General features: G+C 39.4%; 7 protein-coding genes across 7 annotated transcripts; 4 read left to right on the top strand and 3 right to left on the bottom strand.

Moving 5' to 3' along the window:
• The first annotated feature begins 22,012 nt into the window (after positions 1–22,012).
• On the top strand, positions 22,013–28,738 carry LOC131021760 (4-alpha-glucanotransferase, chloroplastic/amyloplastic-like). The gene is made up of 17 exons (XM_057951044.1): positions 22,013–22,575; positions 23,123–23,185; positions 23,402–23,490; positions 23,565–23,625; positions 24,276–24,354; positions 24,992–25,128; positions 25,203–25,361; positions 25,445–25,521; positions 26,128–26,267; positions 26,349–26,380; positions 26,468–26,542; positions 26,981–27,053; positions 27,158–27,246; positions 27,531–27,575; positions 27,663–27,815; positions 28,285–28,400; positions 28,477–28,738. Exons 1-16 carry the CDS (start codon positions 22,273–22,275, stop codon positions 28,387–28,389), a joined length of 1,680 nt encoding a protein of 559 aa, XP_057807027.1. The 5' UTR covers positions 22,013–22,272; the 3' UTR covers positions 28,390–28,400; positions 28,477–28,738.
• A 1,642-nt stretch (positions 28,739–30,380) lies between these two features.
• On the bottom strand, positions 30,381–30,904 carry LOC131021759 (monothiol glutaredoxin-S6-like). Its single transcript, XM_057951042.1, has one exon. The coding sequence runs from the start codon at positions 30,888–30,890 to the stop codon at positions 30,576–30,578; it is 315 nt and encodes a 104-aa protein (XP_057807025.1). The 5' UTR covers positions 30,891–30,904; the 3' UTR covers positions 30,381–30,575.
• A 6,979-nt stretch (positions 30,905–37,883) lies between these two features.
• Positions 37,884–40,542, bottom strand: LOC131021758 (OVARIAN TUMOR DOMAIN-containing deubiquitinating enzyme 5-like). Its single transcript, XM_057951041.1, has 3 exons — positions 40,355–40,542; positions 39,096–39,208; positions 37,884–38,934 (listed from the first exon to the last, which is right to left on the bottom strand). Exons 2-3 carry the CDS (start codon positions 39,197–39,199, stop codon positions 38,055–38,057), a joined length of 984 nt encoding a protein of 327 aa, XP_057807024.1. The 5' UTR covers positions 39,200–39,208; positions 40,355–40,542; the 3' UTR covers positions 37,884–38,054.
• An 11,115-nt stretch (positions 40,543–51,657) lies between these two features.
• LOC131023456 (uncharacterized) lies at positions 51,658–55,354 on the bottom strand. Its single transcript, XM_057952996.1, has 5 exons — positions 54,926–55,354; positions 54,056–54,854; positions 53,866–53,927; positions 52,186–53,763; positions 51,658–52,026 (listed from the first exon to the last, which is right to left on the bottom strand). Exons 1-5 carry the CDS (start codon positions 55,352–55,354, stop codon positions 51,658–51,660), a joined length of 3,237 nt encoding a protein of 1,078 aa, XP_057808979.1.
• Positions 55,355–60,354: 5,000 nt separating this feature from the next.
• Positions 60,355–62,560, top strand: LOC131023455 (mitochondrial pyruvate carrier 3-like). Its single transcript, XM_057952994.1, has 2 exons — positions 60,355–60,686; positions 62,519–62,560. The coding sequence occupies exons 1-2, from the start codon at positions 60,396–60,398 to the stop codon at positions 62,558–62,560; spliced, it is 333 nt and encodes a 110-aa protein (XP_057808977.1). The 5' UTR covers positions 60,355–60,395.
• Positions 62,561–65,380: 2,820 nt separating this feature from the next.
• On the top strand, positions 65,381–66,775 carry LOC131023454 (uncharacterized). The gene has a single exon (XM_057952993.1). It carries the CDS (start codon positions 65,381–65,383, stop codon positions 66,773–66,775), a length of 1,395 nt encoding a protein of 464 aa, XP_057808976.1.
• A 3,153-nt stretch (positions 66,776–69,928) lies between these two features.
• Positions 69,929–70,843, top strand: LOC131023452 (uncharacterized). Its single transcript, XM_057952992.1, has one exon. It carries the CDS (start codon positions 69,929–69,931, stop codon positions 70,841–70,843), a length of 915 nt encoding a protein of 304 aa, XP_057808975.1.
• The last annotated feature ends 495 nt before the right edge of the window (positions 70,844–71,338 follow it).

Raw genomic sequence — 71,338 nt, 5'->3', positions numbered from 1 at the left:
AGTTATTGAGGTTGTCTCCTGTACACTCGGGCGGTAGGTACACCCGGATGTAAATAACACTAACACTAACACTATTTTGTTTTACAAATGACACTATCATGTTATATAAATAACATTATCTCGAAATGACACTAACAATAAATGACACTATCATATTATCGAAATGACACTAATACTCTGGGTGTACCGTACACCTGGGTGTACAGGAGATTTTGTGTAAGTTATTTTATTACGATGTGTATATATTATATCATCTTTAATTTTGTCATATATTTTTTAAATTTGAAAGAAATTAAAATTTAGTGCAAATTTTGAAAAGGGCTAAAGTTTATGTATTTATATTAGGGTTAATTGCCGAAAAAACCATATACTTTTTCGATTTTTGGTTATTTCCCATGACAAAAAAAGTCTGAACAGAAATCCATGAATTGAAAACTTAATTGTAATTTCCCCCCGCGTCCACTATTTCCCCAAATTGAATCCGAGGTGGCAATCGGATTTCCAGCGTGTCATCGCCGGGAATTGGAGTTTTGCGGCGATAGTGAAGCTTTTTTGAGTCCCATCACCTCGACCTCCGGCGCCAGCAAACCAGTCAACGGTCGCCTTGCCCGAGCCTCGTGACTCCACCCCGAGTCCCCGACGCCGGCGGCGATTGGCAGTTGGCACGACAATTAGTTTTGAGAGAACTGATTTAGATCCCAGCTCCCACCTCCGCCGCCCTCATCTCGCCTCCAACCTCTGCCCTCTCGCCTCGCCGCTTCCACACACCGTCTCCGCCCTCCCCTTTCCTCTTCCAGTTTGCTCGCCTCTATTCTCATTAATTAGGGCTCATTGCTTGACAAAGCAGGGGAGGGAGACAGAACCAGATCTGCGGCGCCTTTTTCAGAAATTTGGGTAACTGATTCAGATCCCGGCTCCCACTTCCGCCGCCCTCGTCTCGCCTCCAACCTCTGCCCTCTCGCCTCGCTGCCTTCGCCCTCCCCTTTCCTCTTCCAGTTTGCTCGCCTCCATTCTCATTAATTAGGGCTCATTTGCTTGACAAAGCAGGAGGAGGGAGACAGAACCAGATCTGCGGCGCCTCTTTCAGAAATTTGGGTTTCAGGCGGCGGCGATGTGGCTGCCTAGTCATCAATTTATTTTGACAGATGGAATGAATTATGCCACGTTGGATCGGAGCTCCATCGGAGATCGCCGAAAAATGGACGCGGGGGAAAATTACAATTAAGTTTTCAATTCATGGATTTCTGTTCAGACTTTTTTTGTCATGGGAAATAATCAAAAATCGAAAAAGTATATGGTTTTTCCGGCAATTAACCCTTTATATTACAACTTTATATAATTGAAAAAAATACCAAAATTCACTAATAGAATGTGGATTTACAGTCAATTAACGCCTAAAAAAAATATGTTGTTAAATAAAAATCAGTAAAAAGTAATTAAAAGTTCCAAAAACTCTTTCAAGACTAATAGAAAATTTGAAAGAAAAATATCTAGATATTTTGGTGAGAATTTTAAATAAATAATAATAATCAATAGATAAAAAGTTTTTGTCAAAATCCTCATCGTTCATTTGATTAGCCTCCAACTATAAGATGGTTTCATCTTCATTTAATGTTATTATCGTTATTAGAGCTATTTTATAAAATAATATAAGTAATTTATAGAATTTTATAAACATAATATTTTAAAAAATATTTTTTTTACTATTTTAATTAAGTAGGTATCACCGTGCATCGCACGTGAGTAATACTAGTTGACAATGAAACTTAGGAGGTGATTGATACGAAGGAATGAAGGTGGGAATGGAATGATGATTCCTACCTTCATTCAATTTCTTTGTTTGGTATATTTTTTTTTTGGTAGAAATCATTATTCCATTTAGAATCACCATTCCTACATCTATGAAAATCATCATTCATTCCACCCACCATTGTCAATGACGTAGTCAGAGGGGAGGCAGTGGGGGTATCAGACCCCACTAAAACTTTCAAAAAATAGTAGGAGTGTTTTAGTAATTTCACATTTAATATCTTTATATATATAAAAAGCAAAGTAAATGTAAATAAATTTAATTAGAAGGGTGTAATTGGAATTGGAAAAAATAGTAGTTAAAAGTCAAATTTAATATATTCATTATATTTAAAAAAAAATAACTGCCGACAACTACTTGGAAGTTGGAATGCAAAACCGCCAATTAATTTGGTGTGTAATTTACTTTTATTTATTTCTTTTCTTATTATATAGACATAGTTCATTCATTTTAATTTTCAAGTAATTATGTGTTAGATAATGATGAGGAGTAATATGTGCAGAGTTGGGAAAGAATACAAATCAGAGGAATCGACCCCACCAGCGGGACGAATATGGCAGAAGAAGTACACTCGTCAGAGGAGTCATCTTCACCAGAGGAGTCATGCTGGTCAGAAGAATCATTCTCACCAGAGGGATTTCATTAACCAGAGACATCTCACTCACCAGAGGAATGGCTCTTGCCAGAGAAATCATCTTCACCAGAGAAGTCAGCTCCATCAGAGAAGTCAGCTCCATCAGAGAAGTCACCCTTGTCAGAGAAGTCATCTTCGCCAGAGAAGTCACCATCGTCAGAGAAGTCATCTTCGTCAGAGAAGTCACCATCGCCAGAGAAGTTATCTTCGCCAGAGAAGTCACCATCACAGAGAAGTCATCCCCGACAGAGAAGTCACCCTCGCCAGAGAAGATCATCTTCGCCAGAAGAGTCGCCAGGAATGCGGGAGAATTCCCGCATAAAGATGAAATTCCCGATATGCCCTTCGATCACGTCAAACGCATGCACTAGCATCGATTTTACTATTCTACCCTTCCATGTACTCTATAAATAGGTCTCGTGCTCGTGTATTACAATTACGCTATCATACATTTTTGAATACAACAGACATTTTTCTCTCTCGTGTTAAGTTCTCCGATCAGCTACTTTACTTTTTCCGATCATCTCTACTAGGTATAGTTTACATTTTTCGTCTCATAGTTTAGGTGTTGGTTTCGTTAAATACCAACTGGCGCCGTCTGTGGGAAGGCTACTGAGCTAGGATGTGAGATCACGATCGCCGGCGTACGCAGATCTGAAATTCCAATCGGATTTGCGGGCGTTGGCACCAATCGAGCCGATAATTCGGACACCCAGCTGTTTTTGATCGGTTAATTGCGTCTTCCGGGTTAATATGCTATTAATCTGCTATGATTTGCGTTGATTTATGTTTTTGGTGCATGGGGAAAGGTGGCGACGGGCATAAGTCATAAATCGGGGAATTCTACGTTTATTTACCGTTTGTTTGGGTTAGTTGTTTACGGATGAAGGGTTTCCTTGTAGAATTGATGTTTTCTTCACTGATCTAATGTTTTATATGGGAAAATTGTGGTGTGAGGCTCTGTTTTGATTATGTTGGGTGCTTTTTTCTTACGGATCTAGTGTTTTGCATCGGTGAACGACGGATTGACCTTTTATCTCCGGTATCCTGGGTTTATGCTGTTAGTGTATGGGTGTTTTACGTGTAAACGTGATGGTTGTGAATGATCTTCATGATTTCTTCGATAATCCTAGAATTATGCTAATGGACTGTTGGGTATTACTCTGTTTTTGGGAGGATGTGGGGTTTTGCTGTTAATTAGGGGCTTCGCACTGATGAAAGATTGTTTAGCACTTTGTCTCTTTTTTCATGGACCTCTTTACTGTTAATTTACGGGTTTCGCATCGATTAATACGTCGATTAATGCTTTGTTGTTGTTGTGGTGGGGTTTGTGTTGCTGATGGGTGGATAGTTTGCGTTTAAGAGGAATAATTATTAATGTCCTTCATGCTTGCTTAGACTAACTCTCGTCTTATGCATTGAATACTGCTTTATGCTGCTAATTTGGTTGATTGCCGCGGTAATCCTGTTGTTTATAGGCTTTGTGGTTATTATAGGACATGATCATGTTAATTTTGGGTTATGATGTTCGTTTCCTTACATAGCTCTTGTTTATCTATCATTTCTAACGAATTGCGCTGACAAGCCTTTTGATGGTTGTTTTGGTTTTCTTGGTGCTCTGTTTTTTCCGTCGGTTCTTAATGCGGTTTCACCGGGGAAAACTCCGTTACGCGGGTTCTGTTCTTTAGATTTATGCCCTGGGTTTATTTCCCAGTGCATAAGCGTTACTTTGAGGGGAATTTCTTAACGGTCTCTGTACCGGTATCGGGGATTTCTTATTGGATTTCTTATATCGGGACTTCAATCCGTGAATGGGGGATTTATGCTTTCGTCGCTGGGATTTTTCTCTCACTCTGTTTATATGCAGGTACCATGGGATCCTCTGATGCTCACCGGAACTTGGAGAAAGAGTTTGACTCCGCTGCTGTCACTACTGAGGTGCCTACCTCGTTGTTCACTGGCCTTCAGGGCAATCCTACTTTCACAGTGCCACCGGGATTCCAGGCTATCTCAGCCACACCGACAGCAGGGCTGAATGTCAGCGCACAGAGGTTTGCTTTGGTCACACCGGGTTCTGATCTGCCGAATCTGGCTCCCGCGTCTGGAGGAGGATCGATCAACTTTGGGCTGGCAGAGCAAATGATGGCCTTGCTCAGCTATGCTAACATGCGACAGGCATTGGGAACTCCCATGATGTCCGTCATCCCTACTGCGGCTACCCCAGTGGGAGCAGCCAACCTGCAGGGCACTGAGGCCCCACCTCCCGCTGCTCAGGAGGCAAATATACTGGCAATCAACAAACAGGCCGTGATGCCTGGAGAAGGACAAGGGGACGCTGTCGACAGAGAGTTAGCTATACCAGAGGGGAGCCGTGTTAGGCTTAATAGTGTTGTCAGGAGAGAGCGGGTTGACGAGTCTGACAGTCAATCCGTCTCCCTGGTGTTTGAGGAGGAGAGATCGAAGGAGAAAGCACGGCTGAAAAAGCAAGTATCACAATTGAAACATCAGCTTGAAAATCTGGAGGAATCGCTGAGGGAGAAATCCCGGAGGGAAGACAAGGAACAGAGATCTGAACGGTCCTACAGAGTAGAGAAGTCTCATCGCCTGGAAAAATCACGGTACACCGAAAGAGGAGAAGAAAGGGAGCTGGAGTTTTCCTCTGGCAGGCCAGAGCATCGGGCTCACAAACGTCATGATCGAGACATGCCAAGGGACAGAAGGGAGCAGGGAAGATATAAGGAAGACAAGAGGGCTAAGACTTCAAGGTTTCATCCTATCAACAACCGCAGTCCTTTCTCTGACGATATCTTGGCAGACACCTTACCTAGAAGCTACAAGCCCATCTCACTGGATTATGATGGCACTACCGATCCGGAGGTGCACCTCAATCGGTTTGAAGGGTTGGTGACCCTGCACATGTACACTGAGGGCATCAAATGCCGAATTTTCTCAACTACTTTGACCGGACCAGCTCAGTTATGGTTTGGAACGCTTCCGCCGAATTCTATTTACTCTTTTGAAGATTTACAGACTCGCTTCCTACGACAGTTTGCGAGTTCGCGGAGGGTAGGAAAGTCAGCCCTTTCGCTAATGGATATCAAGCAGGATCAAGGTGAGACGTTGCGGGAGTATACAACAAGATTTAACCTCGCTGCTCTGGAAGTGCCGGAGGCAGAATCACAAATAAAAAATTGCGCCTATGTCAGAGGACTCAGGCCGGGGATCTTCTTTGACGAATTGCAAATCCGACCAGCTAGGGATTTTGATGACATTATGGCAAGGTTGCCAGGTTACCTGCAGTTGGAGGATGCCAAGATGGCGAGAAAGGTGGAAAATGATAAGCATAGAGTCAAGAAAGCTGAGGAAGCACCTGAGAGACAGAGACACCAAGATAGGGCCCCATTCAGAGGGTTGCCTCCAAGGGTATTGCCACCCCAGGGAGGAATGCCATCTCAACAACGCATTGTAAATGAGGTTACGCGATTTACTGAGTACACGCCCTTGAATAAGCCGCAAGATGAAATTTTCCATTTGATAAAAGACCAACCGTTCTTTCGGGCACCGGGAACCTACCGGAATGGGCCGCCACAGAAAGGGTCCAATAACAAGTTATGTGAGTACCACAATGCCTTCGGTCACCTTACAAAATATTGCGGACATCTCAAGCACCAACTGGAGTTGTTGGTGCGCCAGGGATATCTCGACCAGTTCATTGACAGAGGAAATGAGGGCCAGAGGCGGACTGATCAGAGGGATCAGCGAGATCAGAGGGATCAAAGAAATAACCGGGATCAGCGACAAGAGCAGGGGAACAATAGAGATCGCATGCCTGATGACAATCGGGATAATCGCAGAGAAGGGGCAGAGAGGCAAGCCCCTCCGCCACCATATAGAAGAGAAGTGCACATGATTTGCGGAGAGAGCGGGACGCCCACATCAAATCGGGCTAAAAAGCAAGTCATCAGAGCAGTAAAAACAGGGTATTATCATAAAAGGGTCATGGAAATCACGGGTGCGGCAGAGGAGCCGGCGATTACTTTTGGAGCAGAGGATATACGTACATTAATGTACCCGCATGATGATGCGCTGGTCATTACGGCGGACATAGCAGGCTGCATGGTTCACCGTGTCTTCGTCGATTCAGGGAGCGCCGTGAATATTTTATATAAGGAATGCCTCCAAAATATGGGAATAGAAGTGCACATTGAGCCCACAAATGCTCCTTTGTTTGGGTTCGGGGGAGAGATGGTTATGCCATTAGGGTATGTGGAGCTGCCGTTGATCCTCGGTAGTGCAGCCAATATCAGCAGAGCAAGGATGGTACGATTTTTAGTTGTGGACATGCCCAAACCTGCATACAATATCATACTCGGACGACCTGCCTTGACGGCGTTCAGGGTCGTGATCTCTATGTTCCATTTGAAAATGAAATTCCCAGTCGAGGGGGGAAGAGTAGGAGAAGTTTGTGGGGATCAAACAGCGTCGAAAGCATGTCACGTACAAATGCTTGCACACTCATCGGGCCAGAAGAGGGAAAGAATGACAGAAGGATCAGATACACGGAAGAGGGGAAAAGTGGGTGAGGTGCACGCCTTAGCAGAGGAACGCCAAGAGTTGGCGGATTTATTAAAAGACAGAGATAGCACAGAAAAAACCGCGCTGGTGTCCACCAGTGATGTCTGCAACATGATAGAATTGTTTCCAGGGAGAGAGGGTTTCCAGACAAAAATTGGGTCTGCCATGAGTGATCAGGTCAGAGAGGAACTCATTGGTTGTCTTCGGAGAAATGCAGATGTGTTTGCATTCAGTACCACCGACTTAAAGGGAATTGACAGAAGGTTGGCAGAGCATTGCCTCAACGTGGACCCTAAGGTGAAGCCGGTAAAGCAGAGAACAAGGAACTTTGGGGCAGAGAAGGACGCGGCAATAAGGGAACAGGTCTACGGATTGTTGGAAGCAGGGCACATTGTGGAAGTGCAATACCCGGAGTGGATTTCAAACGCGGTGATGGTACCCAAGAAAACAAACACCTGGAGGATGTGTGTGGATTTCAGAGATCTAAATGCTGCTTGCCCAAAGGACCATTATCCTCTGCCGAGGATCGATCAGCTGGTACATACCACTTCAGGGTGTGCTTTACTGTCCATGATGGATGCATACCAGGGATATCATCAAGTCAGGATGAACAAGGGAGACATCGCCAAAACAACATTTGTCGTTTGTTGCGGGGTGTATGGATGGAGAAGTATGCCCTTTGGCTTAAAAAATGCGGGAGCCACATATCAGCGGATGATGGAGAAAATTTTCAAAGAGCAATTGGCAAAGAACATTTCGGTATACGTGGATGATATGCTTGTGCGGAGTGTCAGGGCAGAGGATCATGTTTCTGATCTGGAAGAAATCTTCACGGTGGTCAGAGATCATCGGCTTATGCTGAACCCAGCGAAATGCACCTTTGGGGTCACAACAGGGAAGTTTTTGGGATATAAGGTCACGCCTGCAGGAATTGAGGTTAATGCAGAAAAGGTCAAAGCCATTATGGACATGACGCCGCCCAGAGGAATCAAAGAAGTGCAGACTCTGAATGGGCGAATCACTGCTCTGAGCAGATTCATATCACGCTCGGCAGAGCGCAACATGCCATTTTTCAAAGTATTAAGGAAGGGAACTAAGTTTCTGTGGACAGAGGAATGCAGAGCGGCGTTTGAGGATCTTAAAGTCTATCTAGCCAAGTTGCCGACTCTGACCAAGCCGGTGCCGGGGGAAACATTGTATCTGTATATAGCGGTGGGAGAAGATGCGATCAGCTCTGTGCTTATCAGAGAAGAGGGAAGTCATCAGAAGCCTATCTATTTCGTTAGCAGAATCATACAAGGGCATGAGCAAAATTACACAGAGATTGAGAAGGTTGCTCTGGCAGTCATGGTCACGGCCAGAAAGTTGAGGCCCTATTTCCTCTCACACCGAGTGATAGTACGCACATCTCTTCCCTTCAAACAAGTTTTGGGGCGCCCGGATTTGTCGGGAAGAATGGTTAAATGGGCTGTGGAATTAGGGGAGTATGATGTAGAGTATGAACCGAGAACAGCGATCAAAGCGCAAGCATTGGCAGACTTCATACAAGAAACAACTCGTCGTCCTATACCAGAGTTTTGGGTGGCCTTTGTGGACGGATCCGTGACGAAAGAGGGATGTGGGATCGGGGTTTATATCACTTCACCAGGTTATGGGACATACCAGTTCGCCATCAAATTCACTTGTCGGTTGTCCAACAATGAAGCGGAATATGAGGCCGTGATTCGAGGGGCTCATATCTTGTCAGAGCTCAAAGCCGAGTGTGTCATCATAAAGACAGATTCCCAGTTGGTTGCCCAACAGTTTTCAGGGACTTATAGTATCAAGGATCAGCGGATGAGGGCGTACCATTCCAAAATCAGTGAAATGAAAGAAAAGTTTATGGAATTCAGGATCGAGCAGATTGCCAGAGAGGAAAATACGAAAGCGGACTTATTGGCGCGCATGGCCAGTGCGGTGGAGCAAACTTGGAATGATGAAATTACTTTACTCTGTGATACCAGAGAGATAGAGACTTCCCAGGTTTTCTCGGTAGAAATCAGGGATGATTGGCGGGCTCCGATTATACACTTTCTGAAGACAGGGGAGCGGCTGAGCAGAGAATCCAATCAGAGGGCTCGCTATGAGAATTATTGCTTAATCAACGATCAACTCTTCAAGCGATCTTTTACTCAGCCCTTACTTAAATGCTTATCTCCAGAGGAGGCTAATTTTGCTTTGAAAGAAATTCATGCAGGTTGTTGTGGTGGGCATACGGGATTTCGGGATCTCGTACGAAAAATTATTCGGGCCGGGTTCTATTGGCCTCACATCAACAAGGAAGCCAGAGAGTTCGTCCGCAAGTGCGAAGCTTGCCAGAGACATGCAGGGCGAATCAATGTACCAGGGGAGCCTATGGGTGTCATGTACGCGGCATGTCCGTTTGACAAATGGGGCATTGATATAGTCGGGAAGTTGCCTACAGCACCGGGAGGGAAATGCTTTCTCATCGTGGCAGTAGATTATTTTTCTAAATGGGTCGAGGCCGAGGCTGTGGGCAAGATTGATGAAGTTACAGTGGAACGCTTCATTTGGAGGAACATCTGTTGCAGATTTGGAGTACCGAGAATCATTGTATCTGATAACGGGACTCAATTCACAGGGCAGAGAATCGCGGATTTTTGTGACCGAATGGACATCACCCAGCGTTTCGTCTCAGTGGCTCACCCACAAGCAAATGGCCAGGTGGAATTAGCTAACAGAACAATCTGTGAAGGGATCAAGAAGAGGCTGAACCAGAGCAGAGGGAAATGGGTGGAGGAGTTAGACACTGTTCTCTGGGCCTACCGAACTAGCCCGAAGACAGCAACGGGCGAGGCACCGTTTACGCTGGTATACGGATCCAATGCAGTAATACCAGCGGAGGCCAGACTGGAATCGTACCGCATCATCACCTATGATACAGAGCATAACGCCGACCTTCGAAGAACTGAGCTCGACCTTGCGGAAGCACAGCGGGAATAAGCGCAAATCAGAGCAGCAAAATATAAAAGTGTCATCAAAGCAGGGTACGACGAAAGGGTCAGAGCAAGAAAGCTGGTCAAGGGCGATCTAGTATTGAAAAGAGCAGACGCATTAAAGGCAGTGGGCAAGTTTGAAGGGAAGGACCATTTATCGTTACAGAGGTCTTGGGTGGCGGAGCGTACACATTGTCGGATTCAGACGGCAGAACTCTCCCCAGGCCATGGAATATAAACACACTCAAAAAGTTCTATATATAACTGCTACTTAGCAGGAGTAATCACTTGTAGACCGGATACTCTTTTTCCCCACAGGGGTTTTAACGAGGTCCGGGGCCATGATATCAATAAAACAGATATGTGGTTCTAGGGAATTCCCTGGTGTTGTGTTCGTTTATTTCAATTATTGCTTTCTTACATTACATATGCTATTTAACATGTTCATGCAGAGCATTGCACATGTCACCAAAGGGGGGAGTAGGGTGTATACCCGTAATCCCCAATTTTCAAATTCAAAATACAAACTGCTTCTTAGCAAGATAAGGGAGAAACAAATACAAAAACTGCTTCTTAGCAGGTCAAAGGGAAAGCAAAACATCAGGAGCTGGCGACTTCGCCCCCATGTGTCAACACTTCAAGCTTTTCTCCTCCGTTGGGAGATATTCACGCCAGATCTACCTCGGATCCACTCCGGATCTACCCCACACCTGCAGAATATCAAGAAAAGCAACAAGTCAAAATGCCAAAAAGAAATAATACGGAGGAACAGAACAACCAACATCCAGATCTCGGGAACACGGCAATAACGCTCTCAAATACGGGAAGTCCCCTCCTTACAACCACAAAGCTAGAAACCTGCACTGGAAGCACAGGGAGGAAAGCGGAACCTCTAGGGATATGAGTGTTCTGAGGGGAACTTCCCTTACTTAAGTGCTTTACAACCAAGATGGGAAAAAATACGGGAAATGAGAGACAAAGAACGGCAGATCTAGGGTCTGTGAGGAAGTCGGAAAAGGGCAACGAGGGAGCTTTCGGTAAGAATCTTGGAGATAAAACCCTCAGGCGGGGGGGAGTCCTATTTTTTCAGTCACCAACGGGCGCCGGCGTACTTTCGCAAAAGGACTCACTCCCCCGACTGAGGGCGTTACAACCATGATAAGAAGGCATTTTGAGCCAAAAAGACGGGAGATCTAGGGTTTGAGAGGAGAGCAGTTTGGGGCGGCGGAAAGAAAATAAGGGATGCTGAGCTAGGTCATGAAGGATGGAGGGGTATATATAGAGACGGTATTGGGCCTAAGAAAGGGGCCAAGGGGTAATGGGCTCACGCGAGTTTATGGGTCGGTGAGGGAACAAGAAGTAATTGGGCCAACATGTTCATAACAGAGTATTGCACATGTCACCAGAGGGGGGAGTAGGGTGTATACCCGTAGGTCCCAATTTTTAAATTCTAAAATTTCTTCTCAAGGAAAGCAGAGGAATCACGCTCCCGCAGCGCAGAGGAATCACGCTCTCGCAGCGCAGAGGAATCACGCTCTCGCAGCGCAGAGGAATCACGCTCCCGCAGTGCAGAGGAATCACGCTCTCGCAGCGCAGAGGAATCACGCTCTCGCAGCGCAGAGGAATCACGCTCCCGCAGCGCAGAGGAATCACGCTCCAGCAGCGCAGAGGGAGGGTTACTACTTAATCGTAAGCCGCGAAAGTTGGTCGTGCCATCCGGGCCTTCCATGCTCCGCGCAGAGGTTGCACATAATCGTAAGCCACGAAAGTTGGTTGCACCCCCCCTGGGTCCTCCATGCTCCGTGCAGAGGTTGCACTTAACCGTAAGCCACGAAAGTTGGTCACACCCCCCGGGTTTTCCATGCTCCGTGCAGGGGGTTACTACTTAATCGTAAGCCGCGAAAGTTGGTCGTGCCATCCGGGCCTTCCATGCTCCGCGCAGAGGTTGCACATAATCGTAAGCCACGAAAGTTGGTTGCACCCCCCCTGGGTCCTCCATGCTCCGTGCAGAGGTTGCACTTAACCGTAAGCCACGAAAGTTGGTCACACCCCCCAGGTTTTCCATGCTCTGTGCAGGGGGTTACTACTTAATCGTAAGCCGCGAAAGTTGGTCGTGCCATTCGGGCCTTCCATGCTCCGCGCAGAGGTTGCACATAATCGTAAGCCACGAAAGTTGGTTGCACCCCCCCTGGGTCCTCCATGCTCCGTGCAGAGGTTGCACTTAACCGTAAGCCACGAAAGTTGGTCACACCCCCCGGGTTTTCCATGCTCCGTGCAGGGGGTTACTACTTAATCGTAAGCCGCGAAAGTTGGTCGTGCCATCCGGGCCTTCCATGCTCCGCGCAGAGGTTGCACATAATCGTAAGCCACGAAAGTTGGTTGCACCCCCCATGGGTCCTCCATGCTTCGTGCAGAGGTTGCACTTAACCGTAAGCCACGGAAGTTGGTCGCACCCCCCGGGTTTTCCAGGTTCCGTGCAGGGGGTTACTACTTAATCGTAAGCCGCGAAAGTTGGTTGTGCCATCCGGGCCTTCCATGCTCCGCGCAGAGGGTTACTATTTAATCGTAAGCCGCGAAAGTTGGTTGTGCCATCCGGGCCTTCCATGCTCCGCGCAGAGGGTTACTATTTAATCGTAAGCCGCGAAAGTTGGTTGTGCCATTCGGGCCTTCCATGCTCCGCGCAGAGGGTTACTATTTAATCGTAAGCCGCGAAAGTTGGTTATGCCATCTGGGCTGTCCATGCTCCGCGCAGAGGGTTACTATTTAATCGTAAGCCGCAAAAGTTGGTTGCACCCCCCGGGTCCTCCATGCTCCGCGCAGAGGGTTACTATTTAATCGTAAGCCGCGAAAGTTGGTTGCACCCCCCGGGTCCTCCATGCTCCGCGCAGAGGGTTACTATTTAATCGTAAGCCGCGAAAGTTGGTTGCACCCCCCGGGTCCTACATGCTCCGCGCAGAGTGCTCAAGCTGGGATGGGAAGCAGCGTGGATGGGAAGCAGCTCGGATAGGAAGCAGCTTAGGTGGGAAGCAGCAAAGGAACGCTTGGAGGAAAAGTAATCACAAAATCATTAACAGAGAGATCAACCAAATCCTCATAGGAGGAGGCGGTGAAATCCCTATCAGAAAAATTAACCAAATCCTCGTAAGAGGAGGCGGTGGGATCCCTATCATAGAGGTCAACCAAATCCTCGTAAGAGGAGGCGGTGAAGCCTTTTCCAGAAAAATCATCAAAATCCTCGCCAGAGGAATCCTCCAAACTATTGCCAGAAGAGTCAACCGAAGCCCTCGCCAGAGGAACCAGCAGAGCCCCCAAAGCAGAAAGTAAAGAAACCTCAGAGGAAAGGATCAGAGAAACATCAATAACAAACACAACAGGTCAAATCAAACCAACAGAGGAGAGGCGGGAATATAAATTCAAACATCAACAAGCAGCAAAGGTAACATAAGGAACAAAGATAAAAGAAGTACAAGCGGGAAAGAAATTTTATTAAAAACATGCCCAAGAGGTAGAGCTGTACACCAAAAATCAGGGGTAAGTATTCAGTCTGTACAAAATAAAGAGTTACAGAAATTGTTATCAAATTAGGCAGGAGGGATGGAGGCATCTTCAGGGGAAGTAGAGGAAGTAGGAGCAGAAGCAGAGGAATCCAATAGAGGGACATCAATCGTGGGAATCCGACTAGCAGACGCCCCCTCTGTAAACACAGGCAACATGCCGATCTCTTTCACCTTGGGAAGACGAGCTCCCAAATCCAACAGCTTCATAGCTTCCTGCACATATAAATTCTCATCTCTATACAGATCGAACAGCTGGTCCACCGCGGCAGAGGAGGAGGCAGAGTCGGAGAAAGCTGAAGGCGCTAAGTCAGAGGGCAGGGGAGGCTCCATGCTGAACTGAGAAAATGTCCGGGTGCCCTTGCCAGTGGGATCCCGCAGCCGGTTCACAAAGCGTACCAGGGAAGCAGAGAAAGCAGGCATATACATGGGAGCAGAGGGCAATGAGTCAAAGCCAATCCCAAGAGTAAAATAGGGAATGGCCTTCTCCAGCACTGGATACCACCACTCTGGTTTCCCTGGAGAATTTGCAGGGATCCCCATCAGTTCATTTATTTCCTCATCCTTGAGATTATCCATCAGGGCTCGAAAATTCAAGGAAGCGAGTTGCTCCGGGGTGGCTCCCGCCATCTCCAATGCCTTTGTAGCAGTATGCTCTATCACGTAAGCAAAAAGGGGCCCAAAATCCTTCAGGTATTCGGGAGTCTTTTTGAAAGCCTCCAGAGTGCCCTCTAGCATCACTCCCAGGAAGTGTTGACCCTGCGGAGATAGGAAATACTCCAGGCGTTGATCTCGTACCCCCAGGATGTAAGCGCGGTTTTGAGCTTCTACAAGTGTCTTCTTCCAGCCACGCCTGGTTTCCTTGTAGGCTTTTTCGTACCCCGCCTTGAACCTGGCAAGGCTCTCATGGCTTTCCTTGGTCGTCCTGGTCAATTCAGAAACCAGGGAGGACTTCTCCACATCTGCTTGGGCCAGCTGAGCCTTCAACTCAGCAATCTCTGCTTCAGCCTTACTCAGACGTTCCACCACCCCAGCGACATCATCATCACGCTTGGCGATGTCCGCCTGCTCCTTCTCTCTTTCTTTATCTGACATTTCATAGTCATGGATGCACTTAACAGCTCCCCACAGCCGCGACTCCACCTGCACAAGGGATTCCGACAGAACAATAAAGAGGTTAGTAACTTAAACTTTTTACAACCAAAGTATAAGATGCAGGGTACCTGAAGAGCTAACTGGCATAGCTGAGTAGCCAAAGCTGCTCGGGACAGCTGCTCCACTTTCTCCTGGTCCTTTGAGTGGACACGAGCTATCAAAGCATCAATCAGCCCCTGCCCTGACAAACTCGAAATCGGCCCAGGAACGATATCCTCTGATTCATCAGCAGGGGGCACAACAGCTTTGCTTTTACCCTTCCCCCCGGCAGAAGGGAGGACCTTAGAAGCACCAGCAGACTTCTTCGCTGGCCCCTTACCCTTCTCCACTGCAGAGGAGAGGACCTTCGAGTCACCAGCAGACCTCTTCGCTGGCTCTGAAGACTTGCCGGCCTTCTTCAGGGTCTCCTGCTTCTCTTTTTCACCCACAGAGATCAGAGAACCCCTTTTCCGCTTCTTCGAAAGCTCAGTAAGGGTGACACCGGGAACCGAGTTGGGCGAAGGAATCTCATCAGTAATATCCACGATCTGGATATCCTCTTCACATGTACCAGAGGCATCACCAATGCTGGGACGTTTGCCCCTATGAACAAGGGCGCTTGCATCAACCTCTTCTGCATCAAATGCACGAGAGGCTTCCACATTTCCCTCTGGGATCTCTACCACGGGAGGAACGAGGACCAGCGTGGTCCCAGTTGGTTGTTCTGAGGGGGATGTCCTGGAAGTAGAACTCCCCGAACCATGCCCTCCACCGGGAGCAGGAGAAGTAATGTCAAGCAATTTGTCCCCGCACTTGTTTCTCCAAGACATGTCTGCAAATTGAAATGCTACACCATTAGCATCAGGGTAACAAAAGTTAATGAATTTTTCTAATTTATATGTTTTACCTATTATTTCTTTGGATATAGGGGAAATAGGCCATGGTGGGCCAGAGCCGAATTGTTCTCAGCAAGATATTTACAATCTAAGGGTTGGACTTTATTAATAGCGTTAAGGTGGGCTATAATCCCCAAGTCAAAGGTGGAGGGGACACCGGGAGAAGCTGGTTTATAAGTGGTGCGAGGGCTATGCCATTCCAGCTCCGAAACAAGATATTGGCGCCAGGAACCTGAAAGAGTACGCACATAACAATATTGGAACAAGAAATCTTTGTCATGAGAGTTTAGGGAGGAAAGAAAGGTGGTGGGATACTTCTTCAGGCTAGCAAAACTATACAGAGGGATGTTCTGCATACGGAGCGATTGAGTCTGGAAGAATAACTTGGCAGTATCTGCAACACCATGTTCTCGACATAGAATATGAAAAGCATACAATCGTCGAATGGCAGAGGGGGTGATCTGGTAAAAGGGGATATGGTAGTAATTACAAATTTCGGCCAAGAAAGGAGGAGGAGGAAGTCTTAGACCAGCATCTATCTGGGCTTTCCAGATAACCACCGTTTTATGGTTGTGGAGATTTTCTGGAGGGGTGGAATCTTTAAAGAAGGCAATGAATTGTAAACCCTCGGGGCTACGACACCTGCGTCGCATTCTTTCCATCTCTGCGACACTAAGGCGGGATGGAGGAATACGCTTGGGGGGTTGGGGTGTCTTTTTACCCCTTCTCTTAGGCGGGGAAGAACTGGGGATAGCCTGAGAGTTATAAGAGGCAGAAGGGGAAGGGAAGTTCTCGAGGTCCTGGAGTTGGGGGGAGGAAGATGAAGAGGCTCGGGGAGAAGGGGAAGGCGACTGCGAGGGCTGAGGAGCGGAAGTGGAGGCCATTGTCGAAGTACCTAAAATCTAGGGTTTATAGCACGCTCAATCAGAGCACCAACGAATTTCAAAGCTACTAACACCAAACACAAAAATTGCGGGAGAAGAGGATGCGCGAGTTACCTAGGCCGGAGAAAGATTGATAGTAAAACCTGGAGCGGAAGGATCACAGGAAAACACGCCGGAACAGGGATAGAATCGCCGGAAAATGCAGAAAAAGTAGTTTGGAAAAATTGGAGAAGAAGAATAGTGAAAAAAGGGAAGTTCGAATCGATTAAGTAAAAATGTACGCGGGCAACTACGAGCACGCGGGATGAATGACGCGTGGCATACGGGAAATAATCAACGGATGAGAATTTCTACGGAGAGACGAAAGGACGCAAAGGTTAAAAAGTAACCTCGGGGTACGGGGAAAGCACTGTATATCGGGCAGGCATTTAATGCAGGTGACGTCACCCACGCGGGCGAGTCCTCTGACTAGTTGCACTATTCCAGAGTGAACTAGCCAGACCAGGGGGTGGGAGTAACAAAAACGCCAGAGAACAGTTTGTAAAGTTTGCCTTTATCTTCTTACAAGATTAGAATTTTTGTGTCTTCACGATTTGCAGGGACCAAGGAAAACAGCACAGCGCTGGCTTTAACAATACTTCGTTGGTTGAACACGAAGAATACCCGGTTCAACCAGACTAGAGGGGGGAGTGGTTGATGAGGAGTAATATGTGCAGAGTTGGGAAAGAATACAAATCAGAGGAATCGACCCCACCAGCGGGACGAATATGGCAGAAGAAGTACACTCGTCAGAGGAGTCATCTTCACCAGAGGAGTCATGCTGGTCAGAAGAATCATTCTCACCAGAGGGATTTCATTAACCAGAGACATCTCACTCACCAGAGGAATGGCTCTTGCCAGAGAAATCATCTTCACCAGAGAAGTCAGCTCCATCAGAGAAGTCAGCTCCATCAGAGAAGTCACCCTTGTCAGAAAAGTCATCTTCGCCAGAGAAGTCACCATCGTCAGAGAAGTCATCTTCGCCAGAGAAGTCACCATCGCCAGAGAAGTCATCTTCGCCAGAGAAGTCACCATCACAGAGAAGTCATCCCCGACAGAGAAGTCACCCTCGCCAGAGAAGATCATCTTCGCCAGAAGAGTCGCCAGGAACGCGGGAGAATTCCCGCATAAAGATGAAATTCCCGATATGCCCTTCGATCACGTCAAACGCATGCACTAGCATCGATTTTACTATTCTACCCTTCCATGTACTCTATAAATAGGTCTCGTGCTCGTGTATTACAATTACGCTATCATACATTTTTGAATACAACATACATTTTTCTCTCTCGTGTTAAGTTCTCCGATCAGCTACTTTACTCTTTCCGATCATCTCTACTAGGTATAGTTTACATTTTTCGTCTCATAGTTTAGGTGTTGGTTTCGTTAAATACCAGATAAAATATGTAATGTACATATTAAATCAAAGCTTATGAAATGACCTTTAATTTGATATATAATATATGAAAAATAAATTTAAGATAATAAGTTATGAAAATTTAAAGTTGTAATACATAAAATAATTTATATTTATAAACAATGATATTTTCCTTCAAAGAGTAATGATATTTTACTTGAATAGAATTGTATTTCAATTTTTATTATTAAATCTTAATTTATAAAAAAATAGAAAAGCTAATTATTTATTTTTCACACCAAATTCATAATGTTACATAGAAAATTCATACACAACTTATTTTATACGCTAAATTTGATTTAATTTGTATAATTATAGAACTCCTTATATAAGTGATACAATATCCATACATAGACATATGTTATATTTTTATTTAAATTATATTGGTTATACAAAAATATTAGATCACTTTGCAAAAAATAAATTTGATATCAAATTTTAATTTTATTAATTTATATTAACATTATAAAACATACATGCACATTTTGCGCGAGTCCAAAATCATATTCATCGCGCATAGCGCGGGAGGTACACTAGTTAAATAAATACATAAATCTATTATTTTAGTAATAATCTCAATTTCTTTTTATGTTGTATGAGAGATAAGCTATTCAATGGTTGTCTGATATCTTACATCAAAAACGATGCGTTTATAAATATTACTAATAAAACGATTATGTAGCCATTTCAAAACATGAAATTAAGAAAATAAATGTTATGATGGTAGGGTATTTAGTTTTATCTTTGTAATATCATGATGCAACTAATGCATGATTGTGATTGTATTGACATTGATATTTTTATATTCTTTTTATGAATTTATAATATTGTGATTATTACTCTCATTCGTCCCATTTAAATTCTTTTCGACACAGAATTTAAGAAACTAATAGTATTTTAAATAATTTGGCAATAAAATGAATAAGTGATTAAATGATTCTTTGCATATATTTATTTTATATAAGAAAATTAATTAAGTTAATTGAGACGGTTCAAAAATAATATTGATCAAATTAGTTAAGTCGAAAAAAATATTTGGACTCCCCTGACTGAAAAGTCTGGCTACGTCACTGACCATGGTATTAGCCATTTCATTCCATTCTTAATCATTCTAAATTTATGTTTTGACATGTATATTTGTATGGAACATGCATTATTTATTATTATTATTATTATTATTATTATTATTATTATTATTATTATTATTATTATTATTATTATTATTATTATTATTATTATAAAAAATATTTAAAAATAAAATAAAATATCATCAACTTTATATAAGCAATAGTCTAATATATGGATTGGAAGTGATTCAACACATTACACAATCATATACATGGATTGATATAAACAAAATAAAATAATTTCATTTCATTCATAAACTTTATTTTTAGCTACCAATTGTAAGAATTGAATTAAACAAATAATCACAATTATATTCCTTTGATATTTCTTGTGCATACCAAGCATAGGAATCACTAATATTTGTCATTCATTTCCCACCCTCATTTCATTCCTATTTCCATTTCATTCCACCCTTATTTCATTCCATCATACCAATCACCTCTTAAATATGGAAAAAAAAAATTTAATCGAAAAATCAAACCGAACAAAACATACCCACACCATCCCGAATAGGTCGTTGACGAATTCTGAATGGTGCGGATCGTTCCACAATGTTCTAAGTCTACACAAATACGCTTGATCATAAAGTATTATTTTCTCCGTCCCGTTAAAAGTGACGAATTACTTTATTACAAATAAAATAAAATAAATATAAATTGATTAAAAATAATAGAATCTATATTTTTTAAGTATTAAATTTTGCTATTCGTAAAAATAAGTCATATTTTAATGGGACAATGGAAGCATTAATGAATGCGTATATTTTATCTGATAAATTTAATTGGCAGGATAGATTTTAATCTTTTGAGAAATGGTTTATGGATGAGTCACAGGACTCACGAGTCACGACACATAATTTTTTGGAATAAAGGGTGCTACAATAAATTTTAGGATGGCTTGGATTATTTAATTGTTGCATATTCGGCGAATTTGAAACATAGTTTTTCGGATAAATTGTATGCTCCCTCTGTCCCAATTCAATAGATCATAAAATTTGAATACGGATACTAAAAAATAAATAATTTATTAATAAAATCGAGAAAAAAATTGAGGATATATATGTCCAAAAAGTAGTTGAAAGAAATAAAGAAAAAATAATTATGTGTAAAGTACAATGACATTTTTTTTTTGATAAGACAAAAAGGAATTTCATTTCAAAATGGCACCAGCAGTGCCAGGAAATTACACAAGTCGAGAAATGAGCTCGTTTGAGCTCCACTCAACAAAATTCAAATCAACATCCACAACCCCGAAAGTTCGATTCCAACCCCAAGTTCTAGCTTTGATTTCCTGAATGAAATCACCGACAATCGATTCTTTTCCTTCAAAAATTCTCTCGTTTCTTTTCTTCCAAAGCATCCAAACACATCCGATCCAAATCATATTCAGCAGCTTCCGAATCTTTTTCTTCCTTCCACAGTGTCCGAACATTTCCCAGTGCATTGTTGTTGAAATAATAAGAAGTTATATGAGGATATTTGTAATGTATTGACTTTCCATTTTGGGAAGTGACCTATTGAATTGGGACGTCCAAATAAGAAAATATGACATATTGAATTGGGACAGATAAAATACGCTAACTGGTATATTCCTCCCCCCTATACACCAGTACATACTCGCCTCAGGACCAACAATTGGTATCAAAGTCGGGGGCTCAAAAGAACTCTGCATTCTAATACCAATAATTGGTATCAGAACAGGTGTTCTCTTGACCATTGCTTCTGAATATTAAGTCTCTCAAAATTGATCACAGAAAATCTTTTCAAAATTAGGGTTCAAAATCTTTTTACAATAACATTATCTTAGTGCATTTTTGCCATAATGCACTCTGCATTCTGATACCGACACTTGGTATCTAAGTAGGAGTTTAAAAGATCTCTGTAATTTGCAAAAGATTTTTCATTCATCCAATAATGCATAAACTGTGATTATGAAATCTCTCTTGTCATACAAAGATTGAGTCCTTTAGCAGATTAATAAAGATCAAATCTTTCACTCAAAAGCTCGCCTATTGAAGAGAAAGCTTAGAAGTCATCCGACAGAAGTGCTAACGACAATGGACTCAGCAATCAAGATAGTAGCTTCGCTAATCTTGATCACAGGCTAAATGAGTCAGAGATAACATCCAAACTTCAGTTTAAGCCCATATCTAAAACTGTTGTTATCTCTGAACAAGAAGCAGACTCAAGGGAATCACCCCTGAAATAGAGAAGATTGAGCAAATCAAACTAAAACATAAGAATATGCTCAATTTGCTCAATCAAGCCCAACATGAGATTGGTTATCTGAAGGAAAAGCTTCATCAAACTAAAGCTAATCATGTTGAGGAAATCAAAGAGTTCAGAGAAGAGAACTTCGAACTGAAGTACAAAATCGAGTTGTACTACAAGATCAACAACAACAACGAGAATAGCCAAAAAAGCTCGTGGACAAATATTGCGTTATCTATCATGAAACAGAAACTGCCAATGCTCAACTCAAAGTTCCTCTATCCACAGTGTGGCTCACGAAGTGGGCGCGAGTCGCCTGCCGATTCCGAGGGAAGACAAGACTCGCAGTTGCAAGCTCGATGCGAAAGAGGAGAGATGAAATGCATGCGCTTCACAGGTCAATAGGGAAAAAGAACAGAAATCTTGAGAGCATTGGTCTTCTCGGCCAAAAAATATATATGTTTTTATTTATTTATTGTAAAAGAGTTAATTTGGCTCAAGCGGTCTTATCATTTTTATTCTTTATTCTTGATTTTATTCTATAAATACTTTATTCCTTCGACACCATATTCACACCATTCTCTTCTTCATCTTATTCTTCGAATCATATATTTCCCTTTCTTTCGTTTTAAAAAATGGATTGGGATGGTGAAACAATAATCCACAAAATTCAGCGCCGTCGTCGAAAAATTTAAATTTATTTAATTTAATTTAGAATAAAAATAAAATTAAAGAGATCGAAGATAAAAAAAAAAAAAAAAAATCTAATGCGAGAGTGACTGAAAAAAAAAAAAAAAAAGAGAAGTTTGTGACTCGTCAACGTACGGTCACACATGGTTCCCTGCTTTTCCGACGCCATAATCATCTCCATCGAACTCCTCCGCTCTTATCTCACACACAACACCCACACATACACATACTAAATTACACATACACGCATAATCATGTATAAACCCACATGTGATGCAGTTCTGCGCATTCATTGACGCATCCACATGGCAATTCTGAGCTCTCTCGCTCTTCTCCCCGTTTCTCTCTCTATCCATTCCAAGCCCCTTCCTCCCACGCCCAATCGTATTAGGGCTCAATTTCAAAATGGGGTGTGCTTATCGCCCGGCGAGGATTTACCGTCGGACTATGAGAGCTGGATGCCGAAGCGCGACGCCAAGAGTCGCCGGAGGGCAGGAATTCTGCTCCATCCGACGTCGTTTCCCGGCCCTTTCGGCATTGGTGATCTCGGCCCCCAAGCCTTCCAGTTCCTCGATTGGCTTCACGACGCCGGCTGCTCCGTTTGGCAGGTTCAGCGATTGCATTCATCATTTGTGTTTAACTTAACTTTGGATGTTAAGTAAAATGGGAAATACTTCAGACTGATTGCAATGTTAACATTGTAAAACTGATTCGCTGCTTGTTTATTTGACTTTTTAACTTTTTTGTATTTTGTTTAAATTTCAAATTGGATTCCTCTAGTACAGGTATTGCATGCTCATATATCTTTAGGTTATAGCAAAGCATGAAGAGGAAAAAAGTTTGATTTTTGTATTTCTCCAAGTATTTAATACTAATAGATATAGCTGAGTAGTTTATGCTCCCCCACCCTCAACTAAAAAACTAAGACGAACTTTGAAGTTTGACGAATCTACTGTTGTTGGCCCAGTCATGTAGCTCAAGGTAGTAGGACGTGTTCCACATTGAAGTTGGATTAGATATATATTATTGAGGAAAGAACTTAATGATCGTCTATGTGTAAAAGTGAACAATTTTATGTGTTTGCTGTAATGGTCGCTTACTTGGTAGATAGACTTGTTTTTTGAACCTTTAGTAATGGTTTTGGTGTTCTAACAGGTTCTCCCACTTGTTCCTCCTGGGAGGAGGGCTAATGAAGAGGGATCTCCATACTCAGGACAGGTTTCACGGTTTTCTTTTACTCATAATTCGTATTTAATTTATTTTCATCAGAATATTATTTGAATATTTCTCAATTAAAGGGAGTACATATACTACAGAAAGAAGACATTTTTTCAAAATTTTGAGCAACTATTGTGCTAAGATTCTAGTTGTATTTAATTTTTAGCTTTGTACAAAATAATGTTCTATCATTTAGTCATGCTCATATTGTTTCAGGATGCTAATTGTGGCAACACACTTTTGATATCTCTTGAGGAACTTGTGAAAGATGGTTTACTGTCAAAGGAAGATTTACCCAAACCATTGTGAGAATTATGTTTCATCGACCGTGTTTATACTCTGACTTCCTTCTGTAATTTCTGTCATATAATTCTTGCAGAGATATGGATCTTGTGAATTACACAGCTGTGGCTGATGTCAAGGATCCTTTGGTGGCTGAGGTAGAGCATAGACTCTCATCTTTTCAGCTAATGATTTTGAATTCTTAAAATTAGTTATACACATAGTTATCCATGTTAGTTCAAGTAATTTTTGCATGAGGCTTACCTGAAAGTTGGTCTACCCATTCAGGACTTGCTGCAATAATTTATTTAGTAAACCAACGTGTAAATATTGAAGAAATTTATTTAGAAATATCCCATCAAGAAGCAAGCTCATATTGTTGATTACTCTTGAGAAACAGAAAAGATTGTCACATGGTTGTTTAACCCTTATGAATGAATTTTCATTCTTTAACTTTGAATTTAAATGAATAACTAGTCAGTAGTCACAGATGTTTTTAGAGTAGACGAAAATGTTGAGGAAATTGATAATCTATTGATGAGTGAATCTTGTATATTGTTAATTGGACGATACTCATCCTGCTTCTGTCATTGCCATTAATAGTTTCTGAGTTATCTGATTTCATTTCACAGCTGATATGCCTGAGTATTAGTCTACTTGAAGTTCATGAATACTCCTTTCATCCTTTCTCAGGCAGTATCATTTTTTATTAGTCAAATTGAACTGAAATCAGTATCATGGCTGGTTTTCGATAATAACCTTTTAAGGCCATTCCTATGAGTAGACCATTGTTTTCATTATGTTGTAGGCTGCAAAGAGGCTTATTTCAAGTGAGGGAGAGCTAAAGAATCAACTTAATGGATTCCGCAAAGATCCTAGTATTGCAGGTGAGAATTTTGGGTTCCTTTTCCTTATTAGTCACTCCTCTAGCAAGGAGATTATTACAATGAATCCATCAATACTAAATGAGTGGTAAATTGAAATCATAATCTTATGTTCCTTACTTTTCTTATTAAGTTATGTTATGTTGCCAAATCAGGCAATAGGCAGTTCGGTTATGAAAGATTCCTATTCAATGCAAAAGTTAGTATTGTTTAGATTGAGTGCTTTGCTTTTATTGGCTACTAAATACTAATGTAATAGTCCTTCCTCAATAGAATATGCACCCACCACTTTTCTAGTTTTTTGGTCTGGTAGTATTATTGCCTGCTTATTACTTCAAGAGGCTTGACAAGTTGAAGACACTGGTTCTGGCTGGATACAAGTGTCCTTGCTTCGATTAATGGATCTCTTCTATCCAGTTTACAAAGCACTTGTTTATTTTCCGGACTTAGATTTTGCTTGATCTTTTTCATCCATCTTCGGTTCATATTTGTTTTCATCTTACTAAATGTTGGAAAGATACCTCTTTTTACTCTGTCAACATGCTGTAATGCTCAAGTAAAAACATTCATTTGTCCTTATGTATGCTTTTCGTGTCTTGTTCCTGAGAGAGTCTAAGTGCTATAAAAAATGATTGTACAGGTTGGCTTGAGGATGCAGCATACTTTGCTGCCGTGGATGATGCTATGGATACATCTAGTTGGTATGAGTGGCCCGAACCTTTAAAACACTGCCATGTGGCTGCTCTGGAAGAAATTTATCAAAGCAAAAAGGAATTTGTAAGATCTCTTGACCCTTTGCCTCGTTTGGTTCTTGCTTATTTACATTTCTGAAATATGCTTCTCTTCTGCAGATAGATATTTTCATTGCTCAGCAATTCTTGTTCCAAAGGCAATGGCAGAAAGTTCGTGATTATGCTCAGACGAAAGGAATAAGTATAATGGGCGATATGCCTATATATGTAGGTTATCATAGTGCAGATGTATGGGCTAATAAGAAACATTTTTTGCTGGTAAGATCATCATTTATTGCCAATTTCTATCGTATGCTTCAGTGCTTCTATATTGTTCAACTTGCCATCTATGGTTCCGCCAGAATCGAAGTGGCTTTCCTCTTCTTGTTAGTGGTGTCCCCCCTGATGCTTTCAGCGAAACTGGTCAGCTTTGGAACAGGTCAACGCTCTTCTAAAGATTAATATATACAGAATTCTCTTTATCTTAATGCTTTGCCCGTGATTGTGAATGATTGCTCTGCTAACTCTGCTGCTACTTGACCAAATAACCTGAAGTTTCATATACAGCAAAGAGAATATGTTTCTGAAAAAAATTCTGTCTGTTATGTGCCATACCAGCCATATTTGATTAATTTAGGTAATTGAAAACTGCTTTTGATTTAAACTCAATCATATGTTTTTTTTGCTCTTACCAACATGAAGTAATGTTTGTACACCCAAACTATTATGACCGAAAGTTGCTGATCTCTTGTACTTAAGTATGTTGCATACTGGTTGAGTTGGTAGCCTGAAGAAACAATCTTCACTGAAAAAGTGTTTTGGGGGCAAAGATTCGTCATCTAAGTTATTAGGGTTGCTAAATCCTGCATCATTGCATGAGTTTTTACTGTAAAATTATCTGGACTGAAATCTGATCTTATCTCATCCAACACTATCAATGTGGCTGGAAAACAAACTCTTGATCTATATAATATTAAAACTTCATAACAAAAGATGAAGCATATTTTGTAATGACTTATTGATTGAACCTTTGCTTTGTGAAAAGCCCGTTGTATGATTGGAAAGCTATGGAAAGAGATGGATTTTCATGGTGGACACGGCGTTTAAGACGGGCTCAGAATTTGTTTGATGAATTCCGGATTGATCACTTCAGAGGATTTTCTGGCTTTTGGGCTGTTCCTTCTGGTGAGATGACTATAATTGACAAAAATTTACATGATCCTATTGTTATAACAAACAATAACGTTTCATTACTTCTTTGTTCAGAAGCTAAAGTTGCTACAGTAGGACGATGGAAGGTGAGATCCATCATTTCACTGTTTTTCCAGCACCTCGGACTGACAATATACGGCAAATTCCCTAAATGATATTTTGATTGACAGTAGGTTGGACCTGGAAAGTCTCTCTTTGACGCCATCTTCAGAGATGTTGGAGAGATCAATATTATAGCAGAAGACTTGGTATGTTTGACCAATAAGATGCTTAAAAGTATCAAAGTTTTGATTAAATTATATTTTCTTGCAAGTTTGATAAGCATTTAAATAAGGATTGTGAAGTGTCCTGAGAATTACGAGTAAATTCAATGATCATCTCGATTTGTTTTTTTTTTTTTTTTCCTGGTTTGTCGCTTTCTGTTTTGGTGGCACAATGTTATTAGAGCAATATAATGCTGAAAGTAAAGGCGCCTTCACAAGATATTTCTCATCTCCTTATCAACCTCATTGAATGCTTTATTTGTACAAGGCAATACTGGTGTTGCTGTGGGCTTTTTATGAATTAGCTGGGAACTGGGACTTTTGAAAGTTTCTTTGAAATACTTTATTTTATCTCCCTTTAGATCTCAATTTTGCTATCATTTCATCTTACGCTAGGTTCACATTTTGCTTGTATTCCTGCAGGGTGTGATCACTGAAGATGTGGTTGGGCTTAGGAGATCCATTGGGGCACCTGGCATGGCTGTTCTCCAGTTTGGTAATTTTGTTATTTCATTCCTATGTTTTAATCTTGTTGTGAGCATCTATTATTGTTACTCTTTATTCATTTCTTGGTCTTATTTCTTTGTGGTTGGTTTCCAGGCTTTGGAAGTGATGCTGAAAATCCCCATTTACCTCACAATCATGAAGAAAATCAAGTGGTGTACACTGGCACTCATGACAATGACACGGTAGCTTTATTTGTGATTTGACTTCCCCGTATTGTCATAACCATTGATTTACAAGTATTCAGCCTTTGCACTTAATTTGACAGTTTTTCGTTGGATAGAATGTCATGTGATGGTGATGGTAGAATGTCATGTTGCAAAATGACTAAAAGATATTGTTGTCCAAACAATTATTCCATGGATATTCGTTTTACATTTCTTTTTTGTGTTCAATAATTTTTAAATTTTGGTGGGAAGTCCATGGCCGGTGGAAGAAAGTTTATTGTTATAATTCTTTATTTTCTCAGATTCGAGGATGGTGGGATGTCTTGCCAGAAGAAGAGAAATCTAATGTGAGCATGGATGAGAGCTGTTAACCAAAACTTTGAATGTGGAAGTTGATCAAACAGATCTTGTTCTTACATACTTGTGTTATTTAGGTGGTCAAATATCTTGGTAATATTGTTGAAGACGATGTCTCGTGGGGGCTAATCAAGGCAGCACTTTCTTCAGTTGCACAAACTACTATTATACCAATGCAAGATATACTGAAATTGGGAAGTTCAGCTAGGATGAATACTCCAGCCACTCAGGTAAAAAAGGCTTCATATGTATGTATTTGTGTGATGACTCTTATGCACTTGTACTTTCGATAAACTTTCCTCAGAGTTCAATACTGAAAACATGGGGAAAAGAACAAACAGATTGAGATTTCAGGGGCAAGGGTCAGAGTGACTACGCTGCAATCTCTCTTTGCTTTTAGAAGTGTGATATTCGAGGGGGAAACTTGGCTTTTATAGGGGCAGATTTGCGTATGGTGTTCCCATGTTTGAGTATTAAGATGGTTTTTGTGTACATGTGTTGCTGTATATCCTCTATCTTATAGATTATAGAAGTTCCAGACATAAATAAACCTCGGAGGAGTAATAGAAGTTGGGTTACGTGAATGTTGCATCACTTAGGAGGAGCAGTCTGACACGACAAGGGAAAATCTGGAATAAAATGAACAGAAAGCATGCTTTGATGATGGAAGGCCTTGATGCTTAATTTTTGAATGTGCAGTCTGGAAACTGGAGTTGGAGGGTACCACAGTCGACGAGCTTTCATAGCATGACATCTGAAGCACAGAGACTTAGAGATATGCTTTTGTTGTACGGCCGGATGTAAAATGAAGACGGGTAAGCATTTACTAATTACTATGCAAGGAATTCATAATCCAGCCTTCTAAGACTTGTTTCATGCCTTTCCTTTCAGGCTGCAGACATCAGCAACTGAAACTCAGCAAATTCCTATGTTGTGACGCCAGAATTCCTATGCGTCATATGTTGTGCGAATTGAATTAATTCGATCGATTAGCTAAAGGAGGATAAAATAAAGGGTCTACGCTTTTGCTTTTATTATATGCTGTAATATCTTCAAGGATATTGACATGTTTCGAAACGTGATTTAATTGAATCTTGTGAAATCCCTATATATCATGATCAAATAAGAATCATTTGAAAATGATTTACCAAAAGTAGTAATAAGTATTTACGGAGTATAATGTATATAGATTGGCCCCCTTGGCAAATAAAAGATCATTTACTCAAGGGTCATTTGGTGGTATGAGGCACGAATTAATCGACCCACTTTCAGGCCGGGCCCCTATATATAGTGTCCATGACATTCTTCGATTCCTCTAATTTTCTACTTTCTATTCATTGTTTTGGTTTATTCATCATTTGTTATGTTTCAATTGATTTAGGACGCGTTTACTTGAAAGATTAGTCTTGATAGATAATAATTGAATTGAAATTTTGAAATATCCTTAATTATTGATTATTTCTATTATTTAAGCTAGTTTTACTTGATTTTTATCTTATTAAAAAGGTGAGAGGATAAAAACACTCAATTGTGTTCTTATCAATCATGCAAAGTAAACGCTCCTTTAAAGATAATTTACGTCGATAATGATAATATAAACTTTACTGAATATTTGATGAGGACGTATGTCGATCACGTATAAATTATAATATAATATTCATAAATGTCCTATTAGAGCGTGTAATATGATATTTATGAGTGTTCTATTAAAATATGTGTATGTGTCTTCTATAAATTTTTGAATATTTTTATCTTTATACAGGGATTTTTGTAGTCTTAACCGTTTTTAACAGGATATGAATAGAGTAAATAGTTTCATTCGTGTCAGTCGCCCCAAAATTTGACTCGCATGTGCGAGAAATGAGTGGAACAAAACATCAATTTTGTTCCAACCGTGAAGAGTGTACAGTGGGATGAAAATTTGTTCCATCTATGCCAAGTGCGCTTGATGAGGGTGAGGTAAAAACCAATTTCCAGTCTTCCCCAATTCATTACCGTTGCACGATGTACAACCCCTTTCCTTTAGTGCAAGAAAGTGAATGCAATGATGAATATGAAAATTTAGTTTAGGAAATTAATTAGTTAGATTTTTAGTTAGTTGTAACATTTTGCGTTATTTGCTCATATGATTTGTAAAATGTAGAAAATGAATAAATGTTACTTCGAATTTTGTTCATCAATTATAGTTATATTTGTTATAATAAACTTCAAGTCTATTATTTTTTTATTGCATCATTTTTGTGAGATGAATGGTACGAAATGAAATATTCGTCCCAATGGCTTTCGTGCCACGTGTTTGTTACTAATGATACAAATATGTTTTTCGCACCATTTGTGCCAAGGTCTTTCACGCTAATATTGACATGAGTAGATCATTTGCACTTCATACCATTCGTTCCAACACTTGGCGTGACAAACCTTGGCATGAATGTTACTAAATGAAATATTGGTACCGTTCGTACCAAGCACTTGCTGCGAAAGATATTAGGATGTACGGTACGAGATAACATATTTATTCCATTAATTCGTCTCGCGCCAAGTGTTTGGCACAGATAATGGGAAATAACGTATCATATATATTCAGTGTCTACATAGGAAGATTAATTGATGTGATGCTCATTTGACCCATCTCATATATTTCGTATATATCTTTTACTCTGATTTATGTTACTATATAGTAATAGATAGGCATGCATGCACTACAAAGATGCAGCTCAGTCCTCCAAAGATGGACTGAGTGAATGTGACAATGAAGGATCAAGATTCAAGTGCAAGTTGCATATAAGCTGAATTAAACTAGAACTAAATTAATAGCGAGACTATTCACCTCTGTGAAGTTCTGATTAATTAAGAAGAATATAGTCCATAATTGAAATTATATAAGTTACATTCTGATTCATCCTCGACTCTGACAAAGTCAAAAACGGCGGTGATGGAAGCATGTAACGTTATCGATAAAACTATGCTCAACTCCAAAACAAAAGGAAAGACTACATCCAGATAGCATTGGCCTTGATAAGCAAAGGCTTGAGCTTTCCTTGGATATTGAGGCTCATAACTTGATCAGATCCACCAACAAATTTAGCCCCCACGAAGACGGCGGGAACGCTGGGCTCGCACCCTAATGCAAGCAATGCCTTCTCCATTTCTACTCCATTTGAGGCTGAGGCTCCATCCAGCTCATACACCACCGGATTCGCCCCAAAGCCGCGTATCAGAATTAGAATCACATGCGACATGCAGCAGCTGCTTTTGCTGAATATCACCACGGGGCTCGCTGCCACTATTTCCTTCACCATTTCCATCTTAATAAATCTTTGAAATTTGGGATGATGAGAAACTTGGGGTTGTTTGAAGCTCAATATATAGGTGATGATCATGCACTTGGGCAAGAGCAAGCTAGTTGTAGTGTCAAATTGAAGGTGGATAAACTCTTTTTACCTTTATGCTAGAGAGAATAACTTCCCTCTCTTCCGCTTCTAGTATGTTGACATGATTGTAAACGTGATTTATTTGGAAAACAGTTTAAAGATGTACCCCAAAGCAATATAAGTTGGTATAATATATTTGAAATTGGCAAAAGGAGTATAACATAGGGGAATATATGATTTAGATATTTAAGGCAAGGTCATGCATATGTCGTCCCATGGGAATATTGAATTCTTTACTATTAAAAAGGTCTCAGCACTTAAATTATCATAATTAATTAATTTGAGTTCCTGCTTATTAACAATTTAACGGATAAACAATTCGTGTGTTTATTTCGTGCTTCCAATACTTTTCTATCGATCGCAACAAAAGTTAGTATTCTCTACAATTAAAAAAAAAAAAACATCTTGAAGCTGCCAACAATTTCGTCCTTGGCACTATGGCCAACTCGATTACTGATCTTCTCATTCTTAAGAATCTTTCCATCGCTGGACAACCCAGGAAGCCTTTCTCCTTTATTTACGTTGCTTGGCACCTTCCCCCGCCGTCTTGGATTAAAGTTAATACTGATGGCTCGGTCCGTGAAGGGAGGATTCATGCGGGGGGCGTCTTTAGGAATGCCTTCAACGACGTTCTTGGTTGTTATCATTTTTCAGGCGGCCATGGGGTTGCGTTCGAAGCAGAGCTTTTAGCTATTATTATTGCGATTGAATCTGCACATCGCGCCAAATGGGAGAGAGTTTGGTTTGAGTCGGATTCTTCTTACGTGGTTCAGCTTCTTCAGTCGCTATCTGAGACGGTTCCTTGGAGATTCAAGCCTCGGTGGCAGCTTGCTCTCTCCAAACTCCATTCTTTCACGTGGCGCATTTCTCACATTTTTCGTGAGGGCAACAGATCGGCGGATTTTTTAGCTTCTCAAGCTTTGGATGAGGGTTTTTGGCCTCATGCCATTGCTGGTTTAAATGATTTTGTCAAGGAGGATGTTTCTATTCCCTATTTTTCTCGTTTCGCTTGATTTTTTGGTTTTTTTTTTTCTCTTCGTTCTGGATCGGTTGTGAGCCGGGAGGCCTAAGGGTAATGGTTCGGCCGGAATCCTTGAGACCTCCTAACTCAGCTCTGTCAACCTTGGTCCTTGACGAGTACTCTTTTTCCTCAGCTATTATGAGGTTTTAACGAGGCTCGGCCCTTAGTCTGCAGCTTTGTGCTTTCAAGGGTTTTTGGTTCTCTATTGTTGTTTCTTTTCTTTTTAATAAAATCTTATTTCAGCAGCTTATTAACAATTTAACAAATAATTCCCCAAGTTCATTTTTCAGTGCTTCAAAATTGCACGTCATGGAATATATAGAAAATTTTGTATGTATTTTACTACATGTTGCGTAAATTCACAAAAATCATTTCCGAAAGTATGTCCAATTAATAACTTGGTAGCAATAATCATTTATTTATTTTATCAGATTTCAGACAAAAAAATATTAAGCTTTTGGTGCATTTTGATTCAGGGTATGTTCAATTTAATTATGATTAATACATTTAATTAGATATTAGTAAACTCTAATTAGAGATTATGGGCCTTAAATATAAATTTAAGTAGAAGCACTGTGTATCGGACAAATTTTTGTCGAAGGAAAAAGAATCCATATACCAGCCACATACAGGGGTCGAAATTTATTTGTGGAAAACACGTCAATTTATTCTGCAACATATAGAAGTTTGTATCACACTCAATCATGTGTGTCTCGAAATTGAAGATTCTCAATTAAAAACAAGCTACTCTAGTAGTTAAACGAGATCAACTTCTCCTCAAATTAATTAAAGAGTAAAATTTTGAAATAGTAAAAATGAGTCATAAAATACAAATTATGGCCACTCATTGAAAAAACATAAATTTTGGTAATTTTTATAGCTTTGGGACGTTTTTGCCCTTAATTGGACGGACTGGGTATGGTCAAGAGCGCGGGTCGCGTGCCGGGTAGGATCAGGCACGCGGGTCGAGTTAGGCACTTATAGTGCCATAAGTGCCAAGCTAGTGCCATAAGTGCCAACGATTTCTTTTTTTGTTACTCCCCCTGCCTTGTCTACCCCCAGACCCCGACCCCACCCACCCCCAAGTCAATTTTTTTTTACTCCCCTAGATAAAAATAAATCAAATTTTACTTCTGTTATTTTATTTTATAAATATAGAATAAAGTAAAATGGTCTTTTTAGCACTTATGGCACTATTAGTGCTGCCATAAGTGCCAAACATGCAGAACAAATATAGAACCAACAACATCATCTAAACCCTAAATGGAATATTTAAATGGATAATCTAAATCCTAAATGGAACATCTAAACCCTAAATGGAATATCTAAACCCTAGGAAAAGTGTTTAAAAAGGTCCTTTTGGCACTTATGCCACTAATAGTGCCATAAGTGTCATAAAATAAAATAACAAAAGTAAAATTTGATTTATTTTTATCTAGGGGGAGTAAAAAAAAATTTGACTTGGGGGTGGGTGTGGGGGTGGGGGGGTAGGCAGGGCAGTGGGAGTAAAAAAAATTTGGCTTGGGGGTGGGTGGGGTCAGGGGTCTGGGGGTAGACAAGGCAGGTGGATTGTTGGTCTGATCAACCGACCGTGGATGTAGGAAATGGTTTTTTCGAACCACGTAAAAATCTATGTGTTGTTTACAGCTTTCAGTTTTACTTTCCTACTTGTGTTATTTCAATTGATAAACTGAATACTGAATAACTGCAAAGAGAAACCTAAGACCAACAACGTGCTCAACCGAGGCTATTGCGAAACTAAGTTTAATTTCCGCTGCGTATGATATCAGTCTGACTGATCTATCTTTTGATAGTCAGGAAGAGTGTTATCATCTCTGTTTTAGCAAACTCGACTGAAGCCCATAAGTGCATCAGTTAAGTTCCAGTAACTTAACTGATAACTCCTTACTGAAGAGCTTTCAGTATCAGTCGTCAACCCTGTTTGGTCAAAACTGTTTTCAGTCAACATGTGTCTTTGTTTGCGTGTAAAGTTTCGTTTAAATCTCTATCTTGAGATCCCTCTGATTGAGGAAAAAGAAAAATAGCACATAGGTGTATTTCCCCCCCCCACCCCCCATACACCTATTCGAGACCCCCGGGACCTAACACTTATATCAAGTCTACATGATAGAAGATCAAGATTATAGGATTTGTCTATGAATCTCTATCTTTTTTATATATTTATTTATGTATTCATATGACTTGTGATTTGTTTTGATTATAAATATGCTTGGTTAAAATCCCTTATCTTAGGGATTAGATTAGATGAGTTTGTAATGGATTGATGTTTATTTTAATGACTCTATCTCCTTGAGCCCTAGGTTTGTTTTCTTGTTTGAATGATTGATCACCATTTGAGCATGTCTAATGTATTAATTTGAATTGAGATAGAATAATGGACATAGATTAGGAGCTTAAGGCACATCATCTCAATAAACAGAGAGGTTGAGAGTTTGAGTGAGGGTATTGTTGATCTTTGGTGCCTTTTGAAGCTATAGGTTAGAAATTGACCGGGGACGCCAATCATGACTCGTAATCTATCATTTTATAATAGGAAATATACGTTGTAATAAAGTATTATCTCCATCCATTAAAATTATAGTGTGATTTGGAGTGCACTCGTTTTAATAAATGGTTGGAAGATATATATAAAAAAGAGAGAAAGATTCACTAAAGTTGAGTGGATAAAATGACCCACCAAAATTTATGTGTTAAATGGTTGAGTTTTTTGTAATATTGAGTGTGAATGATGTTTAAAACAGGGTTAATAGTGTTGTATGTCTCGAACTTTCAACGTTACGTTTTCCATAAAATGTCATGTTATATATACAAAATTCGAAGACCGAAAGATGACAAAAAATCTCAAACTTTCGACCTTTTCCATCAATTAAATAAGGAGACTATCCACCTTTTGGACGCCATGAACGATGTGCAAAAACAAATCCTTCTGCATCTAAAAACGGCGTCTGAAAAAAGTTAGACCGTACACCGAGTCGTCGTTGAAATAATCTTGAATTAGTCGTTGATGGGTGGCCTCACAATCGCGATACACAAAGCCCCTCGTCGAGAGAGTTCTTTCGAGTGCTTGGTTGATAAAATTTTTTGTGACAACCTTTTACATACTGATAACCATTTTTGCAATTCTCTCCGTCTCCCCATCGCTTCGAAGAAGGCGAAGAAGAAGAGTAGAACGAAGTCATTTTGTCATAGGAAAAATTGAGAGAGGGAAGGAGAAATGAAAATGAATTGGAGAGAAAATAATGTATAAATAGTGTAGGGAAGAGGTGTTATTTATAGATGAAAAAAGAAAAAAAAAATGGAGAAAAAAACAGGCGAAGTAGCCATTCTAGGAAGACTTTTTTTAATTTTTGCACAGGCGCCTTACATATCGCTCGGATGAGCCTGACTCATTTACTTGAGCAGCAATTCGAGTCCCCATATGCATCGGTTGGCTCATCACCAAGGCCGACGATGAGCCCCAACCGAAGTCGATGCTCTTAAGACTTGAATGTCGATCACAATGAGATTAAGGGTGATGGCAACGCCATCTCCTAAAAAGAAATAAAGAGGTAAATGGGAGTTAAGAGCTACTGTTGCAAAGTGCCATACATACTACTTTGAACTTGGCTCCCGAAGCTAGAACCTAACTTCGTGGGCAGGAAAAAAGGAAATGGTGGGTTAGCAGCTGTCAGCTTAACAATGGTGGGCTAATTTTAGTTTTTTTTCTTTTGCCCTTTTTTTTTATAAGTAAAATTCAATAAAAATACGCATGAGGAGTGCAACCCAAAGCAGAATACAAAGATCAACATACGGTGTCAAAAATACAAAAATCCTACAAATCAAAGCAAAGAGATGGATTGCAAATCCAATCACTCAATCTATAACAAGAAAAACTAAGAGAGAGATTAGAAAATGTTTATGTGCGTTTCTAAATAGTTATGTAATTTCTAATTATTTATACTGTTATTTGATTTATGTAGTTTCAGTTTGAATTATGTATTCTTAATTATGGAAATATTTTTATTTCTAGTTTTAAGATGTTTTGATGATTACTATGTGCAACGATATGCTACAGACAAAAATTAAATCAAATATAATTGTAATTTTTTTCATTTTCTAGACTCAAATAAAATAAAGTATATATATATATATTAGGAGATTTAATAGGACCCACAATGAAATTGCTTTTGTGGGTTTATTATTGTAGAGATAAGTTTATAAAAATTAATAGGTTCAAATTTTTGATGGGGGGTTAATGTGGTGCTAAAAGGGTTGCTTTTTCGAAGCAACCAAATTCTAAGAGGACGTTTAATTTGAAAGATTAATTTTAATAGATAAAAATAATAAGGCTAATTTGTTTATTTAGATGGACTGAAATTTCTAAATATCCCAAAGTTCTTAAGAAAATTTGTGATTTGAGCTAATTTTACTTTATTCATATCACATTAAAAGGGCAAAATTAGAATTCTAGAAATGATGATTAAAAAAAAAACACTCTCATAAAAATACGAGTACGAGGGGATAGTAAATGAGATTGAGATAAATTTGGATAGTCTAGCATCTATGACATGATTGAGAGCAAAATTAGAATTCTAGTAATGATGATTAAAAAAAAACACTCTCATAAAAATACGAGTACGAGGGAATAGTAAATGAGATTGAGATAAATTTGGATAGTATAGCATCTGTGACATGATTGAGAGGGTGTTTGGCTGAGCTTATAAGCTCCTCAAAAACAGCTTATAAAGAGCTTATAAGCTCCGTCAAAGTGTTTGGCAAAATAAGCTCATAAACAGCTTATAAGCTTCAAAAATAAGCTCCAAGAGGTTATAAGCTCCCCAAAAAATAAGTTCATCTACCCCAACTTATTTTTTTATAATCTCATATGCCACAATCTTTTTACAAATATTTTTCAACTATAATTTATTATTTTCATCATATATCATTCAAGTTTATTTTTCTTCGATTTTCTCTCTCTAAAAAATATTTTCTTTCTCTAGCAAAAAAATTCTCTTTCTAGCTTATAAGCTTAATTATCCAAACACTTTAACAACTTATAAGCTCTTAAAAATTACATCTTATAAGCTCTTGAAACATCTTATAAGCTCCAAGAACTTATAAGCTCTTTAAAATAAGCTTAGCCAAACACCCTCTGAGTAGGATATGAGAATTTATCAATGAGTACCTCGTACCAAATTCATCTGTATAATGTAATAATATGATGATATTTTATATTAATATTAATATTTTAAAAATAATATTCCTTTCACTAATGTAGTTTGGAAGGATTATATGTGAAGGGTAGCAAAAAATTTGAGAAGTTAAAATTTCACCTTCACATTTGGTGAAGCAGCTATATGTTTGTTTTGGTTATTTACGGCGTGTTTGGTAGGGCAGATAAGCCTAGATAGCACAGCTATCATGTGTTTTCCGATAGCCAAGATATGGAAGAGGCGTGTTTGGTAGGGCAGATAAGCCTAGATAGCATAGGTATCATGCGTTTTCCAATAGCCAAGATACGGAAGAAGCGAGGCTCGAGAATCGAGATCATTCAAAGGCCCACGTGAAATTTAATTTGGTTTGATTTTAACAAAAAGTCGAACCGAAAACCGAATGGTCACCCCTTTATTCCAAATTACACATAATGAGCTTCCTCTCAAGTCTCAAGTAGAAGACTATCTCACCATATCCACAAGGACCACAAAATAGGGGCCACTTTTCATCGTGTTTCCCCTGTCGACTTAAGAGTGCTTTATTCAAGCATCGCATTCTTCATCTCAAGTTTCATTGGCTCAAAAGCTGCCGTTTATATGGTATTCAATATGAAAGCATTATGGTCAGAGAAATCTAACAATAACTCGTTCATTAAATGGAAAGACCAGACAAGTATCCTCTTTCTCAATGTGTTAAACAAAAAACAAATCTAGTTTCTATCCAGTCTCCGACAAAAATATATTGCACAGGCATGGTGTGAAAATATTAAATCATCCCAAGGGGAACTCTTCAATACAAAATTACTATTGACCTGAAATGGAAACGACAGAATTGTAATGCTCACCGAGCCCAAAAGCATGCCTGTGATAGGATAGCATAACACTTGAACTAGATGAGCCAGTCACGTTGCCAGATTTGTATTCCTTTCCCATCTCTACATCAGGAAATGATCCAGAAAATATCATGATATGTTTCTTCAGACAGTGGGTCAGAGCACCAAGTTCCAATTGTCCTCCCCAGGCCGCTGTCGATTCTATTTCCTTACAGTAATTCTCAAATCTTTCTGTAAGGGATTCTTCCGATTCTCCATCTGCCATATTCTCGGACAGAAAAAATGGTAGAAAATCTGTTGTGTGTTCCCGCATATAAGCAGCCACCATTTGCCGAAGCTCTTGATAATTATAAGGAGAAGAGCCTCCAGATTGGAGGGCCAACTGATTCTCAACAGCTCGGTAAAGACAATGGCCATCAGGCTTTATTTCATTAATGGTAAATCCAAGAGGCTCGAGCTTTTTTTCTAACTTCTCATCTTCAACCATTCGATCACTTACAATCTGGTTCTGCTCTTCTTGTATTCTTTGCTCCCTGGCTGCTTCCTGTTCAGCTCTTTTCTTATGCTTTTTGGCACTCTTACTGAGTTTTGGCTGCTCAGCTTGATTTGAGACTGAAACCCCGGCAATAGCCTTCACCACCAGGTCATCAAGCTTTCCTTTTTGACTCCCGTTACTACTATTAAAGCCTAAAGACGCTAGTTCCTCAGCCTGTCTTTCTTTAAGCTTCGTTGACAGTCTAGATATCTCTTCATCAACTTGTTTCTTCTTAGTTTTCTGTTCAGCCTTGCTACCTTTAGCAGCGGCTTTCTTCATTGCAACTTCCTTGTTCTGCAGATCATTAGTCTCTTTCCTGCAAATAAACAATTTTGCACAAACTGGTAATGAGTTTTGCACTTAATACTTTAAAGTATAGTTTCTGACTGTGTTTTACAGTTAGCCATGATGCTTCATATTTCCTATTCCATATTTCAAAAACTCTCTTCAGAAAAATGTTCCCAAGTACTACGGTACCTGTGTCTCGAAAGCATCTCTTCAAGTGTTTCTTGCTTCTTCTGAGATACAGTTTCTGAGACCTCCTCAGAAGATTTGTCCATAACTTGAGGTTCATCCGCCATTTTATCAGCCTGAAGGCATCCAACCCCATCAAAGAAAATAAAAGAAATGCAACCAATTCAATACAACAGGAGGATTTGCTACGTGAAGAGCAAGATACGTATTTATAGATCATTGATGTGGGTACTCTGCATAATCGAGAAGCCAGTTACTCCCTTAGTATTGGGGAAATGATATTTCCGAGCCAGACATACACCAAATCAGTGACAGATTACTCTGAATAATTTTCCAATAATTCATTGGCAACATTCATCAGCCCTGGCATGTAGGTCAAGACAACTACGCCAAAACAGTGACTAGGTGGAACCAATGTTCTACCTTATCATTTTTTAGTAATTAATAGGAAAATGGGCAACCACTAACTGAAAAGCTTTCAGTAGCTTCATAACTTTCAGGACCAAATCACACATATTCAGAGCAAATATATTCACATTGCTCTTCTGCACTGCAATGTATTACTTAAATTGGATTGCAGAATGAACCAAAGCAGAAAGTCGGAAGTTCTTTGAACTCTGCTGAGACATAGCATTTGGATTTTGGAGGGGAAAAGTTCAAAAGGAAGATGGACGAGTGAAAAAGCAATCCCCAAACATTTTTCGTCTGAATAAATTACATAGCTGTTCATAATTATTGAATTCTAATTACTTAATACTTCTTATACAACGCTTCAAAAGCATGAAATTAGCATCTCCCGTTGTGTAGAAAAACTCTAGTACTATTAGCGCATAGTAAAGCCAAGTACTTTGCAACCATTGCAAAAACTTAATTTTCTCCCACTGGGTTCATTTTTTGAAGATAAGCAGCAGAAAATTCAAGTTTTGATGGATCTAAGAAACAAGCAGAATCAGACCGACTAGATTTTCAATTCCTTCAGCCGTCCTACTTTGGTCAAACGCAGAGATAAAAATCACAAACAGATTAAAATTGAAAATTAACAATTAAAATAATCACTCTACATAAGGACCCAAATTTTGATGAAAATCAAAGGTAATTATAAAATAATATCAATACAAAATAATTAGAGTAGGATTAAACGAAATATGCTCTAAATTCAATCGTGCGAATCTTCACGTTTGCGACTGTGATGGTAAATCATGAAAGGATGCGAGAAGATATCTTGCAAGTAGCAATCAGCATCTCAGATTATCAGAACTCACCCGTAACTGCAGTTAAAAGAGGACGGATAGAGGCGGCAGCGGCGGGGCGCGAGGAATCGTCGGCGGGATGCGGGGTAAGAAAGGGTTTTTGTTCTCTTTCAATTTGGGATTTTAGGGTTGAGGAACGAATACTTGTGTGAATTGCATTTGATTTCCTTTTTCTTTCATTTAATTTTGATTCTTTTTTCCTTATTTGTTTTTGGGTGGAAATAAACTTGTCCCTTTTAATAATAATGTGTATTTATAAAATTTATTTTCACAAAAATAAAAGTAATTATATATATTTATACGCCTAGAAAAAATGTATACTTACAAAATTCCTTTTCACGAAAATGAAAGGATTATTGATGTTCAATTACAGGAGCTTTGAGTATATTTTAATTTTGGGGAAATAGCACTAAAATCCTTGTGGTTTCGCGAAATTCGCATATTTCCCTTGACCTTCAAAAGGTAGTGATAAAATCCTTAATTGTTGCTCCGATTTTCGTTTTTCCCTTAAGTGACGTTTTCCGGCCATTAATTAGATGACGTGTCACCATGCGTGGCATACTTATGCTGAGTAGATTAATTAGAAGCTAAACGGCGTCGTTTTGCGTCTAACATAATAGCGTCAAAATCTCTGAAGTTTGGCGCGATTCTCGTTTTTCCCTTGACCTTAAAATGATATTTTCTCGTCGTTTTGCTCAGCTTCTTGTTGAGGGTGTTTGGTTTGGTTGAGGGAACAAGGCGGTCGGCGATTGTGTGCCGTCGTCTGACTTAGGGGCAGAGTTGAGAGAGATGAGGGAGGCTGGGATCGGCGGCGGCGGTGTCGCTGCGATGCCCAGCCAAGGGCGGATGGAAGAGGACAGAGAGGGAGATTCAGAGGGTGTTTCAGTTTGAGGGAGTACAGACGAAGGACGAGGCCGACGCTCCTCGCCGGAGTTATATCGGTGGCCGCCTCGTGCTTGTGTGTCCGCGGCGGTCGGAGAAGAAGAGAGGAGAGGGGATCTGTAAAGAGGGGAGAGATGAGTTAGCGGGAGAGAAGCGTCCTGGTTGCGGCGACCGGAGGAGAAGAGAAGAGAGGGGGTCTGTAAAGATATGAGAAAGGGGTTAGCGGGAAAGAGGCAGCCTGGTCGCGGCAGCTGGAGGAGAAGTGAGAAGAGGGGATCTGTAAAGAGAGGAGAGAAGGGTTAGCGGGAGAGAGGCGACCGGCGTCCTGGTCGCGGCGGCCGGAGGAGAAGAGAAGAGAGGGGCAGATAATCTCTGAAGAACCCTAATTTTATTTAAAACGACGATGTTTAATGTTCTCGCTTAAACACAGTCAGCAATTCGCTGAAAATTTAATCCTACGTGATTTTCCGACAGCCATGTAAGCATAAGTTTAGGAGCCGGTCAATTTTATGGGAAAAATAAGAATTGGGATTAAGTTTAAGGATTTAATCACTACCTTTTGAAGGTCAAATGAAATATGTGAATTTCGCGAAATCACAAGGATTTTGGTGTTATTTCCTCTTTAATTTTCCACTCGAACTTTAATAATTATGAATAAATATACTAATTTAAATTTTCCACATATCTATATGTAATATATAAAAGAGGTATTTTTTCCCTATATTCTTTCTAGCTCTTTCTTCTCCCAACAATTTTTCCATAATTTTTTTCCTTTTTTATATTAGAATTACTTTCTAAACATCGTCAAATTTGATTCATGAAAAAAATATTCAATATGCATCTTAAATTTAATACTATATAGTATAAAAATCATCAAAAATAAATTTAAAATGAATAAATTATGAAAATTTAAAGTTTAAAATATTTTATTTTCTCTCTTCATTAAAATTTTACAATTTTTTTATTAATGTTTGTGTATGAAAATATTTTTACCCGTAATACTATATATAATATGTGTAATTGTTTTATACTCCCTCCGTCCCGTTATTAACGGCACGTTTCTTTTCGGCACGGGTATTAAGGAAAATTGTATTAGGAGAAAAGTTGTAGGGACCACATATTTAATGTTATTGCTAATTAATTTTAAATATTGTTAATAAAATAACTCTATTCTTCATCAACACCTCTCTTCATCAACACCGGCGGGCCGCCGCCGCTGCCGCCGCTTTCCCTTCGCCTCGCTGGCATTCTACTGGGTGTGGCCGACACAGAAAAGCCCACACGGCCACACCAACCCTCCCCTTTACAGATACTCCGGTGACACAAACCCAAATCCACATTTCCTCCGTCGACCGCTACCGTCACTTAGATCTCACCACGCAAGTAGATCCAACACAAACAATAGAAAAAGAGAGGGAGCAGAGGCGGTGGCACACCAAGCAGATCGTGAGCAGAGGCGGTGGCACACCAACACAAACCCAGATCTCACCACGCAAGTAGATCTCACCAGTGGAAGAGAGAGGGCGCAGGGGCGGCGGTGACCGCTGGCTCTACAAGCGCCGCCGCAGCTCGCAGCGGCCGCCGCGAACAATAGAAAAAAAGAGACCGAGAGTGAGCGCAGAGAGAGGACAGCGGAGAAGGGTGGGTGGACGCGAAGGCGCCGCGCCGTCGCCGTGGAGGAGGAGAGACGACAAGGGTGTAGCAGTCGTCGTCGCCGTGAGAAGGGCAGAGAGAGGGCAGCGGAAAAGAGAGAGAGGGCGGCGGAAGAGAGAGAGAGGGCGGCGGAGGAGATAGGGCAGAGGAAGAGAGAGAGAGTGTAAAGTTAGTGTGAGAAGGCAAGGGTTTTAATTAGGCTTTTGATTAGGTTTTAATTAACATTAATCATTCCCTTATTTTTTCCAAAATAGGAAACGTGCCATCAATAGCGGGACAACCCAAAAAGGAAAACGTGCCATTATTAACGGGACGGAGGGAGTACTAATTTTTATTATTGAATAAATTTTGAATTTATTTAATAACTATAATTATCATTACACTTTATACAAAGTTGAAAATCTACAGTTTCAAATTTAGGATTTTATTGAATAACTAAAACATATTTTGTATTTATTTATATTTTAATTTTGTTTAAAATTTATATTTATTATTTATTTAAATATATTATTAATTTCGATTTCCGTCGTGCATCGCTCGAGCGTACTAGTTAGAAATTAAACATGACTAGATAGTCAAAGTGGCACCACTTCATCACAACGACATCATTTTACATATGCAATATATAAGAGCATCCACAATGGTGAGCCCCAAGTGAGTACAAATGATGGTCTCCATTACTATTGCACTCACTTTCCACAATGAGAGAGCCCACCATTGACTCTCTAATTTAATTTTTTTTTTTTTATGTAAAACACAAAAATAGGTATAAAAGAGGGAGGTGGCAACACGCGCGGCGGCTTGCACCCGGAGCGCTGGGGCGCTTCGGCCCTCTGCACCGCCGGTGCGGCAACGAGAGCGGGTGCAATAAATGGGGGCTCGCACTGGCTATTGAGCCCCCATTATGGATGCTCTAAGCAGCAAGGTCTATGAAAATAATGACGGAAAATATTGACAACGCTTAGGCGGTTTCCAGTCATGATAGCGTGCTTACTCTACTAAAAATTTGTTTAACTTATGACGTAAACATCAGTGGTGGTGATTGTGGAAAGAAAGAAAGAAAAAGTATGAAGTGGATTTAAGTTTTTCTTTTTGATTTATTGCGTAAGTACAATAAAGTTGTTTTGATGTACTGGTACCATATCGACTGTCAAATTTGATTCAATTTTGACCAATATCCAATTTGAGAAAAATTTACAACAATATTTAAGTTCTGTATTTATTCACAACTAGTTTGTTGCCTGTCGAAATTTCGACGGAATTAATTATTATATATAAATTTTGTTAATAGTTTTAAATATAAATTTGATAATTATACAATGTGCAGATTATGAAATTTATTATATATTCGTGTTAATTGCAAAATTAAAAAGCTAATACAACAATTTAAAGTCATATTTATAAACATAAAGTATATAAAATTATGTTATCAAAATACTCCTATTACTTTTTTTTTTTTGAGAGGGAAATCAAGCTCATCTATATATTAATCAACTTCATGAGAAACCAAGTCCCTAATCCAGTCAGGGAAATCCTGAGTCCAACAAACAGACTTCACACAAGAACGCGCCATCTGCGCTAAGCTATGAGCCAGAAGATTGGCTTCTCGATACATATGATTAACGTTTAAAAGAAAATTGGTTCTAGCCATCTGAAGGATTTCTGCAAGGTCCGAAGGTAGGCATCGCACTTCTTCCATCTCGTTCGCCATTGCTCGCGCGGCCAAAAGGGAATCCGTGTATAACTCTACCGGCTCAACTTTATGCTCCACACACACCATAATACCCCTTATAACCGCCATGCCAGCAACGACAATACCACCATTGCACATAACCCACACCGAACTCACCTTTCGCCGGAACAAAAAGTGCATCCACATCCATGCATATTCGGCCTCATCCACTTCTTGTTGCCCACTTTGACCCTTCAATCCTGTGAGTGTGAGTAAGCCCAGCTGCTGAGTAAGCTTCCAGCAAAGCTCTACTCCGGCCTCATAATGTTCCAACTTGCCATGTTTTAATTTACAAACATAGTTCCATGCATTTCTCTTACCGCCTCCGCAATCTCTAATGACTCCATACCATCGGTCTTCCTCAGAATATACCAGTAGCAAATACTCCTATTACTTATAAATACTCAGTTATGTGCTCTAACAACTCCAATTTCCTTCGTAATTTTTTTTTTCATGTTTAATGGTCAACGTCAATAAATTTCGCTTTTTCCAAAATTTTATGTGCATCTATATTGTAATTTTTTTTTTTTAAATTCATTAAATTTTTATTTATTTTGCAGACTTAAGTGTTGGCCAAATTAAATTTATCTAACTATTTATTTCACCAACTAATTTAATTGGTCAAATTTAATTGTTGGTGAACTTACTATCCTAATAAATACATGACTACAGCTGGTGAAGTTTGTTAAAATTTCGATGTGGAATTCAAGATAAATTGATTAAAATATCAAAGCCATGAGAATTGACAACGAAGCGCAACTCAATTGGTAAGACGCTTCACCTCCAACCAATAGGTCGGGGGTTCGAATCACCAAGGGGAAAATGGGGAACCATTATTGATCATCTTTTAAAGAAAAGAAAAAAAAGCCATGAGAATTTAGAAAAATAAGCAAAAAAAAATAGAGAAAAAATATCAATTAATTTTTGTATGGATATAAATAAATTTTCCTTGATCTATGGAATATTAATATAATGATTTTTAGATATGAAAATATTTTTAAATATATAATAATTTTTAGATATTTAATGTTTTTTAGATATGGAAATTGATTAAAATTTTTGAGAAAAATAAGAATGAATGAGAATTAAGGAAAATTAGAATAAAGTGATTATATGATGCCACGTGGGATAGAATTTATTTTGCTATTATATATATAATATAGATTGTCAAAGTTCGTGTGCAAAACTAAATACACTAAAGGTTCGTATATGTAAATGTCAATTACTTTTTTATTACATAAGTAGAATAATATCGTTTTGATGAAGTGGTGCCACGTTGATAGTCAAGTCAAATTTAGTTTTGACTGATTCAATTAGTGGACAAATTACTACTTCATAATATTTTAATTTTGGGGTAATAGCTGGAAAATATATAGATTTTTTTTTTCTAATTTATATTATCATCTTCAATTTGATCAATAAATACATCAATTTGTAATTTCTTAAAATTGTTGAGAGTAGAGAGAAAAGTAGAAGAGAAGAGAATATCGTAGAGAGCGTAGAGAGAATAAATCTGTAGGAGTGTATTATTATGAGGACTAAATGCCTCTATTTATAGCAGATACAAAGCTAGGGTTAGGGTTTAGGGTTGAGTCATTTAATAGGGAAATATATATTTTATATATTTACAACACCCCCCCTTAAATGACTAACCCTAAAAATATGCTGCCTCATTGAAACCTTGCTAGGAAAAATTCAATGTGACAAAAACCTAGTCTAAGGAAAAAATGTACAGCTGCTCCCCTGAAAATGATCATTGTATATCTTTGAGTCGATGCATGCCGATCTTGTGTATTAGTTTTCTGAAAGTCGATGTTGGTAATGTCTTTGTGCATAAGTCCACCAATTTATCGCTTGATCGAATCTTCATGTATCCTTTGAGTTGCATGCAATTTGACTTCAAAGAAACTCCTCATTTGATGTTAGAGTCTAGATGTTCATGCCTTGTTAAAAACCTCTCCGTTAAAATCCTATGGGAAAAATTCGGTAGAGGAAAAAAAAGTACAAGACGTATATTTACTCATATATTACACTAGTTGTCTCGTTAAAAACCTTAACTAAGAAAACCTTGTAGGAAAAAACTTAGTAAGGGAAAAATAGTACAACCATTTGGCCTTCAGGGCCATTGACCTTCAAAGTCTAATTTTCGAAACTATTTAAAAGATCATGCTCCCCCTCAAGATAACAATCTTGAATGTGTTCAATATAGTTTTCGAAATTAAATAAATAATCAACATCATCCATCAATTTTGAATTTCGATTTCTTTCATAACATAGACCAATTGTAATTTGCTTTGAATATAACCAATAACATGGTTAATATCATTTAAAATTCTCCTTCTTGGAGAAACATTAAGGGGGGTGTATTCGTTGTGGAATTTGATGGATTTCTATGGATTTTAAAAGTTTGGGTGTATTCGTTCATGACTTTTAAAAGTCTGCAGAAATCTGGGTGTATTTGTTCAAGACTTTTAAAAGTCCATATAAATCTGGGTGTATTCATTCAAGACTTTTTAAAATTCATATAAATCTAGGTGTATTCGTTATTCCATTGACTTAAAATCCGGAATGACTTTCATGGATTTCATCCAAAAAATACACACGACGAAATCCGGCCAAGAACCACGAGAATTGAAATCCATGAAATTTTAAGCGAGCGCTGAGTTTCAGCGCCCGTGGCCAAGAAGCCAGTGGGCGCTGGGTTTCCAGCGGCCGCTGGGTATAACATTGTGCCTCGAAACTTTTGGTGCTGTGTGATGTGCTTTTGATAAGTGATGGCTGAATTTCCGACTGCATGGCTGACAAGCTTGTGCAAATGTCTTTCAAGTGGCAGCCTTTTTTGATGCCACAATTGCAACAGGTGCTGATATTAAGCTAGCTGCGAATTGGATAATGGGTGATATTGCTGCGTATATGAAAAATGAGAAGTTGTCTATCAATGACATTAAAGGTGGCACCATTAGCGGAAAGATAGGCAAAGAGGTATGCAATTCAGCAACATCAGAGTCATATTCTCATTCCTTATAATTTCTCTTTTTGTTGCTTGTTCGACCAGTCGTTTTTCACAACAATCTAACTTGCTAGCTAAATATTCAAGTTGTTGCTTATATTAAATCTGTGAGCAAAACAATTTGTTTCCTCCAACAGAAATGATTCAGCAATTTGTTTCATCCTATTTATAAGGTTTTTTTATCCTTCTTGATATTCTCATGAAAATTTGACTAGAGATGCATCTTGTAGTCCAACTATATATTTTCTTTTGAAGTGACTAACTATCCCTTTATCCTTATAATGAAAATACAACCTTCTTTCTTATGGTCGTTCTGTAGGAGCCGAATATTCTCCTTCAGTTTTAATCTACAATTTTAAAATGTGATTTCATCTCTTGATGAATCCACTTATATTTGCTTACTGTTTTGTTGATTTCAATTTTATGGTTTTTGCAGAATTGATATAGTATTCTCTGCTGAAACCTGTGCAGATGCATGGATTGAGAAGAAGGTCAGAAAAGTAGTTGATTTTATATCCAGCTTATAAGTTCTAAATCATTAGTGCATTATTACTATGAAACCCAGGCCAATTAAAGTAGTTCATTATCAATGTAATAAGGAAGTTACATAACCTCATTTATTTCCTTTCGATGATGTCTATAACAGATTTCATCACTTTGGAACTGTTTTCAGGAAGGATAATATTTTTCATGACAATCTCAGCGGTCGCTCGGTTTCCAGCGGGTGCTGGGACTCCGCGGGCGCTGGTTTCATGGAATTCAATTCCAAAATTATCCCGTAAAGTCTTCGAAAATCAGTGAAAATCGGGGTGAAATCCAACCACGAATTCTTTGAAAGTCGTCTGGAATCTATGTGAATTCCATGGAATTTAAATTCCATGGACTTTTTAAAGTCTGTGGAAATCCACAACGAATACACCCCCCTAAATCTTGCTAGCAAGTCAACTTCGAATTGTATATCATGCATGATAAAAGTAGTGCTTCAATAGCACACAAGTAAGGAACTTCGGGTCCTAAATAACTTCGTTATTTTCTTTTGGTTTAGGGGTGTCTTTATCAACTTCAAGTGATAAAATAATCATTTGATAGCTAAAAGGATGTGTTATTATTCAAAATCTTCTTTAGGTAGGTCGACTAATAGTCTAATACATATAAAATATAGTTGATTGGTTTAAAATACTCCATCTGGGAGATTCTCGATCTTCGGGTCGAGATGATATTTAGTTTAACTAAGTTTTTCAAAACTCATCTTTAGACATGAGTTAACTTCCTCAAGTTTTGAGTATTCACAAATGTTCTTTCTTCGAAAAGAATTCACTTAATCGGTTATGGACTTTCACATATATGTCTATGTTTAATGACCTAATTTTTTTTAATTAAATGCGATTTTATTAATAAAAAGAAATAAAAATACCATTGAAAACACAAGAGAGCAGACTAAGGGCCGGGCCTCATTAAAACCTTTCCCTGTAAAACCCAAAGGGAAAAACCATAAAAGGAAAAAGAGTGCCCGTCAAAAGAAGCAAACCACGACCAGCAGAGCGGAAGGGAAAGTTTCTGGAACTCCGGCCTAACCATCGTCCCAAAACAATCCCGGCTCCAACCAGTCGAAAACAAAATAAACCAACCGAAAATGACAAAGACAAAGGCCGGTAAGACGCCGTCGCCAAAGTCAAACCAAGAGAAAAATAAAGGAAACCTCAACCGGTTATACGCCGTCGCTGGGGAAACCAAACAAAAAGCAAAAAAAAAAAAAAAACTAGACTTAGGCCGGTAAGACGCCGTCGCCCAAGTCCCAAAAAGAAACACCCGGTGAGAAGAGGTTTTTAGCCGGTTATGCGCCGTTGCCAAAGACCCCCCGCTCACCCAAAACAAAACACAAAAAGAAGGGGAATTTGGCCGGTTATACGCCGTCGCCAAATACCCCCCAAACATCCACCACCAACTAAAAAACAGCCGAATAATCATGCTCTCCCAAAGGTAACGATAGCTCCAACCCAAGAAAAACCCATCACCGAACCTCTGCCATCTTGAGAAGAAGAAGCTATAATTGCACCAGAAGTAATGCAACAGCCCAGCCACCCGCCTCAAATCCGCGACAAGGAGAGACAGCAAACTGCACACCAGGTGTTTGCTAAAAAACCCCAAACTAAAATCAGCCATGCACATGCAGCAGCGATCCCTTAGCAGCAAAGCACCAACTCCCACACCACCAAAAGCCACTCCAAACCACCAGCAAGAAGGCAAAAAACCACACAACCGCCCGCTTCTATCACAGCACCATTCTGATGTGTGAATGCGTCGACATATCCAAGCGAGCTGCATGTTTAATTTCCTCAATCTCGTGAGGCCACCACCCCACATCACGCTCATGATTCGCCATGATATCCGCCACTTTATTTCCTTCACGATAAACATGCGATACTTGCAAACGAAAAGAACCTAACAAGCTCAAGACGTCATTCCACAAAGCAAAAAACGCCAGGGAACCTGCTTAGAACGTTCCTGAAGAAGGCTCACGACATAGGTGGAATCAGACTCCACCCAAAGATCAGTCCAACCCCTAGAGTGAGCAATACGAATGGCCGAGATCACCGCCATCAGCTCTGCCTCAAACGCATATCCAGTCCCGTGTTTAAAATGAAAACACCCTCTCACCCAACCCCAATGGTCTCTTAAAACACCGCCTGAAGCAATCGCCCCCGGCGCTCCGAGGGCCGAACCGTCCGTATTAACTTTCATCCACGGCGTTATAGGCAGCCACCAACTAACAGAAATAAACTCCGGAGGCGGAGCAACTCTACCTTTAACGCCAATGTTCCGCAAAACAACATAATCGGTCGAAGCTTTCTTCATAGTTCCCAGATGTTTAAAGTTCATGTCGATCTCAAGAAAAGCCACTTTAACATGCTGAAGGATGTGTTTGGAACTAAACTTCTTGCTGGCAAAAATGCAGCTATTTCTCTCCGTCCAAATAGCCCAAATCATATTGATAATACCAGCTTTCCAAAGCTTACTAATTTGAGAGCTCAACTGTCTGTTCCACGCAGCCACAAGGAAGCTGTGAATGTCCAGTTCTTGGAGACCTTGAGAAAACTCAAACCAGGACAGAAAAAACGCCCAAGCCTGCTGCACACACGCACAACTCCAGAAAATATGTTCCGCCGTCTCCGCATCTCCTTTACAAATCGGGCACCAATTAGGAGCAACGAGGCCATGCCTAATGAGACGATCATAAGTGGGCATACGATCATGAAGAAGGCGCCAGCAAACCAACAATCTCCTTACCGGTATGAACGGCTCCCAAATCCAAGACCCCCAAGAAACTTTAGGGAATTTATGTCCATGGTGAGCAAAAGCAAGCACCGAAGAGACCTTCCCCTGCAGAGAAGGTTTCCAGAATCTCGCGTCCTTACCACCAATCGGCAGTAAAAGAATATCACAAACAATTTGCGGGAAAGAATTGACAAAATTTTGGGTAAAATGCCACACCCCTTCAAAGAAATAATCAGCCACAATTTGAGTAAGAGAATCTCTCATAAAGAAAGGGACTCCACATTTATCCACCAACCGATATCCAAGCCAATCATCATGCCAGAAAAGAGTTGACGTACCGTCACCAATATAGCTAAACGAGTTCGAGACCAGCTCCTCAATCTCCTCCCTTAGCCCAATCCAGACCCTTGAGGGGGCCACACTGTTCACCTGACAACATTGATTCAAATATCGCCGTTTTATAATGTCATAACCAAAGTTATTTCCTTCAATGACTTTCCACGCCATTTTCATGAGGAAACACTTATTAATAGTAACGAACGAACGAATCCCAAGACCTCCTTCTTCCTTTAGGGAACAAACTCTGTCCCAACTAACCGAGCACGACGGTTTTTTGCGAATATCTCCATTTCATAAGAAATTTCTACACTTTGAGTCCAACTCTTTCAATAACGCCCTAGGCCAATGATACATCATCATAGAGTGCGTGAGAGAGCTACCAATCACAGAGTTAATCAAGCAAATTCTTCCTGCCATCGACAACTAAACACCTTTCCAACGAGCAAATTTATTAATGATACGATCAAGAATAGCTCGGAGATGAGAGGCCTTCGGCTTGCCTCTAAAAATAGGTACCCCCAAGTAAGTAAACGGCAAAGAACCCTCCGAAATAGGCAAAATCCGAGTGATCTGTCTTTTAACAGGCGAGGCGACTTTCTCAGAGAAGTAGAGATGTGATTTTTCAGGACTGAAAACCTGACCCGATATAAAACCATAAAAATCCAGGATTTTGTGTAAAGTTCTAGCATTCGACTGCGTCGCCTTGCAAAAAATCAGGATATCGTCAGCATAAAGAAGATGCGTAGGAAACAAAGTTCCTCTGCAAAACTGCATAGGGATCAAATGGCCCGACTGCACACAATTATGGAAAAGCGCACTGAGCACATCCTCAGCGATTCCAGACAAAATGAGAGAAAGCGGGTCTCCTTGACGGACACCTCTAGAGCAACTAAAATACCCACAGAGATTCCTATTATACAAAATAGAGAGACGAGCTTAATGTAAAATCACCTCAATCCATCTAATAAAGCGATGATTATACCCACAAACTTTCATCACATTAATCAAGAAATCCCATCTGAGCGTATCGAAGGCCTTAGTGATATCCACTTTGCAAGCCATGTTCTGACCACCACAAGACCTCCTTAAGCAATTAAAACCCTCCGAACCCAACATGATACAATCATGTATCGATCTACCAGAAATGAAGCCAAATTGGTTGTTAGAAACAACCTGAGCCGCCACCGTGCTCAATCTCACAACAAGCACCTTTGAAATAATTTTAAAAAGAAAATTCGAAAACACAATGGGACGCAAGTCTGCAACCGTGGAAACCGTCTCTTTCTTAGGAATAAGGATGAGCGTATTAGAATTACACCCATTCGGAAGATAAGAATTGGTAAAGAAGGTGATGACCGCTCTCCAAATGTCCGTCTTGATGATATCCCAACATGAATGATAAAATTTTCCAGAAAAACCATCCGGTCCCGGCGAACTATGAGAGTCCATCTGAAACACAGCAGCAGTTATCTCCTCCTCCCTAGGGATTCTTGACAGTAAATCGTTAGCGTGGTCAGGAATGATATGGTCCATGACAGCCTCCACATTAACAATATCCACTGAAGAAGGATCAGGCTCAGTGAATAAGGACGTAAAGAACCCCACAATATGATTGCCAATAGCCCCTTGATCAACGCAAGTCTCGCCATCAATCACCAGATGCGAGATAATATGAGGCCTTCTTTTGTATTTAAGCATGCTATGAAAGAAGGCCGAATTCCGATCCCCATCCTGCAGCCAAGTCACCCTACTTTTCTGGTGTAATAACTTATTTTTTCTAGAAAGAGCCATATTAATATTGGCTTGAGCAGTCACTTCCTTCTCAAACAACTCTTCAGTGTACCCCTCCACCGCAATACAATCTTGGATCTCCAAAAGCTCTTGTTGCTTTTCCATAATAAGCTTATCCACATTACCAAAAGTGTTTTTGTTCCAAACACGAAGGTCTTTTTTCAATCTTTTCAGCTTAGCCATCACCCTGTAAATAGGACAAGAGGTATCAATATCCCTCGACCATGATTCTTTCACCAACGCCATAAAGTTCGGATGAAGAGTCCATATATCGAAGAATCTAAAAAACTGTCGTGTCACAATAGGAGCCAACTGACAATTGAGGATAATCGGAGAATGATCGGACGTGACTCTGGGCAAGACCTGAGTAAAAACCGAATGCCACCCTGCAGCGAAAAGATCAGAAAAGAAAACCTTGTCTAACAAAGACTCAACATGTGACGGCATAAACCTTCGTCCAGACCAAGTAAATTTCAAACCCACCGTGGGAGATTCGATACAGCCAAGAGCATCAATAAACTCACAGAACTCCCCACAAGAAGCAGCATTCAGTCGACAATTACTGCTTCTTTCATGAGCCCCTTTCACCGCATTAAAATCTCCCATAACAACGTAGCAGCTGGCAACATGAGGTAAAATATCAATCCAAATAGAACGCCTTTCCAGATGAGAGGACGAGCCATGAACAATCGCAACTCGAAACTGACGACTTCTCCAAAGATAATCAACAATCACCACCTAATTCGAGGCAAAAACCACATCCGTTTGAACATCCGGATGGCAGAAAATCCAAATATTGGAACACATATTAATTCTAGAGTTTTGAAAGCAATGAATAACATTAAGAGACTTCCACAACCCAATAGGCGTTTTAAGAAACGCAACTTTAGGCTCAATGATGCCTAAAATGAGAGGAGCAAAAGAGCGACAATGCTCTTTTAAAATAAGTTTAGACTCATCCGTAAGTCCACGGATGTTCCAAACCATACAATTTATGGAACAAATTATTTCTTTGTGGCTAGGGCATCACCCATTTCCACTTCCTCTGCCCAACTCTTTGCCCCAATCTTGGACATAACTCGAGCACTCTCAGAACTATTATTAGTGATAACGAAATCTCTAGGATTTCCACATTCTTCCCAAGCTTTATACAGCTTTTCTTTGATACACTCAACTGCCTCCGGATTGGGGTCACATCTTGAGTCGGAAGCCTTACGTAACCTCCCTTTAATACTATCCGCACCTGGTATTATTCTTGTCTCCTTATTAACTTGACCAGGAGGACGTCCTCTTTTCTTAGCTGGTTGCATCGGCTGTTTCTCCTTAACTTCATCTCTATTATCACGATGATCCAAGCCTTTAGTAGTTTCGACTGCCTCCCTCTCCTGCACCTCAACAGAAGATTTACTGTTCTGTTGTTTATCAAAAGCCATGTCAACAATCTCGACATTTTGTGTCGGAATAGGAATGGATTCTGCCTCAATCTGTTCCACATCTTCTTCCTCCGAGTCCACATTTCTGCCAGCATCGACATTCTTTTCTGTCACCGGAATAGTGACCGCCTCCAACAAATCAGGCCCCGACATCTCCTCCACATTCTCTATCATATTGGACAAAGCATTGAATCTGTTAACACTTTCCACCTTGCCCCTATCATCCCTCTCCACCATAGGCTTAGCAGCCCAAGTAGATTTCGACTTCACCACACTAAACTCCGCCCCGCTATTCTTCTCAGCGTCCTTAGCGGCATCTTTGGATACCCCCTCTACTTCTTTATTACGGTCCACTTCTGGCCCCTTTCCTTTGGTGTTTGAGTTCTTCTTTTTGCACTTTTCAATCGTATGTCCCGTAATTTTTCATTTAGAGCAGAAAAAGGCAACTGTTCATATCCAAACTCAACATGAAAAGTTCTGTCTGGGCACTCAATAGCAGCCGATTCCGGCAACGGCAAAGCTAAATCCACCTCCACCAAAACTCTTGCAAAATGAGCGAAATCTCCGTCAACAGTGGCCCCATCAACTTTTATCGGCATACCCACCGAGCGTCCAATACTCGAGATAATCTCCTTCGTCCAATACTCCACAGGTAAGTAATAAATACGCACCCACACTTGGCATAGTGAGGAGATTTCTTTATAAGGGTCAAAATTTCTCACCCATTCACGTAGCCGCATAGTGCCCGAGTTCAAGTTCCACATGTTGGATCGCTTAGCACAGTTTTTATCTTCCGCAGTAGTAAATTTGATAGTGTAGAAACCCTTACTCATAGGTATAAGTTGCCATTTGCTCTCCGGTTTCCACATGTTCTGAAGTTCGTTTTTCAACTCCATAGTAAGTTTTGGCTTCTCACCTTTACGAAGTAGGAGCCTTCCAATTAAGGCATGTTGAAACTGCTTCACCCGTTCTTGATACATAGATTCCGGAACTTACAATTTCAGGACAAATCGTGGCACATCTATGAACCAAGACATCCGGTTTTCTATCTCTCGTTGGCTTGACGACATTCGCATACGAAAAACGGCCCTCCTGAGTCGCCCTGTTTTCTTCGATCGCTTGCTGGCTGATATCACGCTCTTTCAGGGAATTTGCGTCTGAAGTTTCCGTAACATGATCATGATTTTGATCAACCCTAGTAGGGCTTTGAGAAACCCTAGCTCCCGCAGGTAGGGTAAAGTTGGTTGAAACACAAGCCAGGTTGAGACGAGATCTGTCAAGAGAAGACGGCGTAACGGCCGCCGGAGACTCCATCGGAAACCCAAGATCAGACGGCGATAGGGTTAGGGTTTGTGATCAGAGAAATCGTCATGCTCTATACCTTAATCGATAAAACCCAATCTATGTTTAATGACCTATATAATAATATAACCATAACGTCCATAAATTTGATATCTATGTCAATGATTATTGCCATAAATGTTATATAAATAACGAAACATATTGCCACGTATAACATGAAAATATATTTGATTGATTTTGGGTTTCTCAAACCCTTGAGCTACTAATCTCGCTTAACATCTTATTATTTTCATTTAGCGAGTTAGGCTCTGCCTCATTGTTTATTTCTATATTTTTCAGTGCTTCTGGCACACTAATATAATTTATTTTGGATTCAAATAATCTTCAAGTTGAACTAACAATTTGTTAAGGCAAAAGTTGTTGTCGACAACTATAATTTTTTCTATTATACGATTCTCAAGTATTCACAAAGTTCATGGCAACTTTAGTAAAACCAAACTTTCACCATTTCCCATAATATTTGGTCTAGTTGTTTCGTAATCCCAATATTACGATAATTTAGTGCACGTGCAAAATGTATTGGGATTATCGTCTTTAGGACGATCCTCTTCATGAGGTTTCGGAATTATTTGAGTTCTTTATTTGATTTTGTAATCCGCGAATATTTTATCTTGGGCACCAATAGGTCGTTTACGCTTCTGGCGTCAATAAGCATTAAATCAATTTCGTCCTTCAGGGACTTCAATTATTTGTGGTGCAATATGACATATGTATAAGATTTCACTCATGTGGCAGTCAATAATAACTTGTTGAACTTCTAGTTCATTAATGCATGAATCTAACATAATTAATCCAACGAGAAATTTACGGCATTGTACAATTCATCATTCATATCTCCCCCTAATGCTGAAAAAAAATTTAAGTTGGATAAATCAAAGCATCAACATATGAATTGATCCTCAATTATTGGCTCTATATATGTATTTTTCACAAAGTATACATATAATTTTCATAGAGCTATGAGTGCATTTGAATGGTGATAAAAGAATTTAGTAGATGAAAAATCCTCTTCGGGAGGCATTTTAATCACGCACTAATTGTAATGTAGACAACCCAAATACTCAAGTCTTGAGTTATTTTTAAATCATTTGGGTGTATGAATTTGAAATTCATCTTGACATGATTATGTGATAAAAATAATAGATCATGTATAATTATTCAATTCTCATAGGAAAATCAATGAAGCTCTTCCGGAGCCCACACAAAAATGTTATCAATTTTTAATTGTATAACTCATATTCTCAATAATAGTTCAAAAACAATTGAATTGAGAAAATCAATTGCTCTTCAAGAGCTTGTAATATTTAAATTATGTGTATATGTTTTTTTTCATCAAGAATAAACATATATCACCTAAAATATAAATTGTTCTTCAAGAACATGTAATATTCTTCAGGAATATTAATTGTGCTACTTTGGGAGCATCAATATTAATTCAATATAAAGTAAAGCAATTTAATAATAAATTAAATACTAAATACTAAGGAAATATCAAAATAAAGCTTAAAATAAAAATTCAATCTCAATATTTTAATATTCTTCCGGAATATTAATTTTATCTCACATGTTCATCGGGAACACATTATATTTCATATTTAATATGAAGCTATATCGTTGTGTTTTCATCAAACACTTCAACGATTTAATTTTAATAATATTCAAGATTATTAAGAATCATAAATTCATTCCACAATGATGAATTTAAAAAATAAAGCAATCCTTCAGGGATTGTATTAATAAATCAATTCAAATGTGTTCATCGGAAACACATTATATTTAAACTTAAGGGATATCGTTGTGTTTCATCAAAAACTTCAACGATTTATCTTTTAATAATCTTCCGAATTATTAAAAATTGCTAATTTATGTTTCTTCAGGAAACAATATAATAATCAATAAATAAAACAATTAAACAAGCAATCATCGAATCTTATTATTTATGCATAATAAAGATTAACATAATATCAGACAATCAATTAACGAATATATATTCAAGAAACAAAGTTTAAAGAAAAAGGGAGAATTTGGACCAACAAAGGAAATTAAGATTTAACAAAACTAGTGGATCCAATATGCCTGCAATTTTATCAACTATACGACAAAACCAGGGATATAGTATACTAATGGCAATTGAAATACATGTTTTGATTTGATATACACAGAGCAATATCTAGTACTCATATTTTGATTCAATCAACAAACGCAAAGGGCATTAACTTTTTTTTTTTTTGAATTTCAACCATGAATTTGAATAAAGCAATTGATCAAATGCAATTGAAAGACAAAAGCAATCGAAACATATACTCCATCCGCGCGTCCCAGCTTTTTGTATCCACTTTTAGTTGTATTTACAACTAAAAGTGGATACAAAAAGCTGGGACGGAGGGAGTACATATTAATTGGATACAGTTGAACATATGTATATATTAATTAAATATATACATATTTTCCATCCATTCACAAACTGATTCATAGATCTAGAATGATAGATTTAATAAGAAATTGAAGCAATCGAACCATGTTTATTCAAATACGAATTACCTTGTTGGAAAGACATGATTCTTTCCTAGGGCACACCTCCAATCTAAATCAATTGATTTGAGCAAGACTAGGACATACCTTCAATCTCCAATCTAAATCAATTAAATATTCATGGCTAGAGGCTCGTGCTATAACGTGTTGAATGTAGAGAGAAAAGTAGAAGAGAATAACGTAGAGAGCGTAGAGAGAATAAATCTGTAGGAATGTATTATTATGAGGACTAAATGCCTCTATTTATAACAGATACAAAGCTAGGATTAGGGTTTAGGGTTGAGTCATTTAATAGAGAAATATATATTTTATATATATTTACAACAAAAAATTTGTCCTACAGAGAAGGCTTCCGACGAAATCGAAACTGATGTGACATATGCGTGACAAAATCGAAATTGATGTGTTAATTTTTTTTTTTTTTTTTTTGAATTACTGAGGTATCAATTTATTAGATAAAATAATCATTTCATTAAGAATTAAAAATAGATTACATTCAATCAAGAATAATCAATACACAATACTAAGTAGAAAGCTAATGTAAGTATTACTCCCATCCCATATCTAATCTAATCCCGCTGAATTGGGATAAAGGTGAAGAGTCTCAGTCAGCAATGAGTCGGATAGAACTATCTAATCTAGGTAACTATTTTAATCCCATATCCTTGGATGGATAAGACCAGACAAACAAAACTTTACAGCCGCTACAATTGAACTCTGTGAATAAAATTATTGGACAAATATAATAAATTAATAATGGAGAGAATTTTGTTAAAGAAAAGATTTGTGAAGAATGCTGTATCTATTTAATCTTCAATATTTTGAATATTGAAGAAAATTTTGTAGTAAATAAATATTTCTTCAACTTTGAGTTCTTTAATTATAATTTTGATGTATTTAAAATTTGTATGAAAACCTCTATTTATAATTGTATGGATTGTGTATAATTTAGAGCTTAGTGTGCTTACATAATGTAATTTCATCATCTATTGAATATTGATATATATTTATATTAAAATTAAAAATTTGATTTTCACGTTTGACAGCATGATCTTGGGTGTAATTTTATTAATTCTGAATATTGATATATATTCATATCAAAATTTGACTTCTTACTAAAAAAATTAATGTTTATCTTTGAAATTTTAGAATATTCAATAATATACGTTACTCCAAAATTAATTTTGAATTTTGAATAAAAATTTAATTATAAAATTTTGAATTTTACAAGAATCCAAAATTAAATAAAAATATAAAATTAGTACAAATACTTTTTCTTTTTATAAAAAAAATCAGGTGTCTACACTTTTATTTGGGTGAAATTTTCCTCTTCCTATTTTTTCTAGTCCAGCCCCATCTTCAGGTTCCCCGAGTATTAATTTTGTTTTTTCTTTTTTGAAACGGAGTATAATTTATTTTTATTTTTTAAAATTATTTATCATATGATGGGCCCTATTTTATCTCATAATACTATTAATTATCATTATACACATTAATTAAAGTAAGATTTTTTCAACATTCACAATATAATAATTATTTTTATTAAAATTCTTACGATTTGTTACTAGGACTATTTTATAATAAAAAATTTATTACTCCCTCCATTCACGAAAAATAGTCTTGAAAGGAAATGACACGGGTTTTAATTAAAATAGTTTAATTTATTGTGAGTGAAAAAATGATCCACTTAAAAGGTTGTATTAATAATGATAATTAATTGTATTGTGAATGAAGAATAGGACCTACATATAATAGATAATTTCCGAAAATATAAATTGACTAATTTTTATGGATATCTCAAAATCGAAAAAAAAAAAAGCCTATATTTTGTAGACGGATGGAGTATAAAATAATGAAATTGATAGTAAAAAAAAGGAATACTCTTAAAGACCGTGAGACGGTATCGGTAACGGTTGAAATGGGTAAGTATGAAATGAGGCGAATCTGATGGAGACATACACCGCTCCAAATTAAGACAATTGAATAAACATATTCTACTTCTAGGAAACAAGCAAGTAGAGAGAGAGAGAGAGAGAGAGAGTGATGAATTCGAAGCTGCGGAGTCTGTGGAACCACCCGGCGGGGCCAAAAACGATTCATTTCTGGGCGCCGACGTTCAAGTGGGGGCTGAGCATCGCCAACATCTCCGACTTCCAGAAGCCGCCGGAAACGCTTTCCTACCCCCAGCAGTCCGTCATCGCCGTCTCCGGCGTCATCTGGTCGCGCTACTGCTTCGTCATCAAGCCATGGAATCTCAACCTCTTCGGCGTCAACTCCGCCATGGCTTGCACCGGACTCTACCAGCTCTCTCGGAAGCTCCGCCACGACTACTCCGCCGCCCAACACCATGACCAATCATAATGTAATATTGGTGATTTTTCATTACTTACGCTACTACTTGCACCTATTTCTCTCTCTCTCAAAACACTTTTTCTGTTAAATAAATTATATTGGTGGATTTTATCAACCAACAACACTTTAATTTCTTGCTTTTTTAACTCTACTGTCACGTGTAGCTTAGTATGATCGGATTTTGAGAGTCTCTTGCACTATGAAAGTGGCTGCAGGGCGGATCCAATATTCTCCCAAATTTTGAGTTTTTTTTTTTAATTATAATTTATATATATATGTGTATTATAAAATAATTTTATTTTACAAGAGTTGATTTGCTTGTTATATTCTCTCATATATACTTAATTTAAAATTAATTGTGCTATTTAAAACAATATAATCTATGAAAAAGTTTGCAATGTATTGAAACTAATTTGTAATATATTGAAACTATATAGTTAATGAAAAATATTGGTCGCTATTATGTTTGTCTTTTAATAAAAAATGCCTTAAATATACGAAATGTCAAAAAAAAAATTTGTAATGTATTGAAATTAATTTGTAATATATTGAAATTATATAATTTATGAAAATACTGTTATTTATTGTTATTATTATGTTCTTCCGTTAATAAAAAATGACTTAAATATACGGAACGTTCAAAAAAAATTTCTCAGCAGAAACTCCCGTACAAGTTCAATTCCTCCCAACTTAATTCCTGGCTCCGCCACTGAGCACTGAGTGGTTGGTTTTGAGAGACAATTTTAAGAGCTACAGTATGGGCGATTGAGAGCCAATCACAAGGTTGCCCATGCCATGGGATTTTCTATTTAAGTTAATTTCATGCTACATAAATATTCTTTTAAGGCTGCTAAAATTTAGTTTTCATGCGATCGTAAGCCAACTCCTATTTGTTTAACATGAAATTCAAACAAAGCAGCCAAATGAGGTCCCACAAAACCACTATAACATGCACTACGCTCACATTTTTATGTTTAATACTCCCTCCGTCCACTAAAGAACTTCCTAGGAGTGACACGCGTTTTAAGAGAAATATTATTGAGTATATTAAAAGTGGAGAAAAAATTGTTTAGTGTATTGGGAGTGGTGAAAAAGTATTATAATTAATATTGGGAGTTGTGAAAAAGTAAAAGTAAGAGTTATTATAAGTGGTGGGGTATAGTCCAAAAATAGGTAGAAAATTCTTTTGTGAACATCCCAAAAAGAAAAAATAGGAAGTTCTTTCGTGGACGGATGGAGGAGGGAGTATTATTTAGAAGATTTAAACTACCTATTTGCTAAAATTAATCTAGACGCCTGCTAATTGCTAGCTAGGTCAATATATTAATATTAATTTTAATATAAATATCGAGCTATCTACTATATTTATAGCAGATGGGTCTGCACTCTGTACATTAAATTTCCCTACCTAATAGTAATTTATGATATTGCTAAGCCACTAGTGTCAGAGCATTTTAATTTTATGATATTTTTTTTTAACAATTTAATGAAACAGAATGCCAAAACCCACCCCATGTTCACATCCACCTCAAAGATCGTATTGACGCAGATATATATAGGGGGTGGGATGATGTACTATCCACTTTTTTCATAGTATATAGGTCTAAATCTGGACCACACAATGAAATCACATGACGCACTAGAAGCGCGCCACATGATAGCATTATTTTTTTATTTTTTCTTTTATTTATTTTTACCGAAAATCCATTATTTTTCCGCGGCAGTCGTCAAAATTATGCATATGATTGTACAACAATATGCATAAAAATAAACTCAAATATACATGACGCTGGATATAAATATGCATGAAAAAGTATCAGTATGCAAACTCTCTGGTGTCTTTCACTGTCGAATAATGCTATGCATATTCGTGTGTAACGTTATGCATATTTGTGTTTTTCTTTATACATATTCGTATTGAACTATATGCATAGTATTATGCGACACCGTTAGGTAGCTCTCGTCGCTGGTCACTTGACGGGCCGGTCACATATTGATACTTTCCCATGTAAATTTCTATCCAGATCCAGTGTCATGCATATTTGTGTTTACCTTTATGCATATTATTTTTTCAATTATATGCATAATTTTGACGACGACTCCGGAAAAAAATGGATTTTCAGTTTTTTTTTTAAAAATATATATATATATATATATTATAATTTTGAAATTATCATTTTACCCCCTCCGTGATTTTTGCATTGAAATGCATTGGAAGGGCTTGGGAGGCTGCTGCCATGTGACGCGCTCCTAGCGCGCTACATTGCCCCAATGTGTGACAAGCCGTTATATACTACTCCCTCCGTCCCATTTCAATATGCTCATTTTCCTTTTTGTGATGTCCCACTGCAATAGGCTCATTTTCCTTTTTGGGTAAAAAAGTTGTACTTAATTGGTGTGGACCACACCACTTTACTACCATTTTCCTACAAAAAAGTAAGTTTTCTGTACTCAAAAGAAGTTAGCCTATTGGAGTGGGACGGAGGGAGTATATACTAGTATAAGAGAGTGGATCTACATGATCCATTCCCTATATATATATATATAGATAAGGCTGTAAATGAACAAAGGTACTAGCAAGCTATTCATGATTCGACTCGAAAAAGCTCGTTTGGAGCTCGATTCGATAATAAACGAACCAAGTTTGAACCTGATTTAGAGCTCGAGATTTTTATCGAGCCGAGCTCGAGCTTGATAGTACTCGACTCGTTGAGCTCGCGAACATGTTCGGATTCGATTGTTCGTGAACATGTTTACGAGCCTGTTCACGAACCTTCAGTCGAGCCTTCCATCGAGTTAGTGAACGAGCCTTAAACGAGTTGAACTCGAGCTCGAGTAACATATTAATTTAGAAGTTTTTCCTAAATTTATAACGAATTCGAGCTCACACATCATATATACGAACATCTAACGAGCCGAGCTCGAATTCGACATTATTGAGCATCACCCGAGTCTAGTTCGAATCGAGCTTGAGCTTGGTAAGTGGGTGACGAGCCGAGCTCGATCAACAAGATAAAAGCTCGAATCGAGCTTGAACACCCGAATATTTAAACGAGCTGAGCTCGACTGCTCGAGCATGCTAGTATTCGGCTCGACTCGGGTTGTTTACATATATATATAGGGCAAAGTTCTATAGAAACGCAAATATAGATAGAGAAAGGAGATAGAATCTCAGTCGTTGATCTTATCTAATCTAACGGTCAGTGTTCGTTTGTTCAACGTTCAACACGGATTTGTGATGAACATAAACAACCATCAAATCCCCCAGCCCCCAAAAGTTTAACAAATCATTTTGTACATTCAACAACATTAACTGTCATGTTTAATGTTTCTATTTTGCGTTCAACGCTTCTGTTTCTATAGAATGCAATCCTATATATATATATAGGGGGCCGCTCCAATGAGACCCCCTAATTTTAGTGAGATCTAGGGCACAATCTGGTGCATTTATTTTATCAATCATATGGCTGATATTGTATCTGGAGGGTGATTTTTTTTCGCAGGGTTCGAATCCTGGAGGGAGCAGAATATTTTAAATTTTGTTATTCATCAGTATATACTGCATTGTTTATCAATATATACGGCCCTGTTCATCAGTTTATATGTCTTATTCATTACGAATTTTTTAAATTTTATTTTTCATCAGTATATACATCTTGTTCATTAGATATATGTTTTGTTCATTAATATTATATGTCTTATTCATTGTACTCATGTTACACGAAAAATAGGGGGTCTCACTGGAGCGCACCCATATATATATATATATATCCAAATTAATTTTAACTTAAAGACAATGCAATTAAATTAAATTAAAACCTTCTCATGGATCACTTTTTATCTTTAAGTTTTTTCTTTATTTTGTTTATAGGACTGACCCAGTCCAAAATAATTACCAAACAAAGGCTATATATACAAGAGGAAACTCACTCGCTTGTAATTTCTGTGGAATTAATCAAACTCTTTTGTTGCTTCATTAATTAGCTCTTGATATATAAAAAAAATATTAATAATAAAAGAAACTTCCATTGAATTGTTTGTTTGGCAAATCATGTGTGTTGTTTCCTCAATTTTTTCACTCATTCCAATCCTAGCTATTAAAGATTGAAAGAATTGGACAATTCAACAGACTGAACGCCACATCCATAGTTAACTAATTTGTGCTTCATATATGTTCCCAAGTTTTATTAACATGAGTTCCCTTACTTGTCACAAAATCCTTGTCAAGATAATAATGTTTTGAAATCATCCATTGTATTATTCCTCATCTTATGCTAATAATGTTGTTGATGTGTGGCACTCACTCTAGGTTAGGATATCCATCTTTTTTCTGCAAAACTGAAGTTGTTGCCTTTTGTTTAATTTATTACCTTTGGTAGGTGCACTGTATGGTATCTAATTAAGTTCATCTCTACCAAAACAAACACAATTATTCTTTCCCTATGTTGCCTCTCATCCATTTTTTTACTCCCATCTTTTGGTGTTTGGGTGCTTGTGTTTTACTTCTACTTTAAGCAGATCAAGATGTAGACATAAAAAAAATTTTGCTCCTCTCCCCTTCGGATTCCTCTTGGGCTTTCTCTGGGGTTTGAGAGTACAGCTTTTCGCTTGACGGCGAGTTTTTTTCCTTTCTGCAAGGTTAGCTTTTTGCCTGGTTTTTCGTTACTGTTCTTTCTATGGACCCAGAAGAGATCCAAAAACTTGTGGATCAGTTGAATCTTTCGGAGGATGAGGAGTCAACGGTTAGCTTATCTCCTAAATTGACCGATGAACTCCGTTTTACTTCGAAACACCGTTTAGTGGGGAGAATATTTGCTGCAAAGCACATTAACAGAGATCTGTTGTTGTCGCACCTTTCTAATATTCTTTCCCCAAAATCTCGAATGGAAGCTGAAGTGGTGGGACCTAATGTTTTCGTGGTCAATTTCTCCTCTCTAGACGACAAGGGCCACGCACTCCATGGTGGGCCGTGGCATTTCTTTCAGGATCTTCTTCTTTTTGCTGAGATCGAAGGATTCCAGAATCCGTCTGCGGTCTCCTTCGAGGAATTCTCGGGATGGATCCAGTGCCATAACTTACCAGTGGCCTGTATGCATCCTGATGTTATCAGAAAGATTGGTGAGGGTATTGGCCGGGTGGAGGAGATTGATCTGAATGCTGGGGGTCAATGTCTTGGTCGTTTTGCTAGGGTGAGGGTTTCTTGGCTTTTATCAAAACCCTTAAAGAGATGCATGCGTATTCTCCCTGATGGAGAGATGGAGGGCATAATGATTTTACTCCTATACGAGAGACTCCCCAACTTTTGCTTTAATTGCGGTCGAATAGGACATTTATTGCGGTATTGTCAAGAACCACGAGATGGGAAGGCCGCTCTTAATTATGGCAACTGGCTTATGGCTCCCAAAGCGAATGAGGCGAGACGCAGATCGACTGGGGAAGGTTTTAACTATAATAAAGCCACTCCCAGTACCATTAATAAGGTCAACTCCCAAATTTTTACCTCACCTAAACAGGGGAATAGTTTGCAAATCTGTGAGGGACCAAGTACTCATGTTGCGGCCCCAACTGTTTTACCCAAAGAGGGTCCAGGAGAACAGAAGGAACTGGATCCAGCGGAACACGGGGTTCATAAGGGTAATGAGGCCCTGGCACTGATTGAGCAGCAGGCTTTAGGGGAGTTGGAACCAACTGGTGCGGTGAAGGAAATCATCTCTGCTGACCTTAAAGTCAATGGGATTAAAAAGAATCCCAAGTGGAAGAAAAGAGCCAGAGGGCTATCCGAAGGTGGCTTAGGGAGAGGGGGTCGTGGAGGCAGGGGAGGGCGAGGTTGGAAAGGGGATGGAGGGTTGCTCGGTAGGGGGAAAGATGGCAGTCGGAGGAGCGAGGAGATAAGGAAAGGGGAGGGAGAGGGGATCGTCGAGGTCTCTGGTGAACTTGTTAGGAAGCGTGAGGGGAGTCCCGAGCTTGATGTGGACGCGGGATCCCCAGTTAAAAAACGTCCGCGTCAAAACACTGATGATAACCTGGCAACAACGGCGGTAGCTGCGGAGCAGCTCCGCCGAGCCCAATGAGTTGTGTTGTCTGGAATGCTCGAGGCTTGGGCTCGCAACGAGCATTCCATAATTTGCGCTGGCTGGTGGCTGGTGTTAAGCCCTCCCTACTGTTCATTTCGGAAACTAAAGTGTGTGCAGGTCGCTGTAATAAATGGAAATTTATCCTTGATTTTGATGGTCACTTTGTTGTGAACCCTGTGGGGAAGAGTGGAGGTTTGATGCTTTTTTGGAAAGATCCGATGGTGGTGGATATTAAGAGCTTTTCGGTGGGGCATGTTGATTGCTTCGTTACTGTAAATGGGAATAGATGGAGGTTCACTGGCTTCTATGGAAATTCTGATTTAGCCAAACGTAATCATTCTTGGGAGCTTCTTAATCGTCTTGCACAGCTTGGTAGTGATTGCCCTTGGCTACTGGGGGGAGATTTCAACGAGGTCTTGAGTCAACATGAGAATAAAGGAGGTTTGAGGAGATCTTGGTCTCAAATGGAGGGCTTTAGAAAAGCCTTGGATAGATGTGGCCTTAGGGCGATTAACAATAATTCAGAGTTTACCTGGTACAATCAAAGACAGGGAGATAATGCGATTTATGAGCTTCTGGATAGATTCTTCACTAACGATTCTGGTATTGGGCTCTTTGGTCGTAGGTCTGCCGATGTTCTTGACTCATATGGTTCTGATCACCGGCTGATTCGGTTTGGTTTTGAAAAAGGTAAGGCTGGAAGAAGGGGCGGGGGCTATAAACGGTTCTTTTTTGAGCAAAAATGGATGTTGGATGACACGTTCACAGCAGATGTCCTCTCTAGTTGGCATGAGAGCAGAGGTCTGCCTCTCCCTGACCGTCTCTTACATTGCCAACAATTCTTGAGGAAATGGGAGTCTTCTATCTTCCAGAATCCGACGAAGAAATTGGAGGAATTTACTAAACGACGGATTGAACTCCTCAACAAACCGAGAGAGAGAGGATCTAACTCTGAGTTGTGTGAGCTCAACAGTATTATTGAGAGACTGTCGGAGGCTGATGAGTTGCACTGGAAACAGAGATCTAGAGTTAATTGGCTTAACTTTGGGGATAGAAATACGAAATACTTTCATAAGTTTGCTTCGGACCGTAAGAGGAGAAATAATATCGAGGTTCTTCTTGATGCTTCCGGACAGAGCCAATCGAACGAAGGGGATATTGCTCACATTATTCAGGACTTTTTTCAGGATTTATTTACTTCGGAGAATCTATCACAAGAGGATATTCTGGCAGCTACAAAGAAAATTTCCAAGAAGTTCGGGGAAACGGAGTTTCAATCTTTGGCTGAGCCTTTTTCGAAGGAAGAGGTGTGTAAGGCTGTCTTTCAAATGAATGCGCATAAAGCCCCGGGTCCCAATGGTTTTCCTCCTGTTTTCTTCCAAAAGTATTGGGGTGAGATTGGTGGAGGTTTTGAACGGAGAAAACTCGGTCAACGACTGGAACAAGACTCTCATTGTGCTTATCCTGAAGGTGAAGAATCCGAAGAAAGTGGGGGAGTATCGTCCTATTAGTCTATGTAATACCATTTATAAAATCGTTACCAAAACTTTGGCAAACCGGATCCGGAGGGTGTTGGGAGGTGTGATTGACGATTCTCAGAGTGCGTTTGTGCCAGGCCGACTGATCTCGGATAACATTTTGGTTGGGTACGAATGCATGAACTGGTTCAAAAATCAAAAGAATGCTAAGCACGGCTTTGCAGCGGCCAAGCTGGACATGAGTAAAGCCTATGATCGTATCGAGTGGGGTTTCTTGGATTCTATCTTGACGGAGATGGGGTTCCCTCCGCATCTGTAGAAAGTTATTTTGGATTGTATTTCTACTGTTAACTTCTCTTTTGTCGTTAATAGCAGGGTTTATGGGTCGGTCTCTCCTTCTCGGGGCCTTCGCCAGGGGTGTCCACTTTCCCCCTTTCTCTTTGTCCTTTGTGCTCAGGGGCTCTATGCTCTTATCCAAGAATCTGTCCAGAAAAAACTTTTTCAGGGAGTTCGGGTGGCTCGGGCTAGTCCAGTGGTTTCCCACCTTTTCTTTGCAGATGATAGCCTGTTGTTTTTTGATGCGAATGCAGGAGGTGCGAAGGCGATCAGAGATTTTTTTGTGTCCTATTCCAGGGCCTCGGGACAATTGGTGAATTTTGAGAAGTCTGCAGTTTCTTTCAGTCCTTGTTCGTCGAGAGAGGATATGAATGATGTTGTGGCCTTCCTGGGCATTAAAGAGACGCAGGGCCACTCTATGTATTTGGGATTGCCAACTCTTATTTTGAGGCAAAAAAAAACTCCAGTTTGATTACCTCCGAGATCGGGTCAGCAAGAAGTTCTCCTCTTGGAAAAGTAAGTTCTTTTCGGCCGGGGGTAAGGAAATTCTTTTGAAATCCATTATCCAAGCAATGCCCACCTATGCGATGAGCTGCTTCCGTATCCCCCAAGCGGTGTGTGACGATATTGAAAGAGATTGTTGTAATTTTTGGTGGGGGAGCTCTGGGATAAAAAATCGATGCATTGGATGTCTTGGAAGAAACTTTGTAACCAGAAATCTAAGGGCGGCATGGGGTTCCGTCGTCTTGATGCGTTTAATAGAGCCCTCCTTGCCAAACAGGCCTGGAGACTTATCAAATTTCCTGAGTCTTTGATCGCTCGGGTTCTTAAAGGTCGGTACTACAAATATGGTGATGTCTTGGAAGCTAAAGTTTCATGCAACGCGTCTTATGCTTGGAGATCGATTTGCTGGGGTAGCGGGTTGTTAAAAGGAGGAATTAGATGGAAAATTGGGAATGGTCTTTCTGTTGGAGCTTTTTCTGATTCTTGGATTCCAAATGAAGCTGGACAACCGCGTGTGAGGGATTCTCGGTTTGACTCTCCGGTGCTGGTTGCAGATTTTTTGAAGGAGGGGAAGGAGTGGGATATGTCCAAGTTGTCGGCTTCTTTTCTACCCCACGAGGTGGCTGCTATCTCGTCCATTGATAGAAAAAATCCTGCTGTTGGGGATGAGAGATTCTGGAGATTTGATGAGAAGGGTCGATATTCGGTGAAATCTGGATACCTCTTCGAGGTTGGTTACTACAAGGGGAACGAGTCCACGTCGTCGGTCGATCATAAAATGTGGTGGAATTGTATTTGGAAAGCTCAAATCCCTCGTAAATTCAGGATCTTCATGTGGAGGGCAGTTCAAAATTTGTTGGCCTCGGATTTGAACCTTCACCATAGACATATTTCTAGCTCGGGCATTTGTTCTTGGTGTCATAAGGACTGGGGTTCAACGGTGCATTGTCTCATCTTTTGCGATGTTACTAGAGGGGCTTGGAAGAAAACTAAGTGGTGGCTGGTGGTTAAAAATAAGAAACATTTCCTTCTTGAAGATATTTGCCGCGCGGTGATTGAGTCTTCGGATAGAGAGGGTTTTGATCTGTTTTGTGTCTCGCTTTGGTGGACTTGGAGTTGGTTGTGCAAAGCCAAACATGATTGTGATTTTAAAAAAGATTTGGAGCTGGTGGTGGGGTGTGCAGATTTCTTGTGTTCGTTCCATGAGGCTCGCCGGACCTTTTTGACGAAAGATAGGCTCCTGCCCAACGTTGGGGATAACTCTTGGATTCCACCTCCTGCTGGTTTATTCCGGCTAGATACAGATGTTTCCATCCAAGGGAACGGGGAGGCTACAGGGGCTGGTTTTCTTGTTCGCGATCACCGCGGAAAGATCATTGCAGCGGCTGCTCACCGAGTGGGAAGGACGGAAACTGTTCTGATGGGCGAGCTTCACGCGATGTTGCTCGGGATTGGTTTTTGTTTGGAGAACCAGATCGGACCGTTGTTGGTGTTCACCGACTCCCTTCTTGCTGTGCATGTTGTTCACGAAGACTCGGCTGGTTCGGAATCCCTTTGCGACGAGCTCTTTGAGGTTTTCTCTCATGCGCGTCATCACCTTGTTTTAGATTTTCGCCATGCCCGTAGGGAAGCTAATCGGGCGGCACACTGTTTGGCGAACTTCGCCGCTACTTCCTCTGGTGTAATGATCTGGAAGTCGAGCTTCCCGACTTGGCTTTCAGATATTGCGTCTCGTGACTTAATATAATTGTGCGTTTTCTCTCAAAAAAAAAAAAGATGTAGACATAAATAAATATTATTCTTGAGCTTGGGGATTTTGGTCCTTGGGATATTCTAGTGGTTATAAGGGGTGCAAGTAGATGGATTAAGACACAAAATCTCATCTTTATCTTTTTTGTCCTAATAATGATGTTTGCAAGTTAACACATATGGGTTGACACATTAATTTCGAAAAATCTTCATACGATCGATCATCCTCTTTATTAAGCGTCTTATTTGAGGAATTTTATGTTGCTGTAGCCAATCCAACTAAATATATTGTAATACTAATTTGGGATGGGTTTGTAAAATTCGAATTAGGGTTGTTTCCCTTGTCATCAATAGGTTTAGCTGTGTAACTAACTTTTCTAAATTTGCAATACATTAAATATGCTCCATTTCGCGACTTCATTTCTTGTCGTACGGCGATCTATCATTTCTAATAAAACTCATCCAACCTGCGGCTAAAATTATTTCTCAAATC

This window comes from Salvia miltiorrhiza, chromosome 4 (assembly GCF_028751815.1).
Source record: "Salvia miltiorrhiza cultivar Shanhuang (shh) chromosome 4, IMPLAD_Smil_shh, whole genome shotgun sequence".
NCBI lineage: Eukaryota > Viridiplantae > Streptophyta > Magnoliopsida > Lamiales > Lamiaceae > Salvia > Salvia miltiorrhiza.
This window is presented reverse-complemented; position numbering and strand designations above follow the sequence as displayed.

Coding starts and splice junctions, on each gene's coding strand:
- LOC131021760 (XM_057951044.1), top strand. CDS start 22,273: ATGGCAATTCTGAGCTCTCTCGCTCTTCTCCCCGTTTCTCTCTCTATC. Junction 22,576..23,122: donor CCGGCTGCTCCGTTTGGCAG/GTTCAGCGATTG, acceptor GTGTTCTAACAG/GTTCTCCCACTTGTTCCTCC. Junction 27,054..27,157: donor CATGGCTGTTCTCCAGTTTG/GTAATTTTGTTA, acceptor GTTGGTTTCCAG/GCTTTGGAAGTGATGCTGAA.
- LOC131021759 (XM_057951042.1), bottom strand. CDS start 30,890: ATGGAAATGGTGAAGGAAATAGTGGCAGCGAGCCCCGTGGTGATATTC.
- LOC131021758 (XM_057951041.1), bottom strand. CDS start 39,199: ATGGCGGATGAACCTCAAGTTATGGACAAATCTTCTGAGGAGGTCTCA. Junction 38,935..39,095: donor GAGATGCTTTCGAGACACAG/GTACCGTAGTAC, acceptor GTTTATTTGCAG/GAAAGAGACTAATGATCTGC.
- LOC131023456 (XM_057952996.1), bottom strand. CDS start 55,354: ATGGAGTTGAAAAACGAACTTCAGAACATGTGGAAACCGGAGAGCAAA. Junction 53,928..54,055: donor GGCAGAGGAAGTGGAAATGG/GTGATGCCCTAG, acceptor CTCTCATTTTAG/GCATCATTGAGCCTAAAGTT. Junction 53,764..53,865: donor GGTTGTGGAAGTCTCTTAAT/GTTATTCATTGC, acceptor GCCTCGAATTAG/GTGGTGATTGTTGATTATCT.
- LOC131023455 (XM_057952994.1), top strand. CDS start 60,396: ATGAATTCGAAGCTGCGGAGTCTGTGGAACCACCCGGCGGGGCCAAAA. Junction 60,687..62,518: donor AGCTCCGCCACGACTACTCC/GCCGCCCAACAC, acceptor TGCATGAAAAAG/TATCAGTATGCAAACTCTCT.
- LOC131023454 (XM_057952993.1), top strand. CDS start 65,381: ATGGACCCAGAAGAGATCCAAAAACTTGTGGATCAGTTGAATCTTTCG.
- LOC131023452 (XM_057952992.1), top strand. CDS start 69,929: ATGTGGAGGGCAGTTCAAAATTTGTTGGCCTCGGATTTGAACCTTCAC.